Genomic DNA, 72,089 nt, shown 5'->3' on the forward strand with positions numbered 1-72,089 from the left:
GAGGATGGAATGGGAGGGGTGCTTTGTTGTAGAACTTGTGGGTAGAAAGAGGGGGGGGGGGATTGGTGTTATTATAGAGTAAAGATGTGGAGGTTGAGATAGTTAATTTTTCTCAACATCACATAAGTGCATACATTGGTAAGGAGGAGAGGTGGTTACTAAATAGTTTTTATGGCCATCTCGAGGCATGTAAAAGAAGAGAAACTTGGAAGTTGTTGTCATTGTGAAAACCAACAAAGGAAATGCCCTGATGTGTAATAGGTGATTTTAATGAAGTGTTATGTCAAGGGGAAAAGGTTGGTGGCAGACTAAGACCTAAAACTCAAATGAGAGATTTTCGACAGGCCTTGGAAACTAACACTGTCTATGATCTGGGGTGGAAGGGGTGCAAGTTTACTTGGAGTAACAAACATGCAGACCATACTTTAACCAAAGAGAGGCTGGACAGGGTAGTTGCTAATTGCAAATGGTTAGAACTCTTAAAAGATCAAATGGTAGAAGTTTTAACTGCTAGACAATCTGATCATAAGGCACTTTTACTAAGCATGGAGAAGAATAGCTTTGTGAGAATGAAGAGAAGGAGGGTGTTCATGTTTGAAGCAAAATGGGTTATGGATGAGGAAGGTGGATTTGTTATAGAAGATGTGCGGGCTAGAAGTGCAGTAGAACAGAACCTGTTAGGACAGGTACATGAGAAACTGAGAAGCTGCAAAAAAGAATTGCTCAGCTGGAGTTATCAAAAAGGAAAAAATACAAAGCAACAAGTAAAGGAAAAAAATACAAAGTTTAAGAGATGAACAAGAGAATGAAGGCCCTCATAATGATGAGCTAATTAAAACCTTGTAAAGAGAGTTGGGAGTGTTGCTAGAGTAGGAAGATATGAAGTGCAAGCAAAGAGCAAAGAGGAACTGGTACCAGATGGGTGATAAAAACACCAATTTTTTTCACTCGTGTGCTAGTCAGAGAAGAAGGAAGAACAGGGTGAAGGAAATTAAAAATGACCAAGGAAGGGTGGTGACTGACCAAGAAGAGATAGAGAAGGTCTTTCACAGTTATTTTTAGAATCTATTTTGTTCCTCATGTCCTACCATGGAAGTAATAGAAGAGTGTCTGGGAAATATTGAACCGAGAGTTACAAGAGCTATGAATGAAGATCTTCAAAAGGAGCTTACAAAAATGGAAGTGGAGGAAGCATTGAAGCAAATGGCACCCTTGAAGTCCCTATGTCCTTATGGGTATGAAGCTTGTTTCTACCAAGCCTATTGGAATATTGTAGGATAGGAGGTTTGTAAAGCTTTACTAAGTTTCCTAATTGGGCAAGGGGGTTAGAAAATCGCATAAACTATACTTATATTGCCCTTATCCCAAAAGTGAAGAATCCATCTGCAGCTAGTGAGTTTAGACCCATCAGCTTATACAATGTAATGTATAAGCTAGCCTCAAAGGTCCTAGCTAAGAGCACTCTCATTGGATTAGTTAAATTAAAGTACATTTTTTATGAATGCAAGATGAATTTAGCATTTAACTATTACATTCACATAAGTTTCTACATTGGAATAGCCATTTTTTCATTATATGACAATAAAATAATATAAGATGAATTTAACTTTGACTATTCACATCAAATCTTCAAATTGGATTATCTATTTATTCATTATATAGTAATGAGTAATTAATAATTTTGAAAATTTTTTAATTTTTTTAATTATGAATTTATTTTATTTTATCATATTTTACTATTCATAATATTATATATTAATTAGTAATTGTATTCTAATTATATTTTTTCAATTGTCATTTAAAATGGAGAGAGAAATAATTGATATTAAAAGGAGAGAGAAAGAAATAATATAAAAATAATTTGATGAATGAATAGTATGTTCCAAATTTGGAAATTAGTTTAGACTTTACTGTAGCTATATTCCAAATATTTAGAATATAGCTAATTCAATGTGAGGGATTTTATGACCTAATAGTTAAATTCTCATTGGATTTAGCTTTTAGCTAATCCAATGAGAATGCTCTAATAGATTGAAGAGATTGCTCCCAAAAATTATCTCTAGCAATCAAAGTTCCTTCATACATGGAAGGCTAATAACTGACAATGTGATGATAGCTTATGAGACTTTACACATGATGAAGACAAGACAAAGGGGGAGGGTTGGAAGCATGACATTGAAGCTGGATATGGCTAAAGCATATAACATAATTGAGTGGGCTTACTTGGAGAATATGATGAGAAGGTTGGGCTTTGGTGACAGGTGGATAAATTTAATAATGCAGTGTGTCACTTCAGTAACATATTCAGTCATGGCTTAATGAATGGGCAACCAAGAATTGTCATTAAGCCAACCATAGGGATAAGACAAGGGGACCCCATCTCCCTTACCTATTTATCCTGTGTGCAGAAGGACTTAGTTCCTTTGATTAATTATGCTGAGAGAAGGAATGAGATAAGGGGTAGCAATATCAAGGGGTGGAACCAAGGTCAACCATATGTTTTTTGCAGATGACTGTGTAATTTTTGGTAGAGCAAGAATGGACGAGTGGAAGAATATTCATGGGTTGCTTGAGTTATATGGAAAAGCCTAGGGAAAACTGTTGAACCTGTAGAAAACTACTATCTTCTTCAGTTCTAACATTGCAGAATTAGTAAGACAACAGATTCAGAGAGCAGTTGGGGTGCCTATGTGTGGAAACTATGAAAGGTATCTTGGTTTACCAACTATGGTTGGTAGATCAAGATACAACACTTTTAGAATTGTGAAGGAGAGGGTCTGGTCAAAACTGAATAGCTAGAAGAACATGTTTATCACAGGCAAGGAAAGAGGTCTTATTAAAAGATGTGGTGCAGGTTATACCAACATTCTCCATGAGTGTGTTTAAGTTGCCAAGAAGAATCTTCCAAGAGATCTCTTCCTTAATGGCCAACTTTTGGTGGGGGAATAAACATGAGGAGCACAAAATCCAGTGGAAGAGTTGGAAGAAAATGGGTAATTCAAAACGGGATGGTGGGTTGGGATTTAGGGACATTGAAACCTTTAATAAAACAATGTTGGCTAAGCAATACTAGAGAATGTTGAGCACTCCTTCCCTGGTGGTGGCAAAGATCATGAGGGAAAAATACTATAGAGCTGGAAAGCTGACAGAAGCAAAGTTGGGGGGTGGTCCTTCATTCATTTGGAGGAGTTTATGGTCCTCTATAGAACTTGTAAAGGAGGGTTTATTGTGGAGGGTGGGGGATGGGAGTAAAATAAAACTGTGGAAAGACAAATGGTTGCCAATACCTACTTCCTACAAAGTGCAATCCTTTCTAAAGAATCTGCACTGTGAAGCAAACATGAATCAACTTATTGATCCTGATACTGCAAGCTGGAAGAAAAACTTGATTTATGACACTTTTAACGAAATGGAAGCTGAAAAAATATGTTGCTTACGCCTTAGTAGGTGGGGATAAATGGATATAATGGTGTAGGGTTCCTCAACTAATGGAATATTTTTGGTAAAATCTACCTACTACCTGGAGAAAGAGAGAATGAGAAGGGTGAAGAAAGAGTCATCAGGGAAGGAGAATTTAGAATTCTTGTGGAAACAGATATGGGACTTGAATGTGCAAGGTGTTGTGAAGCATTTTATGTGGAAAGCAAGACATAATCTTCTTCCTACCAAGGCCAACCTCTTCAAGCAACAAATTATTGATTCAATGCTCTGTCTAATCTGTGAAAGGGAGGTTGAAACAACTATCCATGTGCTGTGGTACTGCCCAGCAGCTTCAAATGTATAGGCAGCAGAAGATAGCCCTGTGCAGAAATGGTGTAATACAAAAGTACAGTTTGCAGAGCTATGGAGAAGAGTGAACCAGAGTCTGACTATAGAAGAAGTGGAGCTAATGGCCTACACCATGAGGAAAATATGGCTGAGAAGAAACCTGTTGATCTTTGAGAATAAGTTTGATGATCCTAGAAGTGTCTTAAAAGCTACAAGACAGATAATGGATGAATTCAATGAAGTAAAACAACTCTAACAGAGAGGCATGAACAACAGAAGCATGAGCAGAGAAGAAGCTAAGTGGGAAAAGCCAGCTGAGGGGGGGAGTGAACATAAATTGGGATGCTGGGTGGACTCTCAAACAAAGAGAGTGGGTATTGATGTTATTATCAGGGATCCACAGGGTGATGTCCTGGCATGTTTATGTTCAACTGCTGAATTCTAAATGAAGTCGAGCATAGCAGAAGGATTGGTCTTAAGGAGAGCAGCAGTTCTACGTTGAGAGCTAGTACTAGCAAAGGTGGAATTGGAAGGGGTTTCACAGTTTGTAGTGAAGGCTTTGAGTAGTGGTGAAGAAGTGTGGGCAGATTATGGGGTTCTGATAAAGGATACTAGAAGGATTCTTGATGAGAATTTAGATTGGAGTGTTAGGTTTGTATATAGAGAAGCAAACAATGTAGTACATAAACTTGCAAAATTAGCCTTTTCTTTTACAAATGAGAGGGTGTGGGGTGTGGATAGAAGAAGGCCCTCAACAGATTACAAATACTATTCTTAGTGAGCAATATTGTATTGATTGAACACTTACTGATTATACAATAAAGGAAACACATTTGAGTTAAAAAAAAAAAAAAAAACAAGATTCGCATGCAACTATGTACACTGATCAAAACCTCATATATAAGCTGTAGTGCATGTCGACCTCAAGTACTCGCCACTTGGGGTGGCCAGTGGGGCCCCACACCCCACTGCCCCGCCCCGCATCTAGAGCCTCTAGCGGGGGGGCCCAACCCCGCCCCGCCCCCACTTACATTTTTATATGTATATATTATATTTTATAAATTGTGTATATATAAATATATATTACAATATGTTAAACTTGTTTACAAAGTATGAACTAACAAATTTAAAAACTATATAGTTTAAAAACTAATACACTACAACTTACACAAAATATGGACTAGCAAATTCTAAAATTACACAATTTTTAAATTATAGTCATATTTACAAATTTTAAATTTACAGTTTGGATCTAAAAATGTCTTTTTAATCACTTGTGGACTTAGAAATAATTTTTGTACCTAGTGAAGTATAATATATTTTTTAAGTGGCGAAGGCGGGGCAGATTGGGTATCCGCCCCGCACCCTATCCTTGCATCCTAGGGGCGGGGGACGGGGGCGAAAACTCCACCCCCCGCCCTATGTGGGGCAGAGTACGGGGAAGGGGTGGCCCCGCCCCATAGGGACTGGTAGCACCCATACTCACCACTTGCTTTGACAATAAATAAATTAATTAAAATCACTCTGCCACTAGCTACCGAACTATTAACTCTATCTATATATAATTAATTAATGGTAAGCCGGCCATTGCCTAAGGCCCCATTCTATATAAGGTCTCAAAAATAAAAATGAAGTATTTTTTTTTTTTGTAAAAAAAAATAAAAGCCATTTCATTAAATAAGATTTTAAATAATTTTTATAATTTTCAATGTGTGCAAGGTCTCATAATATTAAATTTAATATTTAATACAATTATTTTTTTTATAAGTAATACAATGAATTATTTATATTTTAAATATTTTTTTTAAGATCTTACTAAATTGATGCACAAAATCAACATTGAGACCTCATTTGAAGTTTTTATAAATAAAAGTTCATAAAAACTGTATTTAAAGATTTTAAATAAAATCTCATTTTATCGTAAAGTTTGAAAATATTCCATAAAATAATTTATATTTTATTGTATTATAATTATGAATGACTTATTTAAATTTTATCTTAAACCTCAATTTGTATTAAATTGTCCTGTGGTACGTACTTACGTACTGATCGATCTTGTCCAGGCTTCAAATTAAAATGTACGCGTAAAAAATAAACTTTGGCTATTATAATTAATTGATCAGCACGTTTTAAGAGCCAAGCTGTAAACATATGAGATTTATTGGGTTACGTATTTGATCAGTTGATCTCATTCGTTGATCATTTGCATAATAGGACGTACAGATGTTAGCGGTGTAACTGGTTCAATCGATCTTAGAAAGAAATTTTAGACCGAACTAATTTTTTCAATCCTCCAAAAGTTCAGACCGGACCGATATATAAGGCCTTTGGACCGAACTGGATTGCTTTGGTTAAATTCGGTTGATCTTATTGAGGTATTTTGGTCCGGATCACTATTTTCAGGTTTTTAACAAAAATTCTATATAAAATAAAAAATAATAATTAAGTGAATGATTTAATTAGGTTTCTAAGTAAGTCTTTACTTAACTAATTAAGTGTTTTAATTAATTAAAGCTAATTAATAATGTTAATATATAGTATGTGTATTATCAATAATTAATAATTAATACCCTATCTTAAAATTCTTTACATTTAATATTTATATAATCTAAGTATAAATAATTAGGTTAAAAGAAAATTACATAATTACTTATAATTAGTTAGAAAAAAATCGTATAATTCTTGTTTTCAATTTATATAACTAATTTAAAAACTTTAAAAAATATATGCAAAAAGTCATTTAAAAATTTATAAAGTAAATTCGATCGGTCTGATCCAGTTCGGGGTAAAAAAACTCCACCCCGATACCAAACCGAAGATCAAAATTTTCTACTTTATTGAATTGAGACAGACCGATTTCTTAATTGGTCCGGTCAGTTTTTTTGGTCTGACTGAAATTCTTACGTACAGTATCCTTAATTAAGTACAGTGCCTCTAGTAATTTATCTGATCCCAGTTTAAGCATGAGGCCAAACTCATGATCATCCAACTACGCGTGCGTGCTAGTATTCCAATTAAGCTTTGATCTTTGAGTTGGTGATCATGCAAATTGCAAACTCTTCTTTAGCATGCAGTTGGTAGATGGAAAATATATATCTGATGCTTGAAACTTACAGGCCAGGATGAGCTATACATATATATATATATATATAGATATTTATAAATAATTTCAAGGTTATAATTACCAGATAAACAAAGAAACAAAAAAGACAAAGATGAAAAGCATCATGATTTCGATTATTCGGATTGGTATGAAAAAGTTTGTAGAAAAAAGTTGAAGTTGATTGGATTGTCGTATTATATATATGGAGATCTCGATGGATATGATCATCATGATGTACTCAATCTCTAAAGAAAATTTATGTATATATCTTAATTAAGGGGAATGATTTTGGTCCCCCCCTGATCTGCTAGTTAGAATTGAATCATTGGACCAGGCCGACATGATCATATGTTTCATAATAGGATAAAGAAACATCTTGTGACGTCCCTCATTTAACTATCCCAATTTCAATTGGACTTGGACTACTTAAGCGAAATCCATTCCTACCTAAAAAGGGGGAGTCTTGAATCTTTATATTTTCTTACTCATTTTCTTCATAAATTAATTAAACTAATATTTAATAAACAGAACACTTCCGAAGCTTAAATTAGTAATAATAAATCGTGTTTTCGTATGTCACAATCAAGTGTCCTTGATGCTTACCTTGGTAGGTATTTATATGGGGTTATCTCCATAGGGTAAGACTTGGCTTCCTACCTTCTAATTTATTGGAATGCAAGCCTTCAGGGCTCTAATCTCGTTCGTGTAGGGTGAGTATCTCGCTAGGAGTCATTAATTCCCCATTTCACTACAACATATACTAGTTTTTGTCAAGAGGAACTATGGTCAGAAAAAATATATCCATAGTGACAAAAAGTTTTACCCATGACCATGTTCATGGAAAATGCTTGCATTCCTTTCTTTTCCCAAGAAAAATAGTCATGCAATTACAAATTTTGCATGTCCAGTGTTTATGAGAAATAACCATTTCCAACCAAATACATAGTCAAAACTAATTTGATTACATGATTAGATTTCATGGCAAAAGACCAAGCTTGGAATAAGCACAAAAACATAGTTGTCAAAAAATACTCTTTGTCATGACCAAATCTCGTCAATGAAGCCTAATTTGCACGGACTGATTGGCATGGGAAATAAACATTTTTTTTTGCAACATGGATATTTTCCACCAATTTTTCTTTCCTTAAAAAGACCAATTTTTTGTAGCAACCTGTTTATAGAGAAATCTACATTTACCAAAAAGGTTTACAATCAAAATAGTATACTCATACCATCACTGTATTGAAGCTACAAATTACCAACCATCAGAAGAATATCATAGCTTTTAGACTAACTCAACTATACAATAAATTAATGGCCATTCACTTCATAAAACCAACACTTGAAGAATTTTAACAAAAATATCAGAAATATAAATTATATATATCACAATACTTTTACTTACATATTTTTCAACTGGATTAACTAGTCAATCAAGGCCTGTTGATTTATAGTATATGTTTGCAAATAGGGGAGTATAGGAGGTAAGCCAACTACATCAGTGGTGTTCATAACAAAATCCTTGTACATGTATACATATCTCTTGTTCTAGACACATTACTGCAATAACATGTGTGCTCCAATTCAACTCCATTCATAGTTGGTTGCAAAGCCTCTTAATCCACAAATATGAGAGGCTCATATGATGGGAACCAAAGTGTGCCTAGTCTTAAAGATCTTTTACAAGTTCCAGATGGGTCAACACAAGATCAAGAGCCAAGAAGATCAATGTGGCGATACAATTCATTTGGGACGAGTCTAGCAAGAGCCCAACATTCAAGATGGGCTTGAAGGATGAATATCTAGTTTTGATTCATTTGATATAAGTTATGGAAGAGGGCAACAACATGACTTGAAGGCTTTCAACTTGTTTAATTCATTTAAAAGATTTATTTTATTAGTTTAGAATAATTAGATTTATTATGAGAAAGACTTAAGGGGGACACCTATTCAAAGGCATGTTGGAAAAGTTATTATTTCTTATGAACTAGGGTTTTTGGGAAGGTCTTGTATTTTGACTAAGGGCTTATTTAGAAAGTTACTTTTTAGGAACTAGGGTTTCAAGAGGTTATTGTAGTGTTACTGTAGGCGCGACACTGTAGCCGTGACACTATTCATCTAGGGGCATTTTGGATAAAATGGGCTTTATTTTGGCTAGGGTTTGATTAGGTTTTGCTTTAAATACTCTTTGTAGTCTTATTTTAATAAGTTTATGAAATTTGATGAATTTATTCATTGTGAGTTGAGTTTTACTCATCTTGTTCTTAATTGAACTTTTGAACTTATCAAAGGTAAATCATAACCTTTGTGGCGTTTCTCCTTTGTAATCTGGGTTCTTGAGACAGGTTCTTCAACAGATCTAGATTTTAATATAATCTAGGTTCTTGAAACGAGTTCTCATCGGGTCTACATTCTCCATCCATTGACTTGATTTTGACTTTCTTAGAGAGTTTGTAAATTGATTGTGGGTTCAAGGGATTTCATTCCCACGGGTTCATACCTGAAAATACCATTTACTGATCTGTATTAGCCATTAGAAAACACTTCTTACCTAACTACTAGGACATATGCTTAGCAAATCATATTTAGAAAGATGATATAAACAAGCTGTTTTGTGGTTTACAACCTCTATTTAATAGCTATTGAACAAGATTATACCAGACTTCAAACTATAACTCATTGTAATAATTTTGATCATAAAACATATATACAACACCATATCTTTTCTAGAAATAAATACCCCACCATTTTTCAAATTCATAAACAGCCACCTCTTACTGCTTTTACATTCTTGCTGCTCTATATATTTATTTACTTTATTTCCCCCAAGCCTTATAACTCATGAGTTGTGCCACTTGAAGCAATACATACCTCAAATTTACTCCCAGCCATTTATATTTTGACTGCATCTATCTAAGGTGGCACTATCAATTTTTTATCCAAACATACTCCAACCACTATTTGATATATTTTTATATTTATACATATATAACCAAATTGTAAAGAACATTACCACCTTCCATGTGCAAATAGAGATGTACTAGGATAAGTCATAACTAAGTTAATTGTGAATACTTAGAATCTCAGCAAATAACTAAAGAATACTTACTCTTGTACAAGGAATATAACAAAAAGATGTGCAGGAATATCTGATTTAATCAGGCTGGTGCCCTGGTCTAGAACCTGTATAGAATAAAAAGACTAATGTTATTTTAATGTTAAGTTTGAAATAACCAATACACAAAGTCTACAAACCAAATCATACTATAAGATAATCACCCCTTGATGATAACTAGAAGTCTTCTAAAATAATAAAATTCTTTCCTAAATGTATATATGCAACACACATTAATCTCATATTAACTTCAGCGATGTTTGAATGTCGCACCCATATGTTCGTTACATTTCTTATAACCATGTGGCCAGCCCATGGGCCTTTTGGCTCATGGACCTTGATCACATATGGTTCGATCCACGCTCTTGAGGGGAATAATATTGGAGGTAAGTTACCTCGCAAATTCCTGTTGCACAGGTGCTATGGGAAATGGTTCTCATGGCTCCCATTCTTCGTATTCCCACAAGTCACTTGATAGGCCGAGTGACATTAGTCCCTCTTGACCGGAAAGATTCGAGGGACACTATATGTTTGCCCTTACCACTCAGGGCTCTTGACTCCACTGAGATGGATTTGCCTGGTGCTAGGCGTGACGTTGTTGATTCTTAGGGATTTGCTGAACAAGTGGCCTTGTACATCAGCATGTTCCTAATAGGACTTTGGCTCCCTTTTTGTCGCCCCGTTCGTGATGTTTGGGATTTTTCGGGTTTGACCTCTACTTAGCTCATTCCCAACACTTGGAGGATCTTGTTAAAGTGTTGTGTGGCATGGCGACAGGATTTGGAGCTCGTTGGTGAGGAGTATCCTGACCTTGATTCCAAGTTTAGTGCACCATTCGCGATAATGGTCGGAATCAGAATTTCACCAATTGTCTAAGATTATGATCTGAGGTATACCGAACCAGCACACAATGGCTTTCCAGAGGAATTAGATTGCTATTAATTTTTATAATAGATTATGTATAAGTTAATTATATAATTTTCAAATAATCTATTATTATTGACCATATAAAATATTAAAATAATATATACTATCGATTAACTAATATATCATATGATAACATATGTTATTATATGTACATACATAGTCTATTATTTACACTTAATTAAAGAAATTAGATAACTTTTTGTAAGATACTTAAGTTGCAAGGAATGAATATTAATTTATGGACAATTAAATTATTTAATATTCATTAACCATATATAAAATGTTAGAATTTTAATATAGGTCATTATGAAGACTAAAGTACTAATTTTGTAACGATTAACATCATAAATATAATTATAATTATTTATTTTTTTAATAAATTAATTACATAATTCATATTAAAGAATTCACTTAATTTTAATTTTACTGAAAAAGTTAGAAACGTAACAATTCTCATGAAGCACGCAAGCACTTTGATTTTCAAAAGAAAAGGAGAAACAATTATGAGATCTTTATGCAGTGTGCGTGTTCATGACGTTGCTTGATCTAGATATTCATGATGCATCATCATGAGCTTTGCCAAAATGCACAATATTTTTGCTTTAGCTAACATGCATGATATTATTGGATTATCTTTTGAAAGCGCTATATATATAATTATTTATAAGCTGGATCCTTAATATTATCGCAATCAGAAAAAAAAAAAAAAAATCTCATGTTGTTAATTAATTAAAATAATGAGCTAGCTAGCTAACTGCCACGTTGCTGATCTACTTTGAATTATTCCGCATGCATGCAATGTGGTTTTGTCGGCATAAATAACAAAATATTTCAGTGCAATGACCAAGTTATTAAAAGCTGTAAATACATAAAAATTGGAAAAAAAATATATGATATATATATATATATAAATATATAAAGTATATATAGCATCGCATGCATGCACAGAATCAGAATACAAGAAAAGTGTTTTTTCTAGAAGTGTGTGTAAATATATATATATATATATATATATGTAATATTAATGCATGGATGCACTAGTGATCATGGCCAGCTTGTGTTTTTATATATGCATGAGGAGAATATATTAGTTCCAATAAATAATATCATGTCAATAATGTTCCGAATCAGGGCATGTGAAAAATAGGTAATATAATATCATGTGTGGTGGTTCTAGATGATCTTTAAGGGTATCTTCTACCTAGCTAGCCAGCTTAATCTCTCCTTCTGGTACGGCCAACATATATATATATATATATATATATGGATTTTCATTAATCTCTGATCGATCGGCAGTCAGCATGAGGGGCAGATCGATCCTAGCTACGACTTTATTACGTATTAATTATATAATATATTTCTATTAATTCTATCATGATCCATCTTGTTTTATTCTCTTTGTACAGTTTTTTCTTTTCTTGCCGACTGATCGATCGAACTAGATGCCAATCTTGTTGATTGATCAGTGGAAAAATCCAACATTGGATAAATCCAACTTCATTCATTCTTCAATCCCAGATCATATATATGCTCCAAAACAAAGAAAGATCTTATATATGTGAAAACAGTAGTACTGCTGATCAAAAGGCCGGGATCGAGGCAAAATATATATATACATATTTATATATATAATTGCTAAAATGACCTGCCTTAATTTCAAAAGATAAATGATACTTGTAATCGTGAGTGTGCATGTATCATGCAGTCGTTTTGAAAAAAATGAATAAATATAGAACCCACATGAAAAGAAATTAATTTTTTAACAGTGGATTCTATTTTTTTTCAAAACGACTGCACGGCATTTATACACTCCACAACTATATATAGCATTACTCATTTCAAAAACGTCGATCGTTCTTATATATAATCCATGTCATCATGTCATGACACAGACTGATCACAATTAACATTTTTTCTGCATGAAAAATCATTTCTATGCTCCAGAAAAACCAATAGTACTGTTCCAGTACTATTTTGATCACCTTCTATATATATACATATAATAATATATGTAATTAGTAGATTAATTCTTGCCATTTTAATGTGACAAAGGTAACGGCCTGATCAGGACAAAAATGATGGATGCAGGGTTAGATCAGTACTTAGACACATGATGAGCTAGCATGCATGGCTGGCGCCCGTAGATAGGCAACTTGTAATTTCCACACTTCAATACGGCCAGATCATCAGAGGTACTTAATCAGGAAATCCAAAAGCAGCATAATTTCCAAAGGCTTATCTTCTGGAATATTGTTTTATACGCCCTTTCCGTCCATCGATCGTTGTTATTGATCTATCCGGGAAACAATGAATGATCTTAACCCATGCACTAACTTAATTATAAATAACCCAACGATGGAGCAGGAGTTCCTCAGAGCAAATAATTATCAGCCTTGATCAGTAGTAGTACTTGACTCACTTGATCACAAGTTACCTTCACAAAACTCAAATATATTTCCGACGTACATTTGATCCCTTATCAATTTTCATATCAAATTCATTATTAGCAATGGATGTAGTGACGAGGTTGGTGGCCGAGAAACCTGTTGTCATCTTCAGCAAAAGCTCCTGTTCTTGCATGAGCCACTCGATCAAGTCTCTCATAGGTGGCTTTGGGGCTAATCCTGCAGTTTATGATGTGGGTGGGATCCCAAATGGACGGCAGATTGAAAGGGCACTGTCAGAAATGGGGTGTCAGCTACCGGCAGTGTTCATAGGGCAAACTTTCATTGGTGGTACAAGAGAGGTCATGAGTCTCAACCTCAGGAGCGAGCTTGTCCCCTTGCTTAAAAGGGCTGGAGCTATATTTCTCTAAAGGCCGGCCGCTAGAAAGGAAATGAAGCGTAATTAATATATATATATCTCTCTCTCTCTCTCTCGATCTGAATAAGGGATTTCCACTTTTTGCAAGAGGAAACGTGAGGTACTACTATATACTACTACTCATGATGAGAGGTTACCGATTTTTTTACTTTTGTGTCGGTCTTTTCAAGTGCTAGCTTTTGGTCATATTAATAATTAAGTGTTAAACTCCTTTTTGTTCAAGTGAGTTCTGAGAAATGTTTGACATACAATATATATATATATATATATATATAGTTAGCATAATGCTTGTGAATCTTTAACCAAAACATTTGCAGCTTCTTCTGATAGTCTGGATTAATTAATACTGGTAGTACTACTGCGGGTTCTGTGCAAACTTGCCATTTTGAAGTGCAACTAGAAATGCAAAATGAAAAGAAACAAGCGACCATACACGATTAACACAATATTAATGATTTACCTTTGGAAGATGACCTTAGATCGATGGCCTTAACTGAAAAATGTCGAGCAAGCAGAGATCAAATCAAGCTAGCTAGCTAATTTGGTCTTTTCTTGATTGTATTTCCGCTAGCTGAATCGCCAATAATTCGATTCGTGCATGGAAGTGACACAAATTAGATGCTTGTAACCCAGATCTTCGAGTTTGGTGTTTCCTTGGCTGAGCTGGCCGAGCCTGCAGCTAGTTTACTAAAACCACGTACTGCGAATACATCATGAGCTAGCGCATGCAGTATCTGGCAATTAATACATGCAGCAATATTATAAAATATATGAGCCCAAACCAGCTATGTGTTGCCAGGTTCAATTAAAGTTGTCATGCATGTGATCATTGTCTTTGTCCTAATTATTTGATTGAAGTCGGCCAAATGGGAAACCTTACTCCTTAATCCCACAAGTACCGGTACCGGCCCTACGTTCATTTCATATGGGAAAACCAATAGTACTTTTCATCAACTATATATAATAATATATGTTTCAAAAAATCAAGCCTATTTTGGAACTTAGTACTGATCATATATATAAACCCGCGCCCGCCTAATTGATTCACCGTGTATTATTGAACGAGGGTCATGATATATATAATGTGTCTCCTTTGGGACATTTCATAAGAACCAATACAATGCACCTCAAAAAACTTATTGTTCGGTTTTGTTATGCACTAACAAAAGCAAACCAAAATATAAATATTTAATTTATTGTTTTCTACAAAAAGATAAGAATTCTATTTTTGGGAATAAACATCATGCATAACGAATTAAAAAATTGCTTTGAAAGAGTATGTTTTCCGGAGGAAAAATGAGATTATAAAATACAAACTAGCTATTAATTATAAGAAAGAGTAATGCTAGATACAGTTTTGGAGTGTGCAAACTGCCCCACTCAGTCCTTTTAAAAGAATGTAGGGCTCATCATAAATTAAAAGTAAGTTTTTCATGCAGGTCTCATCTATTGATCAGCTCCACTTTTTTTCAAAAAGGATTACATAAGGCTTGTGTAGTACCCTCAAACTCATGTATAAATCATTTTCTAATTATAAAGAACATTGATGGGGCCTTTTTATTCAAATGAAATTATGGTTATGAATAATATTCTCAGCCAAGGCAAGAATAACTCTATTTTAAAGTCTTTACAATACATATCATTCACATGACATAATTTAATTTAAAAGATAAATTTTAAAATCTTCGCTTCACTCAAAACTAAACTTACTAAAAGAGTGATCAATAGATGAAAATATTCGGCCATGAGTACGTACGTACTTGCAATAAAATATACTTAATAGCTATATACTGTACCCTTCTAGAACGATTATTAATTAATGTCGAGTATATTAAAATAAATTTGTTAAATACTTTCAGAATTTAGTTTAATATATATCTGCCCCACACACACACTAGAACATCCTTTTAATCGATCTAAGTATGATTAATTGAAGATGCGCGCGCACGAAAAAATAAATCACGATGTGTCCAAGTACTGTAGAATATGAGTAGCATATAACATTTATTATTTAGCATCCACATTATCTTTCACTTCCAGAACCCTCTCTCTCACTCTAAGAACACTCTAAAAAAAGGCTTCCAAAACTGAGTTTCGCCGAATAAGGAAGCCGCGGCTTCCTACTCTTTTCCCCTCTCATTTCCTCCTTTCTCTGTTTTCTTTCTCCCTCTCATTTCCTCCTTTCTTAGTTTATGTCTTCCTACAAGGCCAAAAAAGTTAGATCTACAGTTTTTCAGCAACTCTTGAGGCAGCACAAGAAGACTCCCAACTGCAAATCGTTCGGAGGATAGTGGCAGTTTTGCAGAAATTACCGCGTGTGGTCCTCACGCGTCACCCCTTCCGGCCTATCTTCTCACCACACGCACCGGAATTTCCACCACCAAATCTTTCAGATCTGACTCTTGTGGTTAAAAAGAGACAAGCTAGCTTGTTGCCTTCATGCACCGTCAAAGTCTACCAAAGTTAGTCTAAACTGTAATTCATCATTTTTCATTCTTGTTTTTCTTATTGTATAGTAAAAATAAATAAAAAGAGAGTTTGTCTCTTAGATGGTTTGTCCGTAAAGATTGAGTCATCACTTTCTATGAAAAGTGAGGTTGAATCCCTATTTAGGCAGAATCATGTCTTTTGGATGTTTGTATGTAGAGAGTATCATAATTAGTGAAGTCTTGGCAAGTCCAGTAGTGGAGCTCCAAATAGTTGATATGGGAATATTCCCACATATATCCGGTCATAGATGTAAGTTTCTTTTAATGAATGAATCATGAATGATGACATTTCCCTTAAACAAAAGTGTAGAATATGAGTAATTGCATGCATGCCAAGTAATAAAGACGATTCGGGATATTGAACATGATTATCATCGTGGCAATTGATCAAATGAAGAATTCGTATATTATATATATAATTACCACATGCATGAACATATTATTAATTCGATACATGCACGCAATAACCAATTGCATACACCTGCATGCATGGGGAACATTCGAGCTCTTGAAGATTTTGATCAATCTTGGACGTTAGAGATCATGTGGATGCAGGAGAATAATTAATTAGATTTTATGATCAGAAGAAGAATAATATATTTACCAAAGATCATCAGTACACGTCGCCATCGATCTGCTGTATATCTGCAGAGACTTTGCATATATATCATGTTCTATACTTGAAAAAAAAAAGTTAGATCGTTTAGGAGAATTTTAATCGTGTCCTCCACGTAGAAAAAGCATTAAAGTTGAGCCATATTAATTGTCACGTGGTTTGAGTTATTTATTATGTATCACGCTTGAAACGACTATATATATACTATTCTTGGTGGAGTCTTTCCAATTTATTCGCATCTAGAAAAGCATGCATATAAAAAGGCGAAGCATACAAATTAACAGTGGTCAACGTCCGTCCTTGTCGGCAGCTAGCTAGAGAGAGAGAGAGAGAAGAGAGAGAGAGAGGTGAATAATTTGTACAAGCAAAAGCAGTGACTTCAGAACCATGATCTAATAATTCTAATCCATAAGTGATGCTAGGAACCGTCCTTGCATTCTTTATACTGATCTTGTTCTACACATATATGCACATCGATCCACCTACCAAATATCACATTACCCCCTGCCCCCACATTCACTTTATAGCTAGAGACGTACTTTTTTATCCTCTATCTGATCTATTTTTGTCCCCATCTCTTATATGGATTATATATATATATATATGTATGTATATGTGTGTGAGTATGTTTTAATTAGTAAATTATATTATATTTATGGTAAAAAAAAGTCATGCAAAATCTAGCTAAAAATTGATAATAAAATGCACCCAGAAGCATGCCATATAATCCCTCGATCGTCATAATTAAGGCCTATTACCTTAAGTTTCTCAAGGGATCTTGACTAATTATATTATAATGCCTGCAAGTGGCATGCATGCATGATCATGATGTAAGACCTTATATTTACACCCTCCAACGTCTATAAATTATAAACATAGTCAATCAACAAATAATACATTGAAACATCATAGGCCAAAAAAATTGGTGTGGCTTAAAAGAGAAATTCTTATTGCAGTCCCCGAATGGGGACTGTGTTGCAAGCTTAATTAAACACAGTGTTTCATTCATTATTAAATGAAACACTGCGGTTCATTACATGGAATAAATCAGATGAGGATTTCGCCCAAATAAATCGAAAGAGCCCAGATGAGGACCTCGCCCAGTGAAGTTGAAACCACTGAAGTCGAAATCGACCCCCCTGCGCCCAAATGAATTCAAAATAGCATGACACAAATCAAAAATTCTATAGCCTCTATTTCCTCTCTCCGACCAAAAATGTAGACCCATTTTCACCATATCTCCCAAGACCCAACAACAACAACAACAACAACAGTTACTGAAAACCCGTCACCTATTTCAGCTCAATGACAATGACAACAAAAACAGCAGAGCCGCGATGAGAGCACTAATGGGCAATTCTCAATCACCACGACAAAGATTTATCCTTCAGCCACCACGTCCTATGAGGGGGTCGCTCAAAGTTTGGACTTGTTCTGCAAAAAGCTCAAGGCTTTGCACCAATCCTTCGGAACCAAATTTATGTAATTGTGTCAATCAACGCTTCAGTGTTTTTGTCCTTATATGGGTTTTCATTTTCCATAAATTTTTTCCTGGGCCAATAAAAGTGCTGGGTTCTTGTGCTTGGTCATTTTTCATTCCACTTTTATGAGTCTATATATAATGCATTTTTATTTTCAAGGTGTAATTTTATCTTCCTCTTATCACGTTCCCATTATGTATGAGATCTAACTGTTTTACTGTTCACTAGTGCTTTTGTTGACAAAATTATGTAGCCCTCCCTCCTTTGGCTTAATATTCTCAAGATCCGTGCTAGAATAATCACGATTTTTCATTAGGACATGTAGAATTTTCTAGTTATTCAGTGACCAAAATAAGCATTAGGACATACGTCAATGGTGGCCAAAGAGGTCGTCGGCAGTGGAGTATGTGACTCCGTCGATGGTGGAGGTGGTTGTTCTGTCGATGGCGGAGGAGATTGGGTTGTGGTGGTTGACAATGGTGGAGGATATTGGGTTGTGGGGCGTGCGGTAGAGAACAAAAATCTAGAATTTCAAATGAAAAGGTTTTAGGTTGTAGAAAAAAGATGGGTAATGTAGTCAATTCAAGCCTAAAAATGGGGACAATTTGGTCATTTCATACACTGGGTCTACAATATAGCCCTCTTTAGAGGACTGTATATATTACGACTCGGCTTAAAAAGGGCAACGATCGAGGTAAATGTACTTACTACAAGCATCGTCAATTCCAAATAATACAAGCTGCAGAAGGACTCGTTAACTAGTCAATTTATTGTTGGGTTGTATATATTCGATTGTACCTTATATATGCATATATCTAGTTCCACATGATCACTAGCCAATTAATAATGGATGAACCAAAAGATTATTATAAGTACTTGCTTACATCGCCAAGTAGACTAGGCCAGGGCTTTTAGACAAGGGTTATATATATATATATATTTATTTATTTATCAGAGAATCTTGATTGTGCAAGAAATAGAGAAACAAAAACAAAGCTCTTGAGAATGAAGAAGTTCACCCTTGCATGTATCGTATTACTTTGGTAATCAATTACTTGAACTAAGTCTCTATTTATATACATTCAGTGATAACTAACTAATATATAACTGACTTTTGCATATTACACGTGTAACCCATATACCAGCTTGACTTATAACTTAATACTTTCCCTCAAGATGGAGTGTAAATGTTAAGAACATCCATCTTGGAGAGAATATTAGAAAATGAGTTACAACCAAGGGGATTAGTCAAAATGTTAGCTCGTACTTGATGTACTGAGGAAACATGCAATGTCTTCAGAGATCCTGCTAACAGATTTTCCCGAACAATATGACAATCAATGTCAGTATATTTTGTACATTCGTGAAAGACTGGATTTGATGCGATGTGAAGAGCAGCCTGATTATCACAAAAGAGCATTGTTGGTTTGGACTATGGAACTAATAAATCTTGTAACAAGTGTTGCAGCCAAGTAATCTCGCATGTTGTAGTTGCCATGGTACGATATTCAGCCTTTGTTGTAGATCTAAAAATTGTATTTAGTTTATTTGATTTCCATAAAATAAGAGACTTTCCACGGAACACACAAAAGCCAGTAATGGACTTTCTAGTAACTCTGCATGATCAACATCAAAAAATGCTTTCAACTATAGATCATTTGCTGATGGAAAGAATAACCCTTGACCAGGGTTGCTTTTGATATACCTTAAGACACGGTGAGCTGCTACCAAATGAGCGTCATTAGGATTTGTAGCATACTGACTTAACACTTGAACATAAAAGGATAAGTCAGGTCTTGTAAGAATTAAGTACAGAAGTCGACCAAATAATCTTCTATAACAAAGTGGATCTAAGTGAGGTTTGCCTTCTATTTTAGACAATCTTAAGTTTTGATCCATGGGAAATGAAGATAGTTTACAACCAAGATAGCCTGCATCAGATAAGACTTTAAGGGCATACTTCCTTTGTGAAATGGTAATGCCTTTTGTGGAACGAGCAATCTCAAGACCAAGAAAACACTTCAAAGGTCCAAGGTCTTTGAGTCTGAATTAGGAATGAAGATATTGCTTCAAATCAACTACAACAACATCTTCATTAGTGGTGATGATAATATCATCCACATAAACCAGTAATGCAATAAGAGAATCATTTTTCTGTCGGACGAACAAAGTGTAGTTAGCTTAGGACTGCACAAAACCATAAGTTATCAATGCAGAAGAAAATTTGGAAAACCATTGTTTTGAGGCTTGCTTAAGACCATACAATGACTTATTCAGTCGACACACTAGTGGAGGACTTGAAGAATTAGCTTTGACAGAAATAGAAGGTAAAAAATCCCCCTGAGTAGAAGCCCCATTTGTATTGTAGTGAAAATCAGGTGGTAGAGACTTGTACACATCCTCTTCTAAGTCCACATGTAAGAAAGCATTATTGACATCCAGTTGGTGCAAAGACCAATTTTTGGATGCAGCAATGGCTAAAAGAGTTCGCACAGTTACTAACATGGCAATTGGTGAGAAAGTTTCCAAGTAATCCAGTCCTTCCTAATGTTTATAGCCATAGGCAACTAGGCAGGTTTTGTATCTCTCAATAGAACCATTAGTATATTTGATCTTGTAAACACACTTACATCCAACAGCTTGCTTGTTTGGAGGTAAATGAGTTATATATCAGGTTTTGTTATCTTCCAAGGCCTTAATTTCAGCTTCCATGACATCACACCACTGAGTATGCTGTATGGCTTGTCGAAAAGATGTAGGTTATTTTTCAGAAGAAATGGAGAGAGTAAAGGCTTTATGAGAGGAAGAAAGTTTGGATATGAAATAAAGAGGAAAGTGGATATTGACTACCTGAAGTAAGAGCTTTACTCAAGGAATCAGATGAAGTGGCTACTCCAGTATTGGCTAGGTTGCAATGATAATTTGCAAAATATGATGGATTTTTGTAAATTCTAGTGGATTTTTTAATTTTTGGTTGAGGAGTTGGAGGAATAGAATTTGACTGAGAATCAATAGGAAGTGAATTATCTATGAGTTCATTGATAGAGTTTGACTGAGACTCAGTAGGAAGTGAGTTATCTATGAGTTCATTGATAGAGTTTGACTAAGAGTAAGTGGGAAGTCGAGAGTTTGACTGAGATGAGGAGAATCTGAGTGTGGAGCTTTAAATATAGTAATTGATCAACATGAAAAAGAATATGTTGTTCAATTTCTAATGGCGCTAAATGATTCTTTTATGCATATTCGAGGCCAAATGACTAAATCAGTTGCTTTACTCAGCAAGAATGTGGTTGTTCCTGGAACAAACAACAAGAATTATCCAAAGCAGCATTCTAAGCCAGTCTGTACCCATTGTGGTCTTATTGTACACATAGTTGAAATCTGTTATAAGTTGCATGGTTACCCAATTGGATTTTGTTAGAACTCACGAACCAAATCTTATGTAAATCAGGTTTCTTTATCTTCTACTGGCATTGATGAAGCACCCATGAATTCCATTCCCCAATTTCCCTTCTCCAAAGAACAATGTCGTTAGCTTCTTACTCTCATTCAATTCTCTTCACAACCATCTCAACCCACAACAATGAATGCTATGGGTCATTCTGATTCTCTTCCAAATTCTTTGAGTCTATTAGGTATGACTACACCATCTGATTTTGTTTCTAGTAAATCTAATTCTAGGATAATTGATAGTGGTTTTACTGATCATATGGTCAGTTCTATTTCACACCTAACTACAATTACCTCTCTTGTTAATACTTCAGTAAAACTACCAAATGGAACATGTGTTCCTGTTACACATGTTGGCAACTGTAAAAATATCAAATTCTTTGGTCCTTCACAATGTTCTATATGTCCCATCTTTCTCTTTTAATCTCATCTTAGTCAAAAGACTTATGGAGAATTCTCAATGTTTTCTGTTTCTTGCTCAATTTTGCTTTATACAGGACCTACACTATTGGAAGATGATTGGAGTGGCTAAACAAGTGGCTGGTTTATATATGTTGCAAGATGATTCTCAAGTTCCAATTATAAATTCTAGTGTCTTTTTTGCTGTAAATCTTTCTTCATTTGATATTTGGCACTTTAGGCTAGGACATCTCTCTTTCAATAAGATTCAAGCACTGAAAAAATCCATTCCTGATATCAGTACCTCTTCAAATTTTACTTGTAATGTTTGCCCATTGGCAAAGCATAAAAGATTGTCATTCAATACTAGTCATATTATCAGAAATAAAATCTTTGATTTGATACATTGTGACATCTGGGGGCCTTTTTCTGTTGAGTCATTTACTTGTTTCCGCTATTTCCTTTCTTTTGTGGATGATCATTCACGTTGCAGTTGGGTTTATCTTATGAAAAATAAATCTGATACTTGCTCTCTAGTTCAGTCATTTTTCAAACTCATAGAGACACAATTTGATATTCGTATTAAAACAATAAGGACTAACAGAGGAGTTAAGTTTGATATGCTGGATTTTTATTCTTCTAGAGGAATCTGACATCAACAAACATGTGTTTCTACACCTCAGCAAAATTGTGTAGTTGAGCGTAAACACCAACACCTCCTACATGTTGCCAATCCCTTAGATTTCATGCCAACTTACCCCTTGTTTTCTGGAGTGAATGTGTCCTCACAGCAGCATACCTAATCAACTGAATACCTTCTCCATTGTTATCTAACAAAACACCAAATGAAATTCTGTTTTCACCAATACCAAACTATTCTCATCTTAGGGAGTTTGGATGTTTTCGTTTTGGCTCCACATTGTCTCGCAATCATTCCAAATTTGCACTTGGAGCTCGTCCTTGTATTTTTCTTAGATATCCATATCGTACCAAGGGACACAAACTTTATGATTTTGGAAAATAATATAATTTTCTTGTCTAGATTAGAAGTCACCTTTCGTGAATCTATATTTTCTTTTAAAATATCTAATATTCTTCCAAATCAGTCAGTAGTCATACCTATTCCTGAATTAGATGAGTTTCTTCCTGTATTCCCACCAAAAATTGGCTTATTAATAGAGTGGATCATTTCTTGTGTTAAACTAATGTTCTCAAAAATACTCCGGCTTGGGATGAAAGCTCCTTGTTCGGGAGATATCAGTTTGGCTAACAACGGGGCAAGTCGTCTAACCAAAATCTTGGAACACAATTTATAAAACATTGAACATAAACTTATCGGCCTAAGGTTATCAAAGCTTGATGGATTTTACACTTTTGGTATAAGAACAAAAAAAAAAGCCGTATAAAATCTGGGAAATGCCATACCTTGAGAAAACTCAGCTATTGCGTCAACTACATCAGAACCCATAATATGCCAACAAGATAGGTAAAAACCTTAACCAAACCCGTCAGGACCCGGACTACTATCAATCAGGATAGACATCACGGTGTCATAAACTTCCTGCAACGTAGGAATCCGACATAAATCCTCATTATCAACCTGCTGAATTTCCATTTGAACCAGACCCTCCAAGTTCGGTGCTGCATGAGGAACACCTGCTTCCATGAATTTTTGAAAGTGTTGAACTGCCCCCTCATGAATCTGTTCTGAAGAAGTAAGACAAGATCCATCTTCCAGTTGCATTATCTTGACCTGTTGCTGATTACGGCGATTGACAGCATGGAAAAAATTAGTGTTTGCTTCCCCTTTTTGAATCCAAGATTGCTTTGCTTGTTGGGCTAATCTTTGCTCTTCTCTATCAATCCAAACGAAAAGCTCAACCTGAGAAACAACCAGTTTGGTTTCCGCATCCTCAGAATAAGCATTTTGCAAACTCTCCTCTAAACCCCTTATCAGGTCCTCAAGATCCGCAATATGCCTATTTGTTCTTCCAAACACCTGCTTATTCCATATACGCAAAGCAGCCTTCACACGTTTCAGCTTCATCACAAGAGATTCCAGCTTCGAGCCACTTCCTTCTTCACCATGCCAAGCTTGAGAAACACAGCTCAAGAATTAATCATGAGAAACCCACATCTGTTGAAATTTAAAAGGGCGGAACCCATACAACTCCATTTTTGCTTCCAAAAAAACCTGCAATGGTGCATGATCCGAAGAAGACCTGTGAAGATATTTCATATGCGCATTAGGGAAGAGGTCAAAAGCTGTAACATTTAGGAATACACGATCTAAATGGGCCCAGCTCCTAGATAAACATGCATGACCAGTACATGATGAGAGAGATTGTCCAGAAAAAATCATTTCCAACAAACCGCAAGTATCCACCTAGCCATTAAAATCCTCTATGGCCGACGCAAGTCTTGGCCTTCCCCCTCAACTCTCATGATCATTTCTAATAATATTAAAGTCACCCAAGATGATCCAAGGTAGGTTCTGATGATTCAGATCTAACAACTCACTCCATAACCGCCTTCAATCCATATAATAACATTTCGCATAAACAAAGGTCATTAGGATATCGCATGTTATGTCTAAACCGCATTGCTAGGAATTGTTAACCCATACAAACAAATGAAATCTCCATATCTTGAGACTAGAAAATCCACATCTTACCTCCAACACTAGCGTTCGATTCACAATAGTCATAATGCAATCTATCTCGCCATAACCGTAGTTTAGAATGATCCCACATGGGTTCCGCAATTACTAGGACTTTCGTATGTAACTTTGAAACTAACTTTTTCAGATGTCTAGCTGAGGTCCCAATACCTCAGGTATTCCAGAACAAATATGACAACATTATAAATTAAGACGAAAGGGCTTGCTTTTAGCCCTCACTGATTCCCTTAACTTATAGCTTTTAGCCTTCACAACATTCCATGGATAATATCAGAGTCCGAAAGGACAACCTTTCCTTTAGCCAAGTGCTCCACTACCCCCTTTGATTCAATATCTGAGCAGGTATGTACCTCAACGGCATCTTCATTACCAAAATCCATACCAACTTCACTTTGGATCCTCATCTCCCTCGCAATTACCTCATCAATCGTGCCCTGATTTTCCATCTCCTCAACACCCCGTGCTTCATCATTCCCAGGCATCACCATTCCCGTACATTCATCCGAATGGCTAAGTACCTCACCAATAACCCCACCATCCATAAGCGGAATCTCACATCGATCCTCCACCACCTTCATCACCATTGTCTAATCAACTCTAACAGGTTCAAGACCTACCACTACACCATCCTTCAATACTCCCTCCAAGAACGCCCCTGTCTCCCCACCCCGCACATTCTGACCTCGATCCACCACCACCTCCATATCAGTTGGCTCATCTTCCCAAACAGGTTCCGGAACCAAAGAAATATTTTTTCCTAAACTGTCATCATCCCGATTCTTCCTATCATTTTGAGCCTTGTTTCGTTCCTCATCACTCCCATCATTACTGAGAGATTCACCCGAATCTTTCAATTTGCTAGTCTCACCTTCTAGAAACTCCACAACAGGTTGATCACCACCTTGTTCTTTACTCACCCAAACCTGATCCATCTTAGCAATTTCTTTCCTCACTTTTCAATCACTCACCTTAGGTTTACCTACCCATTTGCACGTCCTGGCATTATGCCCTTGCGCTCAAGCAGTACGCTAGCAAGGTCTCAAATTCAATAACCTGATAAGGATTCTGAGGATTTAGAGGAGTACCAATCCAAATGGCACGCAAAGGCTCGATAGACACATCCAATTCAACACAGACTCTTGCACCATCCGTGCATGTCGCACATCGTGTAGGGTTATCTCACTTCAAAAATCTTCCAATCGGGGCCGTGATACTTCTCAAGAAAGATTCATGATAAAAATTTGGGGATAACCCCAGAAGTGAGATCCATACAGGAACATGAACTAGTTCCTTAACCTCTTGTGATTCCATCTATCTCACAAGACTCGCGCGCAAAGGCCTTCACGAAATCTTCTTCCGACATTAACCTAATAAACACGTTTCGTGGCCTTCGCATGGAAAAGACAACCAGCTATTTCAGCAACCCCCATCGTAGTCGAATAAAAGAATGGATAGAATCAAATGATGGTCTTTGACGTAGAAATTTCAAGACCAAGGAGTATTGGAATGGCATAGCAGATCCATCAATCTCCTCCTTGGAAACAACCACACAAGCCTCCCCCTCCACAGTTTTATGAGATCTAAATGGCACAACAACTTCCAAAAGAGGTTGAAGAGAGTATCACCATATCAGCAAAGGATCGAGAACGAAACGACGGCCCCGCAATGGCCAGAAGGCCATCGGCTGCAGTCATGCAAACCCTAAAGCGCCCACAAGCAAATAGTTAGAGAGAAAAAAACCTAGCGCCACGTCACTTTTTTTTCTCTCTAACCTTAGTGCCCTTGTGCATGTTGCTTATTACAACAATATTGATATTTCCAATTGGCAATTAGTGCAATATTATATTGATGTGTTGAAATAAATAGGAAAAACATAAAGTACAAATTCACATTCTCTAATTATCAAGCATCTTTCACTTACATCTCTAAATTGACACATGATTATATATATATATATATATATATATATATATATATATATATCTTTAAGATTATTGTCGCGTACTGATCTCATATATTGTTTTTTTTTTTTCATTTTAACTTTCAAGATTAATTAGATAATAATGTTATTTCTTTTATCTCTAATAGTTACAAGCTGGGTCAACATCATTTATAATTTGTGGATTCTTAAGGAATCATTGTCTCCATCTTGTATGGTTTCTACGTACGTAGATTTTGTGCTATATGGGGGCGAATTACTTTTCTTTTCTAAGCATATTATATTTTCAATTTACTCTTTTTGATCTTGTCTTTCAATTGGCTTTCGGTTTTTCTGCATCACAGTACTGAATGCGAATCTTGCAAGGGGAGAAAAAGTGCTTTCCAAATAGATAAACCCGACTTCCTTTATCACCTCGGCAGATGCTTCAAAAATATAGATAGGTACGTGATCAGTAGTTTCTATATATGAAGCGAAGGAAAACTGATCATGATTGAGAAAATCAAAGGGTAAAGGTGGGGGGGAAACAATCTAACATGCCTGGTACTACTCATGTTGAATCGATGAAATTAACGTCCTCATGATTTTAGGACCTTCAGATTATATCTTGGAGTACAGACCGACGTACCTTGAACATAAATTTAGCCTTTTCTATAATATTGCACTTCTCTAAATGCAATCAGACAATATATACTTGTTATTCGATCTCTGAAAGTAATAAAACGACAATACCATGAGATGCACTTGGCTTATCCGAAAAAGATGGTTGGAGATGTTAACTTGCTGATTTGCAACGCATTAATTATTAGTCCATTTCAATGGAAACAGGGAGGGTCTCTATCATATAATCATGTATGAATATAAAGTTAATTATCTGGGAATCCAATCACATATCTTTACAAAATTTTATTCCTTCTTAGTGCATATATGGTTGTTCTATTCTAGAAAACAATACACCTTTTAGCACTATAAATAGACCTCCATGGTAGTTCAAGCTCTTCACTGCAATTAAACACCATACACAAGTCACTTGCAAGAAGATCTCCCTGCGGCCTGACATTACGTACGTCCAATTTCAGCAGTCTTCTAGCTAATTACTGTTTTAATTTGGCATTAATGGATACTGTGGCAAGCTTGGCGAGTGAAAGACCAGTGGTGATTTTCAGCAAGACCAGTTGCTGCATGAGCTACTCCATCAAGACACTCATAACTGGGTTTGGTGCTAACCCTACGGTGTACGAGCTTGATCAGATGTCGAATGGACATCAAATTGAGAGGGAACTACTGCAACGAGGTTGTCAGCCAAGCGTTCCTGCTGTTTTCATAGGGCAAACTTTCATTGGTGGTACAAGAGAGGTCATGAGTCTCAACCTCAGGAGCGAGCTTGTCCCCTTGCTTAAAAGGGCTGGAGCTATATTTCTCTAAAGGCGGGCAAGGAAATGAAGCGTAATTAATATATATATATATATATATATCGACCTGAATAAGGGATTTCCACTTTTTCCAAGAGGAAACGTGAAGTACTACTTTATACTACTACTCGGGACGAGAGGTTACCGTTTTTTTTTAATTTTTGTGTCGGTCATTTCAAGTGCTAGCTTTTGGTCATATTAATTATTAAGTGTTAAACTCGTTTTTGTTCAAGTGAGTTCTGAGAAATGTTTGACATACAATATATATATATATATATATATATATATATATATATATATATATATAGTTAGCATAATGCTTGTGAATCTTTCACCAAAACATTTGCAGCTTCTTCTGATAATCTGGATTAATTAATACTGGTAGTACTACTGCGTGTTCTGTGCAAACTTACCATTTTGAGGTAGAACTAGAAATGCAAAATGAAAAGAAACAAGCGACCATACACGATTAACACATGAATGATTTACCTTTGGAAGATAACCTTAGATCGATGACCTTAACTGAAAAATGTCGAGCAAGCAGAGGCCAAATCAAGCTAGCTAGCTAATTTGGTCTTTTCCGCTAGCTGAATCGCCAATAATTGGATTCGTGCATGGAAGTGACACAAATTAGATCCTTGTAACCCAGATCATCAGAGTTTGGTGTTTCCTTGGCTGAGCGGGCTGAGCCTGCAGCTAGTTTACTAAAACCACTGCGAATACATCATGAGCTAGTGCATAGTATCTGGCAATTAATACATGCAGCAATATTAAAAAATGGAAAATTCTATACACCATACTACTATCCTACTTTCATCCCACTAAGTATGATGTGACACATTTATCACCATTAAATAATCATTTATTACATGCTTCTTTATCATCTAATGGTGATTAATGTGCCACATACTACTCAATATGATCAAAATAGGATGAGAGTGTAACGCCCCGATCCCGAAGGTTCGGAGAGTTAGCTCTTAATACCTAAAATCAACTTAAATAAAACAACTATAAAATCCAAAAAAATTCATAAAATATTAATCCATTTAATCAATTCAAAAATCTAAGTTCCTCCATGGGGACAATAAAGAAATTCTCAACAACATATATTAGAAATCCTCCAAAAACTCGAAATTATCCTTAACTCATCAAATCAAAATACCCGAAAAATAAAATCAGCTTACTAACTGCGACTCTCAAATAAGCACATGTACTCTCAGGCACTTATTCCACTTCGAACATCACACCTTCCTGAAACTTCATACTCTTGTTCAGCAGCTGAACCATCAAAATTATCTGAAAAATATTTAGAGATAAGGGGTGAGTTATCAACAACTCAGTAAGCAGAGGACATATACTAGTGTGTAAACATAAGCATTTACAGAGTTCAAAATGCAGAACAAAATATTTTCGTTCAGAATGCAGAATCAGAATATTTAATTTCAAAATGCAGCGTCAGAAAATGTTGTCAAAAATATCAGAACGAAAGTTCAAAAATATTCATAATCAAAATCCATTTGGCATAGCATAACCTGAAACATCACATCTTATCTTATCATATCAGAACAAATGCCATGTTTAACACCCGTGGTAGAGTTGTGCAAACCCCGGTAACCAGCAGAAACAGAATGTGAATCTACCCCTTATTCATTCTCGGAGCCCCGAGTGTGCACATAAGAAAGACCACGCAGAAAACCACTTTGTTTCCAAAGTGGGTGCAGCAGAAATAGAAAAGTTGATACCAACCCGAACAAAGGCCACAGTTTTACACCCGTGGTAAGGTTAGAACTTAACAGAAACATAAACAGAATGTTAAGCCAGAGGTTTTCAGAAAACACATCAGATCATATCAGAGTACATAAAGTTTTCATAACTGAACAAAATCATATCACCAAAACATAATTTATGCACAAAATTTCATATTCGCTCTCTTTTTCAAAGTTCACAAATAGAATGTCAAAAATAAGCTCATGTATACACCAGTCATGACAGAAAACACTTTCTTCTTAAACAGAATATCATGAGTAAGGCAGAATAAATAACTGAGTAGTTCAAATTTATTTTCATAACCAATTATGTATATTTTCCAAAAATCAACATCAGCTCATTTTATTTTAATGCAAAGTCTAGCATAGGAACCCTGCTTACCTGGACTTCTTAGCTTTTCAGAAATTTCCTCAAAATGCCGAACAATTATAAATTGTCACCTATAACATAATCACATAATTTTCATAAATTTTCAATCGAACGCGTATTTCAATATTTAAGCCTAAGACGCTAAAATGACTTATTTTATTATTCCTCAAAACCTAAAATTCTCATAATTCTCAAAATCCCATCATTTCCCAAAACCATCAATATCCTCTTAATCGAATTCGTACTTAATAAGAATTTAATCGAGCAAGTATTAGGATAATTATAGAACTCAATAAAAATTAATATTCAAAATATCTAAAATACCAACAACATTTTATAAATAAATAGAATACATTGGCTACTAAAATTTCCATAAAATAAGTCATGAAAACTCATCTCTTAAGAAAAATAGGATTACTTTCTTTAATTAACAATATAATCAAAATACAATATCGTAATTAATGAGACTTAAAGCAAAACCCATTCAAATATAAACCCAAAAATAAAAAATAAAAACTTCTCACGCGAAAAACATTAGGTTAAAACTGAGAACCTTCCATATAAATATATATATATATATATATTAGGTTAAAACTTTACATATATATATATATATATATACGTACACACATATATATATGTATGTATATAAAAATACACCTTATGAAGAAAAACTAGCGATGAACATACACATATGAATAATAGAAAAGCAACGGCGGTAGGGACTCACCGAGAAGGTAATGTGCGATGGCGCAGTATGCGATGGGAGGTGGTGAAGTCGGCGGAGCACTGAGAGAGAAAGAGAGCAATACAGTGAGAGAAATGAAGAGAGAGGTTACGGGATGAGCAAGCTGAGCGTCAGAGAGAAAATATAGAGGGAGATTACCATGCAACGAAGGTGGAGTGAGGCGGACCTGGGGTGACGGAAAATCTCACCGGCAATTTCTGGGGCCACAACATGAAGGAGCTCTCGGTGGGCTGTTGTCGCAGTGGCTCAAGGTAGGAGGAACACATCCTCTGTTTCGGGAGTGAGGAACAGAGGTTTTTGCGGGATGGCTAATGGTGGATTTTGAAGTGCGTGGGTGAGTCTCTCATCGTGCGAACCTTGGGCGCGGCGTCTCACGTGGCTGAACCCGTGCTGATGATCTTCCTCTGCTTGCCGTGGGTGGTGCACTCTATAAGCGCACGGTGGGGCGGCTGAGTATGCTGTCGGTAGAAGAAACCCGGTGGTAGAAGCTGTGGGGGCTACACGATGGTGGTTTCCGTGATTGTTGCTGCATGAGGAGTGGCCGAACAGCAGTGCATGGTGGCAGACGGGGAAGACGGCAACAACGAGGTGGCTGAAGCAATGTTTTTAATTTCGTACCGTACCGGCCGGTACGGCCGAAATTTTTCGTTTCGGCCGTCCGGCCGGTACCAGCCGTTTCGGCCTAAATTTCGACCTGTACCGGCCTATATTTTGGCCGGTACCGGCCGATATTTCGGCCTGTGTTTTTTTTTTTTTTTTTTTCATTTTTTCAAACTAAGTTCATTTTTTGACCTCCAATTTAGACTAGACTATTTATAATTTATATGTATGTATGTATTTATATATAATTTATTCATATATAAACTATTATTTTAGAATATAATTGTTATATATATTTATATATATAATTTATTCATATATCGACTATCCCGAAACGGTACACAAAACGGTACCGGTACCGAAATATTTCGTTCCAGTGTCTTGACCAGTACGCCATCCGGTACGGTATTCAAAACATTGGGCTGAAGAGGGCAGCTACGTGGAGGTGCAGGACTGGGTAGGTGGTACTGCACGGTTGGAGCGGTTTGGGAGGAACTACGTGAAGCTGGGTAGCGGCTACTCTTGAGATCGAAAAGAGACGGTTGTGCATTCTAATGTGTGGTATAAATTGGCGATTGAAAGGCCAAATTAAAACCCTAGATATGGGAGAAAGCGGCATGCATGCATAGGGATAAAACCGACATAAAATTGTGTAGAACGTGGAGTCTAAAAAAAAAATAAGGTAACACAGGCTTGGGCTTTAAGGTCCATAAAAAAATGCAGTGAATAAAAAAAATAAATAGACTCTTCCTTAAATTTTCTTGGCCCATAAAATAGTATTTGAAAAATTTTAACCAGATTTTTCACATACTTAATCCAAAATAGGTAAAAAAAAAAAAGACTTGGCGCTAGGCCTGGGTGTTACATTCTTCCCCCCTTAAAAAAAAATTCGTTCTCGAAATTTGCTAGTACCACAAGCAAAGCCTAAATATTTATCCACTACAACAATTCCATGCATGCCCCATTCGTTAATCATAATGTCAAACGTAATTAATATTCCAAACTTGTCGAACCCAATATTCCAACTTCTAACCCACCCAATATTGTCCATCATATTCTCCTATATTTTTCCTAGCCATTCACGATCTCGCACACTACCATTTTAAGTCTAAAATATAAACCTCAATAATGCAATTAATGAGCAAAATAAATTTCAAATTCTCCACCTAATATAAAAACCTCAATAATATAATTAAAAACCTAAAATAATCTCGAGCTCTCCACATAACCCTTGAACCTTATATAAATAATGAAATAAACTCTCAAACTATAATATCACCAACACCACGCTTCCGCTGTGCACTCTAACAACTTGTAGTCATAAACACATTGTAACTCACTCACGAAGCTCTAAAATTAACTAAACCCCACATTTACCCAATCCATACATTTTTAAGTCACCAGAGTCAAATTAAAAAATTATACCAATATAATTGTAGCCTCTAAAACATCAATATCACAAATCTAAGCCTTAAGTTCCTAACCAAAACTATTTCCAAGAAGTTAACCTGAAGTCTAAATCTTAAATCTTGTCAGAATCATTTCCTACAGTCCATAGAATTACGCCTACCGAAATTAAAATCTCGAATGTCTTAAAAAAAATCATTTTCCTAAAATATGCAGAAATCTAAAACCTCAGATGTCGCGGAACTCATTCCATAGGTCTGCAAGTTCTTAAACCTTAGATATCATCAAAAATCATATCTTGGAACTCGTAGAAATCAACGAGCTTAAATCTCATCAAAATCCCTTTCAAAGTATGTACAATCTGTAAATCTCCAAAGTTTCGAACTCGACGACGAGCAGCCATCCTGAGATCTAAAACTCTGTTAAACATTCTAGGGAAAGAAAACAAAATATGTATAAACAAAATATAAATACCAGCTAAAATATTTAAAAACAAGTAAAAAATAAATAAATGAATCAATGAAATTTTGACCTTGTTTTAACCATTCTTAGCTATTTCTTTAACCAACTCATATAGTCTTCCCTACCCTTTATAATTGTAAACCCGTCTTTGCTCTAAACTGCCTTAAGTCTTAGAATCTAAACCTGAAATTAATCTTTATAAATATTATCTCCTATATTCCACAAATTAAGCTTGTCGGATCTGAAATCCCTAAACCTCAAAATCTCAAAACTCAATCATAAAGTCTTGCAAAATCTAAAACATTAACTATCGACATAATCATCTCTTATTCTTTAAAATTCTACACCTCAAATCTGAAATTTCTTCCTCAACCCACAGATATCTAAACCTTCAAGGTTTATAGTATGCAGAATTCAAACCTGTATTTGATACCAATTGTAATGCCACGATCCCGAAAGTCAAAAGTGTTAGCTCTTAATACCTAAAATCAACTTAAATAACACAACTATAAAATCCAGAAAATTTCATAAAATATTAATCCATTTAATCAATTCAAAAATCTAAGTTCCTCCAAGAGGACAATAAATAAATTCTCAACAACATATATTAGAAATCCTCCAAAAACTTGAAATTACCCTTAACTCATTAAATCAAAATACCCGAAAAATAAAATCAGCTTACTAACTGCGACTCTCAAATAAGCACATGTACTCTCAGGCACTTATTCCACATCGAACATCACACCTTACTAAAACTTCATACTCATGTTCAGCAGTTGAACCATCAAAATTATCTGAAAAATATTTGGAGATAAGGGGTGAGTTATCAACAACTCAATAAGCAGAGGACATATACTAGTGTGTAAACATAAACATTTACAGAGTTCAAAATGCAGAACAAAATATTTTCTTTCAGAATGTAGAATCATATTATTTGTTTTCAAAATGCAGCGTTAGAAAATGTTTTCAAAAATATCAGAGCGAAAGTTCAAAAATATTCATAATCAAAATCCCTTTGGCATAACATAAACTAAAACATCACATCTTATCTTATCATATCAGAACATATACCATGTTTAACCCCCGTGGTAGGATTGTGCAAACCCCGATAGCTAACCGAGCAGAAACAGAATGTGAATCTTCCCATTATTCATTATCAGATCCCCGAGTGTGCACATAGGAAAGATCACGCAGAAAACTACTTTGTTTCCAAAGTGGGTGCACCAGAAACAGAAAAGTTTGTACCAACCCTAACAGAGGCCACAGTTTTAAACCTGTGGTAAGGTCAGAACTTAACAGAAACACAAACAGAATGTTATGCTAGAGGTTTTCAGAAAACACATCAGATCATATCAGAGTACAGAAAGTTTTCATAACAGAACAAAATCATATCACCAAAACATAATTTATGCACAAAATTTCATATTCGCTCTCTTTTTCAAAGTTCACAAACAGAATGTCAAAAATAAACTCATGTCTACACCAGTCATGACAGAAAACACTTTCTTCTTAAACAGAATCTCATGAGTAATGCAGAACAAATAACTGAGTAGTTCAAATTTATTTTCATAACCAATTATGTAAATTTTTCAAAAATCAACCTCAACTCATTTTATTTTTATGCAAAGTCTAGCATAGGAACCCCGCTTACTTGGACTTCTTAGCTTTTCAGAAATTTTCTCAAAATGCCGAACAATTATAAATTGTCACCTATAACATAATCACATAATTTTCATAAATTTCCAATCGAACACGTATTTCAAGATTTAAGCCTAAGACGCTAAAATGACCTATTTTATTATTCCTCAAAACCTAAAATTCTCATAATTCCCAAAATCTCATCATTTTCCAAAACCATCAATATCCACTTAATTGAATTCGTACTTAATAAGAATTTAATCAAGCAAGTATTAGGATAATTATAGAACTCAATAAAAATTAATATTCAAAATATCTAAAATACCAACAACATTTTATAAATAAATAGAATACATTGGCTACTAAAATTTCCATAAAATAAGTCATGAAAACTCATCTCTTAAGAAAAATAGGTTTACTTCCTTTAATTAACAATATTATCAAAATACAATATAATAATTAATGAGACTTAAAGCAAAACCCATTCAAATATAAACCCAAAAATAAAAAATAAAAACTTCTCACTCGAAAAACATTAGGTTAAAACTGAGAACCTTCCATATAAATATATATATATATATATATTTTAGGTTAAAACTAGTAAGTACCCAACCTAGGTTAAAACTTTACATATATATATATATATAAATATATATATATATATACGTACATATATATATACGTACATATATATATGTATGTATATAAAAATACACCTTTTGAAGAAAAACTAGCGATGAACATACACTTATGAATAATAGAAAAGCAACGGCAGCAGGGACTCATCAAGAAGGTAACGTGCGACGGCACAGTGTGCGATGGGAGGTGGTGAAGTCGATGGAGCACTGAGAGAGAAAGAGAGCAATACGATGAGAGAAACGGAGAGAGAGAGGTTACAGAATGAGCAAGCCAAGCGTGAGAGAGAAAATAGAGAGGGAGATTACCTTGCGGCGAAGGTGGAGTTAGGCGGACCTGGGATGACGGAAAATCTCGCGGGCAGTTTCTTAGGCCACAACATGAAGGAGCTCTCGGTGGGCCGTTGTTGCAGTGGCTCAAGGTAGGAGGAACACATCCTCTGTTTCGGGAGTGAGGAACAGAGGTTTTTGCAGGATGGCTAATGGTGGATTTTGAAGTGCGTGGGTGAGTCTCTCGTCGTGCGTACCTTCGGCTCGGCGTCTCATGTGGCTGAACCCGTGCTAATGATCTTCCTCTGCTGGCCGTGGGTGGTGCACTGTATAAGCGCACGGTGGGGTGGCTGAGTATGTTGTCTGCAGAAGAAACCCGGTGGCAGAAGCTGTGGGGGCTGCGCGATGGTGGTTTCCGTGATCGTTGCTACATGAGGAGTGGCCGAACAGCAGTGCATGGCGGCCGATGGGGAAACCGGCAACAACGGGGTGGCTGAAGAGGGCAGCTACGTGGAGGTGCAGGACTGGGTTGGTGGTACTGCACGGTTGGAGCGTTTTGGGAGGAACTGCGCTAAGCTGGGCAGCGGCTACTCTTGGGATCGAGAAGAGACGGTTGTGCATTCTAACGAGTGGTATAATTAGGCGATTGAAAGGCCAAATTAAAACCCTAGATATGGGAGAAAGCGGCGTGCATGCATAGGGATAAAACGGACGTAAAATTGTGTAGAACGTGGAGTCTAAAAAAAAATAAGGTAACACGAGCTTGGGCTTTAAGGTCCAAAAAAAAAATGCAGTGAATAAAAAAAATAAATGGACTCTTCCTTAAATTTTCTCGGCCCATAAAATAGTACTTGAAATATTTTAACCTGATTTTTCACATACTTATCCCAAAATAAGTAAAAAAGACATGGCGCTAGGCCCAGGTGTTACAGAGAGTGTGGTGTACATCATTATATGAGCCCAAACCAGCTATGTGTTGCCAGGTTCAGTTAAAGTTGTCGTGTGATCATTGCCTTTGTCCTAATTTATTTGATTGTAGTCGGCCAAATGGGAAACCTTACTTCTTAATCCCACACATACCGATACTGGCCCAACGTTCACTTCATATTGGAAAACCCGAACTTTTCATTAGCTATATATAAAAAATCAAGCCTATTTTGGAACTTACTGATCATATAAACCTGCGCCCGCCTAATTGATTCACCGTGTCACTTCAACGTAATTACTTTTTAGTGATGGTTGGGAAATTGTGATAGTCTTCAAACCATCACTAAAATGAATTTTTCGTAACCGTCACTAAAGACAGATGAAATTCTTTTGACGTTCGAACAGATGAGAGATTTACGTTCAAACGTCACATATACGTTGATGCTACTTATGCGCAAACATGAAATGTTTTGGCACCAACGTTCGAACGTTAATAATTAACATTCAAACGTTCAAACGTTAATTGTAAATTTAAATTAAATATGACTCTAATTTAAAAATTTTGTGATTTTTATAGTACATGAACAAGTCTAAAAAATTGTAATATATTTATATATACACAATTTGTAAAATCTAATTATATATTTATATATATAAATATGTATTTATGTTTATATATATTTGAAGTACAATGATTTAGTATTAAAGTTGGAAAATCTAACATTAAAGAAGATTGAGAATTGAAATTAAAAAACAATATATATATTAAATAATATTGTTCCTTACATATATTAAAAGCAAAATACAGAATTTTGTAAACAATGCTCAGACGAACGCGTTGTTCACAAAATTCGTACTCCGTATCTCCTCAATCAAGGTATCAACCTTCTCGTTGAGGATATCTACACGATGGGCTATTTCAGTGACAGACTCCTCTACAGCCACGATCTGTCGATCGATATGTGCAGTCAACTGTGAGATCACCGCATCAACCCAAGCAGGTCGTGCATCTCCTGCAAATGTACTCATTGGCTACTGACTACTACTCCCCACACCGGGCCCGGGCCCGGCTACGTCAAAAGAACTAGATCCGCTACAGGGCCTGTCCAATTCTACGTCGATGCGTGTTCATGTCAAGAGGGCTCATCTGATCTATGACCCGCTCCTCCGGCTGGAGTGGCACTCTCCAAGCAAGTAATATCAAGCTAATGATGACACCGTATGGGAGGTTGTCCGTGGAGATGATGTTCGCCTCATAACGGATCCTCTCAAAGATGCGCAGTGGCAAATCGATGAGATCTCCCTGTGCCACTCGTATCAAAAACTGTACTCGAATCATACTAAATGTGGTCTTATGTGCCACAAGATCTAGGTTTGTTACAACAATAAGCTGCAACATGCGGAAGAAAGATAGCAGATGTATTTGGTTGAAGGTGTTCTTCCTCTCGATCTGTGTGCGGTCTCTCTCGATGAGAATGTAGAAATCCTCGTCTCGGCCATCATTCCGAGCCTCACGGTCAGTACTCTCGGCCTCTAATCGATTTGCATCGAGTGTGTCATGTGTAGATGTAGATGTACAAACCACGACTGTGTCACCAGTTTGAGAGTCAATTGTAGTCGATGTCTCAACTACTCGAAGAATCCCGGGAGCTTGGCGATGACATCCGGTGAAATCTCAAATGAAACACCGCGTATAGTCTCGGTGTGAGAGGGTGCATTCTGAGACATGGAGCACATCCTCATATAGAACGCTCGAACCATTGAGGGGCATACCTTCCCCCTCAATGTGCAGATATTTCCCTAACCTCTACTGATGAAGACATCTCTGAGGTTAGTCTACTCCATCTGAGCTCATCGAATTCATTGATCAAGACTTCTCGCTCCATCATAACAGTACGAGCCCTGATTCGAGCAGTGTCCTGAGTGGCTCCTTCCCTCCCCTGTTTCCTAGTATGCAAAGGAAAGTCATATCCTAAAAATAGAAAATTAAAAAAAATTATTAGTACTATTGATGCATCTTTCGTATTAATTTTAAAATGTTTTGCATTAACGTTCGAATATAATATAACATATGTTCGAACGTTTAGATAAAACGTTCGCACGTATGTGTTTAACGTTCAAACATAACAATTAACGTTCGAACGTATAATATTGGTCTAGGGGAGTCATGGAACATATGATATTGACTATTATGGTGTCATACGTGATATTATCGATTGAAATATCTGAGTGGGTTTGTAACATATGTCTTTAAATGTGATTGGTGGGATTTAGGCAGTGGTCAGGTTTCTATACATAGGGATAATTACTTTACGAGTGTCAATACTGCATCTAAATGGTATGAAGATGATCCATTCATATTGGCTTTTCAAGCTACCCAAGTCTGTTGCTTGATTGATCCAATGAAAAGCGTTGATGAAGATAGTGGAGAGATAAGTTGGCAAGTCGTACAAAAATTTGTCACTCGAAATATATATGAAGCTGGAAAGAGTGCAGATTACGAGAATAATGGAAATGAAGATGACACTCCGATTGTAGAGGCCTACCAAGAAGAAATGAAGTTAGACGATTGGAGAAAGTGTTGTGATTTTTTCCAACTCCAGATTATCAGGTATTCTAGATTTATATCCTTTAATCATTTACATTTATATTTGTTTTAGAATTAACATTTTTAATTAATTTTGTAGCACTTAAATTCTACTAATGCAGAGAATAGATCCACTCTAATTGTCCACCATCGTGCCTGTTCAAGGTCATTTCACCGTCTTGCTGATAAAATGGTAATTAATAAATTATAGAATTCATTTATTTTTCTGATATTCTTTTATTTAAATACTAACATTATCTTTTTAAAATTGTTAATGTCGCTTTGTTAGAAACATGATGATCCTGAAAATTTTTTCCACATTCATGTCTATATTGCTGCTCACACTAATGAGTGTAGTGAGTACATGGATCTTACCGCTGCAGATAATTATGTAAGCAGTGTTAAATAAATTATGCAACATGTGAATAATTTATTTTTTATTTGTATTTCTTTTAATACGTTACTTATTGTGTGTTTTCTTTTAAATTATAGGAAAAATGATGGAGATGCAATCAGCTTCTGGGGACTCCTCTCCGAGTGACATAAACATATTCACGCAAATGCTCGGGTCCAAGTCTAGTATGGCAATAGGTTTCTGACGATCTTTCAAGCATTCCGGCTCATCCTCCTCAACCTCATTGACTTCACAAATTAATAATCTTATCACACACTTAGAAGTTGCATGGTGCGAGAATGAGTATATGAGATCAAGACAGCAAGAGTTGCAATCCCTTTAAGAGCGACAATCTCATTTAGAGACGCGTTTACAGGACCAACAGAGAGACCAAAAGGAAAGAATACGCAGTGAAGTCCAAGAGCAAGTGCAACGGGGGATGATGGTGCAAATAGAGCGTGTTATGTCATTGCAACAGAATTGCAGTGGGGGAGGAAAGAAGAATAAATGAATTTTATCAATTTTTTCAGTGTATATAACTTTGAATATCTAATTTTGAAACTTTATATGATATTGTTAGTTGTTAAATGATGGTGTGTAATATGATACAATTTGCATATTTTTTAATTTTATGAAATTAGTATTTCTGATCTGTACGTTCGAATGTAAATAAAAAATGTTCGAACATTGGTTCACATTCGAACCAATGTTTGAACGTAATTACACAAATTTATAACATAACGTTCAAACGTACAACTCAACGTTAAAACATACTCACCCTCGAACGAACAAAACGTCCAAATGTTTAAATGATTAACGTTCAAACAAACTTCTGAATGTACCACTTGCATTCGAACGCTTCTTCGTTTACATTCGAACTAACGTTCGAACGTTATACCCGTTATGTTCAACCATTGGTCCGTTCACATTCGAACGAAAAAATTTGAACGTTTTAAACATTCGAACGTAAATTTGATACATTCGAACTATAATCAACGAACTTCAACTTCTGTCATTCGAATGCCAATTGGTCGGGTTGACGTTCGAACTTTCGATTGGACGTCTGACTGTTATTTCTATGACAGTTCTCAACCGTTAAAAAAAAAAAGGGAACATTCGAACGTTACACCAAATGAAACATCTCCAACCGTTACTAAAAATATTTTCAGTGACGATTCAATAGTAAACTATCACCAATTGTTTTCTGTCATGCACAATAGATGACGGTTTCAAACCGTCACCAAATGTCTTTAGTGACATTTTGGTGAATTTTTGTGACAATTTTTTCTGTCACAAAAGACAAATTGTGTCGTAGTGTGTATCATTGAACGAGTGTCATGATATATATCATGTGTCTCCTTTGGGACATTTCATAAGAAATTCAAGGATCTCAAAAATCATACAATGCAACTCAAACAACTTATTGTTCTGTTGTGTTATGCACTAACAAAAGCAAGCCAACCAAAATATAAATATTTAATTTATTATTTTGTCAAAAAGATAATTAGAATTCTATTTTTGGGAATAAACATCATGTAGAACTTAGAACTAAAAAAATTACTTTGAAAGATTATATATGTTTTCGAGAGGAAAATGAGATTATAAAATACAGACAAGTTATTTATAAAAAATAGTAATACTAGATACAGTTTTGGAGTGTGCAAATTGTTCCTCTCAATCCTTTTAAAAGAATGTAGTGCTCATCATAAATTAAAAGTAAGTTTTTCATGTAGGTCTCATTAGTTGAACTCCACTTTTTTACAAAAAGGATTACGTAAAGCTTGTGTACCTCAAACTGTATTAATCATTTTCTAATTATAAAGAACATTGATGGGGCCTTAATTTTATTCAAATAAAATGATGGTCATAAATAATATTCTCAATCAAGGCAAGAATTTGATTTGGAAGATAAATTTTCAAATCATCACTTCACTCAAAACTTACTAAAAGAGTGATCAATAAATGAAAATATTCCTCTAGAAAAAAACCCTCTGCCTTCTCTCTAAACTCTCCCAAACTCTAGACCTAAAGAAACGGGGTGGGAGCTTCAGATCCTCCCCCCTCTCTTTTTCCTTCCTCCTCCCTTCTCTTTTGTCCATTTTAGTTTCTATGTAGTGTTTTTTGGTTTTATTTTTGTGTTTTTCAAGCCAAATAAGGGAGGATTGTCGTTCAGGTCTTTCTAGCCATCGCCCTTCTACACGCACTCCACTGGGATGACGTCCTGCCGCCGATCTTCAAGACTACCAAATCTGGCTTCCATTAGAGTGGAGTGTAGCCTGCACGCACAGGACGAAGGTCCGAATCTCATCGGCACATGACCATCACGCACCACCAAGAAGCCCTCTACCGACGCCATGCTCAGCTTCTCTAGCACCCCTAACTCCAATACTTCCAAGATTGACCATCAGCTTTCCTCTCAGAGTGACCAGTGTTCTGCACGTGCCACTGTCGACGCATTGTGCACTATTCATCCATTTTTGTTTTTCTATTTCTGTGTTGTTCCGTTTCAATGTTTTTGTTGTTGTTTGTTTTTCTATTCTTTTGTTTTTTATTTTTTGTTGACCTGAGTGAGGTGTTGAGCCTTTGGATCAGACGCAATCTGGGGCAAGAGTTGTTCGAGAGTGGTGGGCGATGCTACGACCGGTGATCGTACGGCCAATGCTCGTGCGTAAGTACTGCCTGCGCAATGGAGGCTGTTTTTCTCCATGCGTGGTCAGGGCTCAAGAGGCCGATACTTGAGATGGGCCTGACATCCGGGGTCACACTGATGCTTGTGGTTCTGTAGTTGTTAATGTGTTTATTTGTAATTTATTTGTTATTTTATTTATTAATAATAGAGAAATAGGCCACTGGATTTGGTGTCCATAGTAGTGTCCCGTACTCTTCCTCCCTACGAGGACAGAGGGGGTCATTAAGTTCTGTTTTACAGAGTGTTTTCTCTATTAGTAGAGAGTTTGTTGAAAAGTTAAGACAATATCTGCCACAAAGGAATTTGTGTATGGGGAAGCCCCAATGCGGATGCTTAGTTTGGCTTATAGTCTGGATTCTTTATGTATTAATAAGTCACAGTTGTAACTTTAGTTCATTAATGAAAAGAATCTGTTTTCATCAAAAAATAAAAATAAATAAAAATATTCGGCCATGAGTACGTACTTGCAATAAAATATACTTACTAGCCATCACTACAACACAATTTGTCTTTTATGACAGAGGAAACCGTCATAAAAAATTATCAAAACGTTATTAAAGATATTTGGGGACGGTTTGAAACCGTTACCACGACCGTCACCTAATGTGAGTCACAAAAAACAATTGGTGACAGTTTACTATTGAACTGTCACTAAAAATATTTTTAATAATGGTTGGAGATGTTCCCTTTTTTGTGACGGTTGAGATCTGTCACAGAAAGTAACGTTTGGATGTCCAATTGAACGTTCAAACGGCAATACGACCAATTGGCATTCGAATGACAGAAGTTGACATTCGTTGATTATAGTTCGGATGTATCATATGTACGTTCGAATGTTTATGCGTCCGAACTTTAATTCCAATAAATGTTAGAATTTTCGTTCAAACGTTAACGGATCAATGCTCAGATGTAACTGGTTTTACGTCCGAACGTTATTTCGAATGTAAATGAAGGAGCGTTCGAATGCAAGTGGTACATTCGGAGGTTTATTCGAACATTAATCATTTAATCATTCGAAAGTTTTGTTCGTTTGAGGGTGAGTACATTCGAACGTTGAGGCCTACATTCAAATGTTACTATATAATTGTGTTTTCACATTCAAACATTGGTTCGAATGTGAACCAATGTTCGAATGTTTTTAAATTTTATAAAATTTAAAAACATAACAATTGTATTATATTACATATCATCAATTAACAACTAATAATGTCTTATAAAATTTCAAAATTAGGTATACCCTGATAAAATTTATTTCTTCTTTTTCTCTCGCCCACCCCGATTCTGTTGCAATGACATAACACGCTCCATTTGCACCATCATCTCCCGTTACAATTGCTCTTGGACTTCACTGTGTATTCTTTCCTCTAGGTCTCTCTGTTGGTCCCACAAATGTGTCTCTAACTGAGACTGTCGTTCTAAGAGAGACTCTAACTCTTGTTGTCTCGACCTCATATACTCATTCTCACGCTATGCAGCTTCTAAATTTTTGATAAGATTATTAATTTGTGAAGTCGATGAGGTTGAGGAGGATGAATATCTATACTTGAAAGATCGTTCTAAACCTCTTGCCATACTAGACTGCGGCCCGAGTACTTGCGTAAATATGTCTATGTCACTAGGAGATGATTCCCTAGAAGCTGACTGCATCTCCATCATTTTTTCTGCAATTTGAAAGATAATGATCGTTAATAAGTAACGTATTAAAAGAAATAGAAATAAAAAATAAATTATTCACATGTTGCATAATTTATTTAACAAAATTAACATTGCTTACATAATTATCTGCAGCGACAGGATCCATCCACTCACTACGCTCATTAGTGTGAGCAGCAACATAAACATGAATGAGGGAAAAGTTTTCAAGATCATCATGTTTCTAACAGTGACATTAATAATTTTAAAAAGATAATGCTAGTACTTAAATAAAAAGAATATCAGAAAAAATAAATGAATTCTATAATTTTTTAATTATTATTTTTTCAGCAAGACGGTGGAATGACCTTGAACCTGTATAATGGTGGACAGTCAAAGAGGATCTATTATATGCATTTATAGAACTCAAGTGCTACAAAATTGATTAAGAATGCCAATTGTAATATATATACATATAATATATAGAACGAAAATAAATGTAAATAATTAAAAGATATAAATGTAAAATACCTGATAATCTAGAGATGTAAAAAGATCACAACAATTTCTCCAATCATCTAACTTCATCTGCTGGAAAGGGGACTGCGCAACCTCTTCCAATGTCTCAAACTTCTTGAAGTGGTCATGACATCGTCTCTTGTGACGTCGAAATAGTGTAGTCATCAACTCATTTGCGATTCTCAAATCCTTGCTACGGCCAAAGTCGAGATCGAATTCAGCCTAATAAGTGAATCAGGGAAAAAATATGATATACTAATGTAGGTGAAAAGAATGTACTCTCAAAGTAAACTCACCAGCACACGACTTCGAATGTGATCCTTAATCTCATTCGGAACATCTCGCCATGAGCACACATAAAATGGAGGATGAGCGGCCACCCCCTCTAGAGGATCTAGTTCCTCCAACGCAGCCTGAGCCAGGTGTGGGGAGTAGTAGTCAGCAGCCGACGAGTGCATTTGTTGGAGATGCGTGGCCTACTTGGGTTGATACGGTGATCTCACAGTTGACTGCGCATATCGATCGTAAGATCGATCGAGCGCTCGGGGTTGTAGAGGCGTCTGTCGCTTAGATAGCCCATCGTGTAGGTATCATCAACGACAAGGTTAATACCTTGACTGAGGAGATACGGAGTACGAGTTTCGCAAACAACGACTATCATCTGAGTGTTGTTTACAAAATTCTATCATATTTTATATTTTGCTTTTAATATATGTAAGGAAAAATATTATTTAATATTTCTATGGTTTCTTAATTTCAATTCTCAATCTTCTTTAATTTTATATTTTTCAACTTTAATACTAAATCACTGCACTTCAAATATATAAATATATAATTATATTTTACAAATTGTGTATATATAAATATATACAAGTCAATTCTTTAGACATGTTCACAAATTATGCACTATAAAAACTACATAATTTTTAAATTAGAGTCATATTTAATTTAAATTTACAATGAACGTTCGAACGTTTATTACTAACGTTCGAATGTAAATTTCTCATACTTGGGAATGTAAAAAAAAAATCTCATTTGTCTTTAGTGACAGTTTCTAGAAACCGTCACAGAAAAGGCTTTTTAGTGAGGGTTTGGGGACTGTCACAATTTTATAACTGTCACTAAAAAGCAATTGTATTGTAGTGTATATACATGTAGTACCCTTCTGGAACGATTAATTAATGTCGGGTATATTAAAATAAATTTGTTAAATACTTTTAGAATTTAGTATAATATATATCTGCCCACACACATACATTATATATAAAAATCGATCTACGTATGTATGATTAATTGAAGATGCACGCGCACAAGCAATTAAATCACGATCGATGCCAAGTCATGTAGAATATGAGTAGCATATAACACTTATTACTTTCATCCACATTATCTTTCCCTTCAAGAACCCTCTCCCTCACTCTAAATAAAAAATCTTCCAGATCTGAGTTTCGTCGGAGAAGGAAGTCGTAGCTTCCTCCTCTTTCCCCTCTCATTCCCTCCTTTCTCCTTTGATCTCATCCTCCTTCTCCATCTTCTTCCCTCCTTTCTTAGTTTATTTTTTTTCCTTCAAGGTCGAAAAAGTCAGATCTAAAGTTTTTCGACAACTCTCGAGAGACACACAGTACAAGAAGACTCTCAGGCTGCAAATCGTTCGGAGGATAGTGGCGGTTTTGTAGAAATCACTGCGTGTGGTCCTCACGCGCCACCCCTTCTGGCCGCTCTTCTCCCCACATGCACCAGATCACCAATATTGTCACCACCAGAATATCTTTCGAATCTGACTTTTGTGGCTGAAAAGAGACAAGCTAGCTTGTTACCTTCATGTGCCGTCAAAGTGTACTGGAGTTGGTCTAAACTATAATCCATCTTTTTTCATTCTTATTTTTCTTATTGTATAGTAAAAATGAAAAAAGGAGTTCATCTCTTCGACGGTTTGTCTGTAGAGATTGATTCCTCCCTTTTTATGAAGGGTGAGGTTGAGTCTCTGTTTAGGCAGAGTATTGTCTTTTGGACGTTTGTCTGTAGAGAGTATCAGAAGCAGTGAAGTCCAGACCAGTCCAATAGTGTATTGGTGGAGTTCCAAATGGTTGATATGGGATATTCCCACATGTATCCGGTCATGGATGTAAGTTTCTCTTGATGAATGAATGAATGATGACATTTCCCTTAAAACAAAGTGTGGAATATGAGTAATTGCATGCATGCCAATTAATAAAGGCTCGCATCTTCCACAAAAACTAGACGATTCGGTTCGGTATTGAACATGATGATCATCGTGGCAATTGATCAAATGAAAAATTCGTATATTATATATATAATTACCAAATGCATGAACATATTATTAATTCGATACATGCACGCAATAACCAATTGCATACACCTGCATGCATGGGGAACTTTCGAGCTCTTGAAGATTTTGATCAATCTTGGACGTTAGAGATCATGTGGATGCAGGAGAATAATTAATTAGATTTTATGATGAGAAGAATAATATTTTTACCAAAGATCATCAGTACACATCGCCATCGATCTGCTATATATCTGCAGAGACTTTGCATATATATCAGGTTCTATACTTGAAAAAAAATGTTGCATCGTTTAGGAGAATTTTGTTCCTGTCCTCCACGTAGAAAATGTAAGATAAAACAAATATTATGATGGAGTAGGTTTGAATACCTTACTCACTTGAAGACATGTATATTTATAAAGTACTCGTGCTGCAGTTACAGATGGAATTCAAAATATACAAGGATAAGCAAATAAACTTATCCTAACAAACTAGTTCAAAATTCAAAACTCTGTTATTTACAAATCTGTTTTCTCAGTGCTGTAGACTCGGGATCTTGTGATTCCTTTGTATACTCAGTCAAGCTAACACCCCCTGCAAACTGATGGGCAGCAAGCAGATCATAAGTTTGGACCGAAGAAACTTAAACCTTAGAGCAGTGTGTCCCTTAGTAAATATATCTGCTATTTGATCTTCTGTTGAAACGTGACAGACTTGAATATCCTTATTTACCACTTTTTCCCTTACAAAGTGATAGTCCACTTCAATATGTTTTGTTCTAGCATGGAAGACTGGATTGGAAGCTAGTGCAATTGCTCCTATATTATCACATCGAATCAGTGGACATTTGGCTAGAACAATGTTTAGCTCTTTGAATAACATTCTCATCCAATATAGTTCAGCAGTAACTAGTGCAAGAGACCTGTATTCCGCTTCTATGCTGGAACGGGAGACTACACTTTGCTTCTTAGCACTCCAAGAAACTAAGTTGTTGCCCAGAAAAATTCCATAGCCACTGCTGCTCCGTCTATCATCTGGATTGCCTGCCCAATCCGAATCACAATAAGCATTTAATTCAATGCTTGATGGTGAGTAGTAAAGGCCATAATCAACTGTCCCCTTGAGGTATCTTAGAACACGTTTGAGTGCTGTCCAGTGGCCTTCTCGTGGGCAATGCATGAACTGACATAATTGATTAACAATATAAGAAATATCAGGTCTGGAAATAGTGCAATACTGAAGTGCTCCAACTGCCATTCTGTATTGACTTGGATCCTTGAGTAGTAATCCATCGTGAGCTATTAATTTCTTTCCAGAAACTGTAGGAGAGGACAATGGTTTTGCTCCAGCCATGTTTGTCTTATGCAAGAGATCAGTGATATATTTACTTTGTCTTAAGTGAAGACCATTAGAATCACGACATGCTTGCACACCTAAGAAGTAATTCAAATTACCAAGATCTTTGAGTTGAAAGCAGGTGCCAAGCTGAGCAATGAAGTGATGAATGGCCTGTTGATCTGATCCTGTGACAATAATGTCATCTACGTAGACAAGAATAAATATTTGTAATCCATGCTTGGTATAAATAAAAAGAGATGTATCAACTGATGATTCTAGAAAACCATAGTCAGTCAGTTGTTGAGAGAGTCTTCGAAACCAAGCTAGTGGAGCTTGTTTTAACCCATATAAAGATTTATGTAACCTGCAAACAAAATCAGGTTGAGTTTGATCAATAAATCCCTTTGGTTGCTCCATGAATACCTCCTCTTCCAATATGCCATGTAAGAAAGCATTAGATACATCAAGCTGATGGATGGGCCAGTGAAAATTAGCAGCAATTGCCAAAATTAAACGAATTGTAGAGGGTTTAATTACTGGCGAAAAAGTCTCATGATAATCTACTCCATCACGTTGATCAAACCCTTTGGCCACCAAACGTGCCTTGTACCTCTCTATGCTGCCATCTTGTTTTCTTTTAATCTTGTATACCCATTTATTTCGAACCACAGGCTGATGAGCTGGTCGTGGACATAGGGACCAAGTACCATTGGCCATTAAGGCATCAAACTCACGATCCATAGCATCCCTCCATGCAGAAACAGACACAGCTTGCGTGTAGCAGCTTGGTTCATTTTCATGATAAAAGGTGGACAATACACGAAGGGGATGTCTAGTGGAGTAAAAAGTTTGAAATCCTGGAAACTGTTTGGGCTTAAGATTTCCAGTTTTCGAACGGGTAATAATTTGTGGAATTGTTGGAGGTGGAGGCAAGTTGAGAGGTGGTTCAGTTGGTTGAGATGGAGAGAAATTTGGTGGAGTGGATTCTGGTTGAATACTTGGAGGAGGAGCAGGAGCAGGAGCAGGAGGCAAATTTGAAGATGAGGAAGCGGGATTGATTGTGAGATGAGTAGTGGGTTTTGTGTTTGGAAAAGGCAAGGGGCTACCATGACATGAAGAAAATGATTCAGATTGTTGTGGAATATCTGGAAGAATTGATAATGGAATAGAAGTTGGGAAGGTGAGTACCTTACCAGCATTATCAAATTCACGGGTGGTTGAGTCTGGCACCATATCAGCTGCTGGAAAAGAGGCCTCATCAAAGATGACATTGCGAGAGATGTAAACTCTACCACTAGATAAGTCTAAACATCTATACCCTTTTTGTTGACCCGAATACCCGAGAAAAACACATCTTTTACTTTTGAAACAAAGCTTGTGTTTTTCATATGGTGTAAGTAATGGGTAACAACTGCATCCAAAGACACGCATGTCACTGTATCTTGAAACAGATTTATGAAGTATGTAAAAGGGAGATAGATTGTTGAGAACTTTTGTTGGTAGTTTGTTAATCAAATAAACTGCTGCTAGGAAAGAATCAGGCCAATATGTGTTGGGTAAACATGATTGGGCAAGAAGAGTTAATCCCATTTCTCTGATGTGGCGATGTTTTCTTTCGGCTATACCATTTTGGGGAGAAGAATATGGGCAAGTGAGACGGTGTAAAATACCATTTGTGCTTAAGAAGAGTTTAAATTCATTGGAGAGATATTCCCCACCATTATCTGTTTGAAACTGTTTGATCTTGCAAGAAAAGTAATTTTCAACAAGAGCTTTATATTGTTTGAAAAAATGAAGTACATCAGATTTATTAGCCATGGGATATAACCATGTGAAACGGGAAAAATCATCAATAAACAGGACATAATAACGACTACCACCTGCTGAGGTTATGGGAGAAACCCAAACATCAGAGTGTACAAGAATTAAGGGACCATTTGTTTGTCGTGTAGACTTGTCATAAGGAACTTGTTTTGCTTTTCCAAGAGGACACGATTTACAAAAGGTAGACTTGTTAAAGGAGTCATCATGACTAGGTAGATGTCCAGATTTAAATAAATTATTTAAGACAAGATCAGAGGGGTGGCCTAGTCGACTATGCCAACCATCTTTATTTGTTTTTGTGCCTAGCTTAGTTGCAAAGCAATGCATCTTATTGGAGAAACTCTTGTTGCCAGTTAGAGGATATAGACCATTCTCAGCTTGACCGTGAAATAGGATCTTGTTGGTTTGGTTCTGTTTGACAAAGAAATGACAACCAGTAAGAACAAAATAACAATCATTGTCCACACAAAATTTGTTGATTGATAAGAGATTAACAGATGCATCTGGACAATGCAAAATGTTATTTAATTGAAAGGAATGTTTGTCAAGCAGAAGAGAAGTTTGTCCAGTATTTTGAATAGATAAACCTGTGCCATTGCCAACTGTGATCATGTCTGTGCCTTCGAAGGGATGCTGAGTTGTAAGATTTGCTGCATTACTGGTTATGTGTGCATTAGCCCCACTGTCAGCATACCATATTTGATTGTCAAGTGTGGTGTTGGTTTCATTGGCCATGGCAGCAAGTTCAACAGGAGGTATTCGACCTTGAAATGCATAATTGAACCTTTCATAGCAATCAAGTGCTATATGATTTATTTTACCACAAATTTGGCAAGTAGGCCTTTGGAATGAAGTATTCTGTGATCGAGAGTATTGCTGAGGAACAGAACTGGAACCACGACTGTTGGATGTAGCTGGAGGTCGAGGCTGTCTTGAATTATTGGACAGACTTGGCTTTTGAAACTTTTTATGAAAGGTTGGTACTTTTGACTTGTTTGCAGCAAAGGCATAGTGAGTATCTTGAGAAGTTTGCTGTTGACTGTCTAAGAGAGCCTCAAAGCTGAGTAGTTCAGCTTGAAAGTCTTCCAAGGTAAGATCATTATCTCGAGTAGCAAGAGTGTATGAGGTAATGAATGGAGTGTAACTTACCTTGAGTCCTCCCAGTAAGTGAGCAATAAGGTCGTGATCATCCATGGGTTTGCCAGCTGCTGCCAATTGATCAGCTAGAGCTTTAGCTTCATCAATATAGGTAGTGCAGGTTTTATTACCTTGAGAGAGTGTTTGAAGCTGTCGCTTGAGTAAAGCAATCCGTGACCTGGAAGCTGAAGCAAAGCGGGTTTGGAGAGAATCCCAAGCTTGCTTAGCAATCTTAGTTCCATACAGAGAAGCAACTAATTTCTTTGAAATAGAAGCAAGAATCCAGCTTTTGACACAATTGTCCTTCCGGAACCATATTGTATAAGCTGGATTGGGGGCATCCTGTATGATTTCTGCAGGAGCCGTGATGGTGCCATCAACATGGCCAATAAGATCATGGCTATTGAGGAAAGCCATGAACTGCATACTCCATGCCATAAAATTGGTACCAGTTAACTTTTCAATAACAGGTTGAGAAGTGGCATGAATGTTTACATTGGAGTGAGGCATATTTGAAGTATTGCTTGAACTGGAAGACATTATGAGGAAAGAAAAAAAAAATAAGGTTGCGGAAGTGTTGAGAAAAGAAAGGATCAGGCGTGAGCCGTGCTACTGGCTGATACCATGTAAGATAAAACAAATATTATGATGGAGTAGGTTTGAATACCTTACTCACTTGAAGACATGTATATTTATAAAGTACTCGTGCTGCAGTTACAGATGGAATTCAAAATATACAAGGATAAGCAAATAAACTTATCCTAACAAACTAGTTCAAAATTCAAAACTCTGTTATTTACAAATCTGTTTTCTCAGTGCTGTAGACTCGGGATCTTGTGATTCCTTTGTATACTCAGTCAAGCTAACAGAAAAAGCATTAAAGTTGAGCCATATTAATTGTCACGTGGTTTGAGTTATTTATTATGTTTCACGCTTGAAACGACTATATATATATACTATACTTGGTGGAGTCTTTCCAATTTATTCGCGTCTAGAAAAGCATGCAGATAAAAAGGCGAAGCATACAAATTAACAGTAGCCAAAGTCCGTCCTTGTCGGCAGCCAGCTAGAGAGAGAGAGAGAGAGAGAGAGAGAGAGAGAGAGGTGAATATATAATTTGTACAAGCAAAAGCAGTGACTTCAGAACCATGATCTAATGATTCTAATCCATAAGTGATGCTAGGAACCGTCCTTGCATTCTTTATACTGATCTTGTTCTACACATATATGCACATCGATCCACCTACCAAATTTCACATTACCCCCTGCCCCCACATTCACTTTATAGCTAGAGACGTACTTTTTTATCCTCTATCTGATCTATTTTTGTTCCCATCTCTTATATGGATTATATATATATATATATGTATATGTGTGTGTTTTAATTAGTAAATTATAATATATTTATGGTAAAAAAAAGTCATGCAAAATCTAGCTAAAAATTGATAATAAAATGCACCCAAAAGCATGCCATATAATCTCTCGATTAAGACTGTTCAACTGGGCTGGGTTTTTTTCGGCCCGATTCGGAACCCGAAAAATCGGGATCCGGTTCCGGATACAAGTTACAAACCCGAGTACCGAGTTTTAAACCCGGTACCCGGGTCTTTACGCCTCCTAAGGAAAATCCCCCCCCCCCAATCCGTCTCTCTCTCTCTCTCGTTACACTTGCAAGAAAGTAGAAACCCAAAGTCCGTGCCTCTTCGTCGCGGCCACCCCATTGTCGCCGCCGCATCTTCGTCGCCACATCTCCATCGCCGTCGGCCTTTCCCTAAGTCCCTGCCTCCATCGTGACCCTGTGAGTCTGCTCTCTCTCTCTTTCTCTCTCTATCTCCCTCTCTCTCTCTCCATTGGATTTCTGGGTTTGGCTTTTCAAGAGAGAAAAGTATCGAACAGATCTAGGTTTGGGTTTGGATTTCTGGGTTTCTCCGTGAGTCTGATCTGGGTTTGGGTTGAAAATTATTTGAGTATCTTTTGTTGTCTAATGGATAATACTTCCTCTTCTGCTCAAGTAGTGCTGAGTGATTTCTATATTATTGAGTTCATTGAACAGAATCATGTATAAGGTGGGTTTATATGGCAGTGATCGTGTAATAATTTTTTAGCCAATGTAGAACTTAGCTGCCATGACATATTTGTGGGACTGGGGTATTACATATTTGTTGATCTTTTGAAGTTGGGGATTGTACCTTTTAGTTTCTGTTCTTGAATACATGTATACTTCATAGGTGTCCACTTAATAGAATGACTCCCTACTTATAAAATAATTTATGTCTAAGTGTCATTGTGTAAATATGTACATATATATATAATTTATTTTCTCCTTTGGCAGAGGTGAAGATTGAAAAGTAGGAAAAATAATTTTGGTGCATGATAATTACTTATCATCATGTAGTTCTTAAAGAAATTGGTTATTTATTCATTAGGAGGATGGATCAGGCAAGTTCTCAAAAAATATAACTCCTTTCCCCAAACAAACATGAAATTTGACTATCATCAATGATATTTACAGCATAGACATAATAGTATGAATATCGCTAATCCTCTGAATTAATTTGACTTTCCCCTTGTTTGTCAATACAACATTGTCGCAAGAAGCATTGACAGTACTCGCATCTCCTTCACGTACTAGATTAATATTCTACAACGATGAGGATTTCTATTACTGTAGTCAGATTTTACAGCATCCTCCGATGGCACTAGTTGGTAGTGGCTTTGCTGTTTTTGTAAACCAAAATGCTTAGTTGCATGGCCGAGGCCTACAGCCATTAGAATAAGATGGTTTGCATCATCATGATTGCTAGGATTGTGAGTGAAATTAAGGTTTTTAGGAGTTTTACGTGTTCTTGTTTGTTTCATGGCCGAGGCCTGGATCAATATTTTTGTAGAATTCTTGTTTGTTGATAAGGTCTTAGATATTTTTTTTTTTACCTCTAGTAATTTCAGAATTACCTTCTGGTTGAGTTTTCTACAGCCAATTATTGAACTGCAAGATGTAAAACGGCATTCATTTGTAAATTTCTGTTTTGAGACTTCTCTTATACTTATAACTATTATTAGATTATTACATCACATAGGGGGAAAAAAATGAAAAACAAAGCAAACTTGATGAAACAGGTCGGCATCCCTATCTCAGAGCCTCAAAACCTTTCCCCCTCCTCACATGATTCTCCAAACAACCTGCATAACCATATATATAGTCAGCCTTAAAAAATATATAAAAAATAAGTTTGTATTGTAGTAAGTTTCTTCCAAAAAAAAGTTTCTATTGTAGTATATGTGGTGGTTGTATCTGCTTGTAAATTTGTTTTGGTATCTAGGTAGTTTGTGCAATCTCTGACCACAAGACTAAAGAATGAAAAACACAGGGTATAGATTGAAGGTGTATGTTGTTTGTTGAGTGTTATTTAAGTAAAGAGAACCAAAAATCTAAATCTATTGAGACTAGAGTTCATTATGTTGAGTGTTAATCGTTAGAATAATCCAGATTATATTAGTGTTTGATTATTTATTATATTGTGTTTTGTGTTTTTTATTACTCAATAACAGATGGAACAAGATTCTGCGAGTTGTAATATCGGTACGACCCAAGGGGTTGGTGGTGACTCCTCGTCTATTCCAGTGGATGTGGAGGAGCATAGGAGTCTTCCAACTCATTCATCCAAATATACACAACAGACTACCCATTGCATCCCACCTTTACCCAAGAAATCAAAAAAAATACCTAGTAACCAATCGATGGTTTGGGAACACTTTACTAAAGTGCAACATATTGACCACGATAACCCAAAAGCTCAGTACAATTATTGCGCTAAGCTATACAGTTGCCACTACAAGAATGGCACTTCATCTATGCTACATCACATCCATAATGCATGTGAAACTTCCCCTCTTAGACTTAAAGGAGTTGGAAAAAGTCAATCTAGTGTTAAGAGGGATGCGGAGGGAAGAGTGTGTAACCCACAAGGTATAGTGAAGTATGATGCAGAAAAACTTAGGGTGTCAACCGCTAAATTTTTTATTAGGTGTGAATTGCCTTTTAGGCTAGTGGAGCATAAACGGTTTGTTGAGTTCGTGACTGATTTAGAGTCTCGATTTGCTTTGCCATCTCGAATCACTTTAAAAAGGGATTGTATTAAATTGTATACCGAAGAGAATATACAATTAAAGAAATTGTTGGATGATCAAAAAATCTGTCTTACCACCGATACCTGGACGTCGGTGCAAAATATGAACTACAAGTGCATTACCGCACATTTTATTGATTGCAATTGGAGATTGCATAAAAAAATACTTAAGTTTTGCCAAATTTCTGACCATAGGGGCGAAACTATTGGGAGAATATTAGACTTGGGATTGCATGAATGGGGTGTTGATAAAATATTGACCATCACAGTTGACAATACCACCTTAAATGATGTTGTTGTTGATTACACGAGGAGGAGAATAAAAGACAATAATTGTACTATATTGGGTGGTGAATTTCTTCACATGCGGTGTGTTGCTCATATATTGAATCTGATTGTTATGGACGGTTTGAAGGATGTTTATGAATTTGTAACAAAGATTAGGGATGCCGTCAGGTATGTGAAATCTTCGCTGTCAAGATTTGCAAAGTTCAAGGTTTGTGCGACAAAGGAAAAGATAATTGGGAGAAAGATTTGCTTGGATGTTCCAACTAGATGGAACTCCACATATAGTTGCTGAAAATTTTTTATGATGTTACATTGAACATTTCTGGTTCTTTGTATGTGACTGCTAATGTATATTTTGAGCAACTTTGCACAATTGAAAATGTATTAAATGATATGTGCTTGAGTAGTGATATTATCACTTGTACTATGGGCATAAATATGAAAAGTAAGTATGACAAGTATTAGGGTAGCACAAATAGGTACAACTTAATGATATATGTCGCTTTTGTGCTTGATCCACGATACAAAATGATGGCAATGAAGTTTTGGTTGCAAAAGTGCAAAGGGTATGAGTTGGCGGATAAGATAGAGGACAAGGTTAAACTCCTTTTAGGCCGCTTGATCGAGCAGTATAACACATTTTGTGTGGCTAGTGGAGGGAGTTTTAATATGGCTCAAGGGAGGCCAAACACTACTAGTGGGGGGAGTTCTAATGAGCCAACACCGCCTCTAACTAAATTTCAGATCATGTTCACCAAATTCCTTGAGGAGCAGGGTGTTATGGCGTTTAGATCGGAGCTAGAGAGGTATTTGTCTGAGGTGTGTGTAAATGACTCGTTCGGTTTTGTTATCTTAGATTGGTGGAGAGTTAATGCCGCCAATTATCCTGTCCTTGCTGAGGTAGCACGTGATGTGTTAGCCACCCCCATTTCCACTGTTGTCTCGGAGTCTGCATTCAGTACTAGAGGATGAATATTGGATCCTTTTAGGAGTTCATTGTCTCCGAAAACTGTCGAAGCCCTCATTTGCACCCAAAATTGGTTAAGGACCAAACATGTCAACATCCGGGAGTTGGAAGAATACGTACAGTCGATGGACTTGAAGGTAAGTTTGAAACTTGAAATATTTTTTTAATATCTATCTATCTCGGTTTATTATCTATCTAACTCATTTTTTAATATTTTTTTAGATGATCATCTAGCTTCATTTTCAATAGAGGATGCTGTGAGTCTCTCTACCCATTGATGCTAAAAAAAATTTAGAGTAAGTACTTTCTTCTTGCATAATCAGCCAACTCTTTTATTTGTATGATCAACATATATGTGTGTGCATTAAAAGATATATGTGGGCTGGTGTCTATTTTAAAGTTTGTTTCTTTGTTCAGGTCATACAAATCTTGTATATACCTCGCTCATCCTTGTTTAAGAAGCCTTGAACAATATGAAATATGGAATTGAGTATGTTTATTTTAGGTAAGTGGTCCATTATTTTGGGTATGACACATTCCCAATGTTTTTCAACTTATATATATAAATCTAGATAGTCACATAATCAAGTTTAGACGTGTAACTTGTGGGCATGTGGCAAACAGGATAGTACTATGTTCATGAATGTGCATTTTTGCCTTCATTTGAAAGAAAATTGATGCCAATATGTAAGCAATTTATGTTCATAGCAATTTATATTTTGTAATTAGTAAATTTTTTTTTTTTTTCAGGTTCCCTAGTTTCTCATGACATGCTGATGCAATTAGTAAACACTTGAAGAACACAAAAGCAGCTGAATAGATGGCAGTTTCAAACTTTCAATTGAAGCATTTTGTAATTTTCATATATTATAATTTTGTATTTTGTAATGTAATGTAATGTAATTTAATTTAATATGTAGTGAATTACATTATTGCATGCATTTTACATGATAATGCATGGCTATTGAAGGTTAGAAGTAGTAGAGGTTAGAAGTACTACTACTTGATCGATCACTTTTAATAGTAGTATTATCATACTGGAATATGGAATATATTACATGTACATGATCATCTAATTTCAAATTAAATATATATATTACCAACTTTTCTATAACATAAGCTTTTAGATTAAAAAAAAAAAAAACCATTTTGAGCTTTATTTTTTTTTTCTGAAAAAAATAGATATGTAGGCTTTTATTTAAAAAAAACCCGGATTGAAGCTGGAACCCAAATTTCCAGCCCGGGTCATAACCCGGGTGTACCCTGGCAGAAACCTAGCCCAGGTTTGAAGCCCAGGTTCCGGGCTAGGTATACCCGAAAATCCAGTCCGGAATCCGGATGAACAATCTTACTCTCGATGGTCATAATTAAGGCCTACTACCTTAAGTTTCTCAAGGGATCTTGACTAATTAAATTATAATGCTTGCAAGTGGCATGCACGCATGATCATGATGTAAGACCTTACATTTACAACCTCCAACGTCTATTAATTATAAACATAGTCGATGGACAAATAATACATTGCAACATCATAGGCCCAAAAAAATGGTGTGGCTTAAAAGAGAAATTCTTATTTGGGGACTGTGTTGCAAGCTCAATTAAACACAGTGTTTCATTCATTAATAAATGAAACACTATGTTTCATTACAAGGAATAAACCAGATGAGGACCTCGCCCAAATGAAATCGAAAGAGCCTAGATAAGGACCTCGCCCAGTGAAGTTGAAACCAGTTAAGTCGAAATTGCCTCCCCCCCCGCCCCGGCCCCCAAAAAATGAAGTCAAAATAGCACAACTCAAATCTAAAATTCTATAGCCTATTTTTCCTCTCTCCATCCAAAAATGTCAACCCATTTTCAACATATCTCCCAAGACCCAACAACAACAACAGTTACTGAAAACCCTTCACCTATTTCAGCTAAGTGACAACGACAACAAAAATAGTAGAGCCATGATGAGAGCACTAATGGGAGATTCTCAATCACCACGAAAAAGATTTATCCTTCAGCCACCACGTCCGATCCTATGAGGGGATCGCTCAAAGTTCGGACCTGTTCTGCGAAAAGCTCAAGGCTTTTCACCAATGCTTCGGAACCAAGTTTATGTAATTGTGTCAATCAACGCTTCATTTTTTTTCTCTTTATATGAGCTTTCATTTTCCAGAAAATTTTTCTGGGCTAGTAAGTGTGTCGGGTTCTTGTGTTTTTTCATTTTTCGTTCCACTTTTATAAGTCTATATATGACGCATTTTTATTTTCAAGGTGTAATTTTATCTTCCTCTTATCACGTTCCCATTATGTATAAGATTTAACTATTTTATTGTTCTCTGGTGATTTTGTTGACAAAATTATGTAGCCCTCCCTCCTCTGGCTTAATATTCTCAAGATCCGTGCTAGAATAAGCACCATTTTTCATTAGGACATGTAGAATTTTCCAGTTATTCAGTAACCAAAATAAGCATTTGGACATGCGTCAATGGTGGCCAAAGAGGTCGTCGATAGTGGAGTATGTGACTCCGACGATGGTGGAGGAGATTGGGTTGTGGGGCACGCGGCAGAGAACAAAAATCTGGAATTTCAAATGAAAAGGCTTTAGGTTGTAGAAGCAAGATGGGTAATGTAGTCAATTCAAGCCTAAAAATGGGGACAATTTGGTCATTTCATACACTGGGTCTACAATACAGTCTTCTTTAGAGGATTGTATATAACACGACTCGGCTTAAAAAGGGCAACGATCGAGGTAAATGTACTTATTACAAGCATTGCTAATTCCAAATGATACAAGCTGCAGAAGGACTCATTAACTAGTCAATTTATTGTTGGGTTCTATATATTCGATTGTACCACATATATGCATATATCCAGTTCCACATGATCACTAGCTAATTAATAATGGATGAACCAAAAGATTATTATAAGTACTTACTTACATCGCCATGTAGACTAGGCCAGGGCTTTTTGACAAGGGTTATATATATATATATATATATATATATATCAGAGAATCTTGATTGTGCAAGAAATAGAGAAATGAAAACAAAGTTCTTGACAATGAAGAACTTCACCCTTGCTTGTATCGTATTACTTCGGTAATCAATTATATGAACTAAGTCTCTATTTATAAACATTCAGTGATAACTAACTAATATATAATTGACTTTTACATATTACACGTGTAACCCATATACCAACTTAACTTATAACTTAATACTCCCCCTCAAGATGGAGTGTAAATGTTAAGAACACCCATCTTGGAGAGAATATTAGAAAATGAGTTACAACCAATGGGCTTAGTCAAAATGTCTGCCAGTATTTGATGTACTGAGGAAACATGCAATGTCTTTAGAGATCCTGCTAACAATTTTTCCCAAAAAATATGACAATCAATGTCAATATGATTTATACATTCGTGAAAGACTGGATTTGCTGCGATGTGAAGAGCAGAGCAGCCTGATTATCACAAAAGAGCACTATTGGTTTGGACTGTGGAACTAATAAATCTTGTAACAAGTGTTGCAGCCAAGTAATCTTGCATGTTGTAGTTGCCATGGTGCGATATTCAGCCTTTGTTGTAGATCTAAAAACTGTATTTTGCTTATTTGATTTCCATGAAATAAGAGACTGTTCAAGGAACACACAAAAGATAGTAATGAACTTTCTAGTATATCTGCATGTGACCCAATCAGCATCACAAAATGCTTTCAATTGTAGATCATTTGCTGATGGAAAGAATAACTCTTGACCAGGGTTGCTTTCGACATACCTTAAGACACGGTGAGCAGTTGCCAGATCGGTGTCATTAGGATTTGTAGCATACTGACTTAACACTTGAATAGAAAAGGATAGGTAAAAAATCCCCCTGAGTAGAAGCCCCATTTGTATTGCAGTGAAAATCAAGTGGTAGAGACATGTACACATCCTCTTCTAAGTCACCATGTAAGAAAACATTATTGACATCCAGTTGGTGCAAAGACCAATTTTTGGATGCAGCAATGGCTAAAAGAGTTCGCATAATTACTAACTTGGCAATTGGTGAGAAAGTTTCCAAGTAATCCAAACCTTCCTGATGTTTATAGCCCTTAGCAACTAGACGAGTTTTGTATCTCTCAACAGAATCATTAGAGTTATATTTGATCTTGTAAACCCACTTACATCCAACAACTTGTTTGTTTAGAGGTAAATGAGTTATATACCAGGTTTTGTTATCCTCCAAGGCCTTAATTTCAGCTTCCATGGCATCACACCACTGAGTATGTTGTATGGCTTGTCGAAAAGATTTAGGTTCCTTTTCAGAAGAAATGGAGAGAGTAAAGGCTTTATGAGAGGAAGAAAGTTTGGAATATGAAACAAAGAGGAAATTGGATATTGAGTACTTGAAGTAGGAGCTTTACTCAAGGAATCAGATGAAGTGGATGCTCCAGTATTGGCTAGGTTGCAATGATAATCTGCAAAATATGATGGATTTTTGTGAATTCTGGTGGATTTTCGAATTTTTGGTTGAGGAGTTGAAGGAATAGAATTTGACTGAGAATCAGTAGGAAATGAATTATGTAACGCCCCGGTCCCGCAGAGATCGAAGAGTTACTCCCTGTAACTTAAAACTCAGAATTCATCAATATATTTACAGACTCCAAAATATAAAGTCATCAGAATACTACAAAATCTCTTAATAAAATCCACCAATTCTCAGAAATCTTCTATGAGTAATCCACTATGCTTAAATAATCATATCACCAATGTTACATAATCCTGATCCTTAGCTGAACTATTCAAAACCATCTAAAAAAATATTTGGAGATAAGGGGTGAGTTATCAACAACTCAGTAAGTAGAGAACATATGCTAGTATGTAAACATGAGTATTTTCACAGAGTTCAGAATGCAGAAACAAAACATTTCAATTTCAATATGCAAATTTCAAAAATACATATTATCATAAATTCAGAGTGACTTTTCAAACGTTTCATATTCAGAAGCCAACTTTTCATATTCAAAAACTCATTTGGCACAACATGACTGAACATACTCCTTTGGCACAACATGACTGAACATTTTCATCTTATCATATCATATTAGAGCATCATATCATAACAGAGGCCATATTTAACCCCCGTGGTTGGGTCGTGCATTCTGCGGAAAGTCAAGCAGAACATAAATCACCATGTTATCAAAGCGATTGCACTCAGAGCAGAGAATCACTATTATATCCAGTGGCGGGCCAGAGGTCACAATTATCTCCCGTGACAGAGTTAGAGGTCACTATTATATCCCGTGACAAGGCCAGAGGTCACTATTGTATCCCATGACAGGGCCAGAGGTCACTATTGTATCTCGTGATAGGGCCAGAGGCAACTATTGTATCTCGTGACAGGGCCAGAGGTCACTATTATATCCCGTGACAGAGCAACATATCAAAGCAAAATAGAATCAAAATCACCATATCATAATCAAAATCAGAATCAGAAAGTCTTGCCAAAAGTTTTTCAGATGCCACATCATATCAAAATAGAGTACTGACATTCAGATCATTTCACATTTTCCAAAGCAGATTCAAAACATCTTAACGTCACATGCAAATTTATCAAATTTTCATATTCGCTCATTTTTCACATAGATCAGAAATAGAATGTCAAAAATAAGCTCATGTCTACACCAGTCATGACAAAAATGCTTTCTTTTTCATCAGAGTTCAATGAGTAATGATGAACAAATAACTGAGGTTATTTTCACATTTCTTTTCAAAACACATAATGCACATTTTCATAAATCAACCTCAGTTCATTTTTATTTTATGCAAAGTTTAGCATATGAACCTCGCTTACCTGGACTTTTTAACTTAACGGAATTTATCCACAGCAATACTGAACAAAAATCAATCGTCACCTATAAGATAGTCACGTATTCCCATAAATTTCCAATCAAATAGGTATATCAATACTTAAACCTGAAATACTACAAAACCTAATTTTCCTTAAAAGAAACAAATAATAAAAACTCTTACAACCCTAAAATATAATCACTTCCAAAATTACCTCGATATCAATTAATTAACCCTTCCCACCTATACATTAATTCTAAAATATTTCTATAAAAAAATACACCTTTTGTACTAATATAAAGCAAAACTAGACCTAGTATAAAAGAATATAATAGCAAATCTTTTGAAAAACGTTGAGCCTCGTGGTACAATTCGAGTTCAGAAAAAAATAAAATTATGCTTTGGCTTATAACTCAATGGTAAAAAGGTAATATCATAAAATAAAAAAAGTCTCCTCCCATAGATCAAGCTTTACATAAAATGCCAGAGAGACTTTTGTTTGTGATTGTTCACTAGCGAAAGAGAGACCCGCGACGGAGACTCACCGAGGGGAGTTGCGACAGAGTTGGGTGGATGCAGTGGATGATGGCTGTCCTGACAGAGGTGCACTGAGAGAGAGAGAGAGAGAAAGAGAGAGTACGAGATGCGGAAGGGAGAGATAGCTCACCGTGGGACAGCGAAGAGGCATGTGACTGGTCGGGAGCTACGTTCGGTGGCTTCCGTCGTGTAACGTGGCTGGAAACTGAGGGGCACGGGGAGAGTGAGAGGCCGGCGGAGGGGAGCTCAGTGGATGGCTTGAGGAATGACTTGCTCTGTTTCTAGAGTGGGAAAACAGAGGACAACGGGCTGACTTCGAGAAGAGGGTGGTGGCGCACAATGGGGAGAAGGGCTACAGAGTAGTACACTAGGCCTTAGGTAGGCGGTTTTCGTGAGGTGGAGGTGGTGGTGCAAAGGAGCTTGATGTGAACGTACGAGGATGGAGGCTACGGTTGTTCTTGGTGCAGGGGTTTACGTTCTCGTGGCCTGGGCAGTGGCTACCCATCGGTGGAGCATGGGGTGGTGGACGGTCATGCGAGGGTGCAGAGATGACTCCGTGAAATCATCGTGTGTGGCTGAGCTAGCAGGTGTTGGGAGGCAGGGACAAGGAGAAGGCTGAAGAGAGTAGCAACTATGTTTCGGCAATTTCTCTATGCATGAGATGATAGATGTGTATATATATATATATATATATATACATGGGTGGTATGAAAACCCTAGAAAAGGGAAGGGGAAAACGTGCAGGCTCATGACAAATGGGAAGACACGTGTAAAGGTGGGGAGTTTTCTTTTTTTTAAAAAAAAAAAGAAAACAAACTTATGTTGGGTCTCTCAGTTTAATAAAAAGGGGCATGGCCATGCGGTGATCGGGTAGAGTCCATTTAAAAAAAAATTAACTATAATGGTATGTCCATTAGAAAAAATTTGATAATCATTAAAAACCAATTTGGGCCCATAAAATAGTACTCAAAAAATTTCAGCTGACGTTTTCATATACTTAACCCAAAAATATATAAAATAAAAAAAATGTTTGGCGCTAGGTCCAGGTGTTACAAATTATCTATGAGTTCATTGATAGAGTTTGACTGAGAATCAGTAGGAAGTGAGTTATCTATGAGTTCATTGATAGACTTTGACTAAGAGTCAGTAGGAAGTGGAGAGTTTGACTGAGATGTGGAGAATCTAAGTGTATGAGGATCAATAGGAAGAAACACATATGATTGAGGAATAGGTATGACTACTGACTGATTTGGAAGAATATTAGATGTTTTAAAAGAAAATATAGATTCACAGAAGGTGACTTCTGATCTAGACAAGAAAATTATATTATTTTCCAAATCATGAAGTTTGTATCCCTTGGTACGATATGGATATCCAAGAAAAATACAAGGACGAGCTCTCAGTGCAAATTTGGAACGATTGTGAGACAATGTGGAGGCAAAACAGAAACATCCAAACACCGTATGATGAGAATAGTTTGGTGTTGGTGAAAGCAGAATTTCATATGGTGTTTTGTTTGATAACAATAGAGAAGGTATTCGATTGATCAGGTATGCTATTGTGAGGACACACTCACTCCAGAAAACAAGGGGTAAGTTGGCATAAAATCTAAGGGATTGGCAACATGTAGGAGGTGTTCGTGTTTACGCTCTACTACACCATTTTGCTAAGGTGTAGCAACACATGTTTGTTGATGTAAGACTCCTCTAGAAGAATAAAAATCCGACATATCAAACTTAGCTCCTCTATCAGTCCTTATTGTTTTAATACGAAAATCAAATTGTGTCTCTATGAGTTTGAAAAATGACTGAACTAGAGAGCAAGTATGAGATTTATTTTTCATAAGATATACCCAAGTGCAACGTGAATGATCATCCACAATAGAAAGGAAATAGCGGAAACTAGTAAATGATTCAACTAAAAAGGCCCACAGATGTCACAATGTATCAAATCAAAGTTTTTATTTCTGATAATATGACTAGTATTGAATGGCAATCTTTTACGCTTTGCCAATGGGCAAACATTACAAGTAAAATTTGAAGAGCTACTGATATCAGGAATGGATTTTTGCAGTATTTGAATCTTATTGAAAGAGGGATGTCTTAGCCTAAAGTGTCAAAGATCAAATGAAGAAAGATTTATAGCAAACAAGACACTAGAATTTATAATTGGAACTTGAGAATCATCTTGCTATAGATATAAACCAGCCACTTGTTTAGCCACTCCAATCATCTTCCAAGAGTGTAGGTCCTGTATAAAACAAAATTGAGCAAGAAACAGAAAACAACGAGAATTTTCTGTAAGTCTTTTGACTGAGATGAGATTAAAAGAGAAAGATGGGACATATAGAACATTGTGAAGAACCAAAGAATTTGATATTTTTACAGTGCCAACATGTGTAACAGGAACACATGTTCCATTTGGTAATTTTACTGAAGTATTAACAAGAGAGGTAATTGTAGTTAGGTGTGAAACAGAACTGACCATATGATCAATAGCCCCACTATCAATTATCCAGGAATTAGATTTACTAGAAACAAAATCAGATGGTGTAGTCATACCTGATAGACTCAAAGAATTTGGAAGAGAATCGGAATGATCCATAGCATTCAATGTTATGGGTTGAGATAGTTGTGAAGAGAATTGAATGAGAGCAAGAAGCTAATGAAATTGTTCTTTGGAGAAGGGAAATTGGGGAGTGGAATTCATCGGTTCTTCATCAAGGCCAGTAGAAGATAAAGAAACCTGATTTACAGAAGATTTGCTTCTTGAATTCTGACGAAATCCAATTGGGTAACCATGCAACTTTTAACACATTTCAACTGTGTCCAATAAGACCACAATGAGTACAAACTGGCTTAGAACGCTGCTTTGGATAATTCTTGTTGTTTGTTCTAGGAACAACCATATTCTTACTAAGTAAAGCAGCTGATTCAGTCATCAAAGATGATCCCACAACCTTTCTTTGTTTCTCTTCTTGCAAAGTAAGAGACAAAACCCTATCAATGGATGTCATTGGGTCCATTAATTGAATCTGGCCTCGAATATGCGTAAAAGAATCATTCAGCCCCATCAGAAATTGAACAACATATTCTTTTTCATGTTGATCAATTACTATCTTTAAACATTCACAAGAACAGCCTGGATTGTAAGAACAATTGGGAATTGGTTTCACAGTAGAAAACTCATCTAATACAACTTTCAGTCTCGTGTAATAAGTACTTACAGAAGATTGATCTTAGATCAATGAAGCAAGATCTTTCTTGAGTTGAAACAAGCTAGGACCATTACCTTGAGTGAATCTAGTTTTCAAATTCCTCCAAACTTCTTCAACAACTGAAGTGCTAATAACACTGGCAGCAATCACTCTTGTAATAGAATTAAGGATCTATGAAAGAACCATATTGTTACAACAAAACCACAAAATGTACAATGGATCATATTGATTTGCAGGTCGAGAGAAATTTCCATCCATGAAATCTGTTTTGTTCTTGGCATTAAGAGTTGTCAACATTGATCTGCTTCGCGTATAATAGTTCTCACCATTTAATGGGTAAGAAACCAAAAAGGAACCAGGGCTTTCTCATGATGAAGAAAATAAGGGTTGGAAAAATTCTCAATCAAAAAAGCAGGATTTTATGCAGAAGCCATATCAGAGTTTGCGGAAGTCATCAGAGTTTATTGCTCATATACCATATCAGAGAATCTTGATTGTGCAAGAAATAGAGAAATGAAAAAAGAGTTCTTGACAATGAAGAACTTCACCCTTGCTTGTATTGTATTACTTCAGTAATCAATTACATGATGAACAAAGTCTATTTATATACATTCAGTGATAACTAACTAATATAACTGACTCTTGCATATTACACATGTAACCGATATACCAGCTTGACTACTTATAACTTAATAATATTCAAGGCAACCTCAGCGCCCTTGTGCATGTTGCTTATTACAGCAATATTGATCTTTCCAATTGGCAATTGGTGTAATATTAATATTGATGTGTTCAAATAAATAGGAAAAACATAAAGTACAAATTCACATTCTCTAATTATCAAGCATCTTTCACTTACATCTCTAAATTGATACATGATTATATATATATATATATATATCTTCCTATATCTTAAAAGAATGTATAACGTGAACAGTAATGAACAGTAATTATTGTTCACATTAAAGTGTAATGAACAATGATTACTGTTCACGTTAAAAGCCAACAGAAATGAACAGTTATTACTGTTTACGTTAAAAGCCAACAGTAATGAATAGTGATCACTGTTCACGAATCACTATTCACATTAAAAGCCAACAATAATGAACAGTGATTAGAAAAATTAAGATTTGAGACTTTAAATCTCAACCCTTCATCTTGAATCTCCAGAATTGATCCAACAGTAGAGATTAAAACATTAAAAATAAACAAACTTAAAATAGATAATTAAAATATAAATTCAACTTTAATTTATAAAATACTAATATTTTATCATTAAATAAAAAATAGAGTTTGTTAAATATTTTTAAGAGAATAAAATCATATAAATAATTAGAATTTTTAATATAATTTAAATCTCATAATATTATTAATTAACTAAAATCATTTAGATAAAATGATTTTTTTAGTAGTGCTCCCTGAGTTATTGAGTAGTGTGGTTAAATTCTACAATTCATATATTTTGTTAAGAAAACTATTGCTAGAATATCCAAAATCTTTTAATTTTCAAATTACTCATATTACTGTAACATTTTGTTATCATTATGATGTTTGTTAAAATTTATTTTTCTCCTCCTGTATATTAAATTATTGACTAATTAATTTTATTTAAAAAAAACATATTATTTTTACATTTTGTGAATATTAATCATTAGGAAAACGTGCATTGCACGTCACTCACTGCTAATGTGTGTGTGTGTATATATATATATCTCATTAAGATTGTCGCGTACTGATCTCATATGTTTTTTTTTTCATTTTAACTTTCAAGATTAATTAGATAATAATGTTATTTCTTTGATTTTTAATAGTTAGAAGCTGGGTCAACATCATTTATAATTTGTGGATTCTTAAGGAATCATTGTCTCCATCTTGTACGGTTTCTACGTACGTAGATTTTGTGCTATATGGGGGCGAATTACTTTTCTTTTCTAAGCATATTATATTTTCAATTTACTCTTTTTGATCTTGCTTTCAATTGGCTTTCGGTTTTTCTGCATCACAGTACTGAATGCGAATCTTGCAAGGGGAGAAAAAGAGCTTCCCAAATAGATAAACCCGACTTCCTTTATCACCTCGGCAGATGCTTCAAAAATATAGATAGGTACGTGAGTTTCTATGAAGCGAAGGAAAACTCATGATCATGATTGAGAAAATCATAGGGTAAAGGGTAAAGGTGGGGGGGGGGGAAACAATCTAACATGGCTGGTACTACTCATGTTGAATCGATGAAATTAACGTCCTCATGATTTTAGGACCTTCAGATTATATCTTGGAGTACAGATCACCGACGTACCATGAACATAAATTTAGCCTTTAATTTCTATAATATTGCACTTCTCTAAATTAATCAGACAATATATACGTACCCATGTAAATGCAATCATGTGTTTGCAACTTGTTATTCGATCTCTGAAAGTATTAAAACGACAATACCATGACATGCACTTGGCTTATCCGAAAAAGATGGTTGGAGATGTTAACTTGCTGATTTGCAACGCATTAATTATTAGTCCATTTCCATGGAAACAAGGAGGGTCTCTATCATATAATCATGTATGAATATAAAGTTGATTATCTGGGAATCCAATCACATATCTTTTGCAAAATTTTATTCCTTCTTAGTGCATGTATGGTTGTTCTATTCTAGAAAACAATACACCTTTTAGCACTATAAATAGACCTCCGTGGTAGTTCAAGCTCTTCACTGCAATTAAACACCATACACAACTCACTTGCAAGAAGATCTCCCCGCGGCCTGATATTACGTACGTCCAATTTCAGCAATCTTCTAATTACTGTTTTAATTTGGCATTAATGGATACTGTGGCAAGCTTGGTAAGTGAAAGACCATTGGTGATTTTCAGCAAGAGCACTTGCTGCATGAGCCACTCCATCAAGACACTCATAACTGGGTTTGGTGCTAACCCTACGGTGTACGAGCTTGATCAGATGTCGAATGGACATCAAATTGAGAGGGAACTACTGCAACGAGGTTGTCAGCCAAGTGTTCCTGCTGTTTTCATAGGGCAGCAGTTCATTGGTGGGGCCAATGAGACCATGAGTCTCCACCTCCGGAATGAGTTAGTCCCATTGCTGATGAGTGTTAAAGCTATATGGCTGTGGAAAAAGAAGTAATTTGATGTTTACAGCCTTTATAACAGGCGTCTGAAAAATCTGAGCTAGCAGGCTCCACTACTCAAAGGTTTTTGTTTTCCCTTTTATGATATAAATAAAATGTGAACGGGTATGGATTCCATATATATAGACTATATATAGAGTTACTTTAAGTACTCAACTTGTAGTAGTACTACTACTCTCTATATTATATACAATGACTAATTAGTATATCTTCCTCTCTCCTATATATTTTTACATACTTGGCAACATTATATATATAAGTTGCATGCATGCATGTCATGTGATGTGTCTAATGACAAAGCTCCAAACTTGCATCTTGGAGATCGATAACCCCCTTCTTTAATTTTTAACTTACCCGGCCCTTCCATCATTTTGGGTCTATAATTCATTAAAGACATCTTTATAGTACCTAGTACGTACCTACGTACTAGATAATCAATAAATCTAAGAAAGGATAAATATGGACATCATGGTTCATCATGGGGCTGCCAAACACAATTGTTGTGTTGAGTTCGATCGTTAATTTATGAGTCAAACTCGAGCTCGTTACGCGATTAACAAAATGAGGTCAGCTATATATTATGATCAAAATACAAAATGATTATTTTACAGGATAACCAAACACGATTTGTTTGACCTAAAAAAATCATTCAAAAATAAAGACGGTATATATGCATATATATATATATATATAAAGATATTTGCAATTGTGAATTGCGCAACCGTCGCGTAATCGTTTTGAAAAAAGTAAATAAAAAATAGGATCCACATGAAAAAAAATTAATTTTTTAATAGAGGATCCCACTCTTTTTCAAAGCGATTATGCGATGTTTACGCATTTCACGGTTGTATGTAGAATTACTCATATATCATGTGTAAATTTTCAAGTTATCAACCTTTTTACTATCATTTTAAATTTGACATGCAATTAGATCATGCCGGCCGATCGATCAAACCACTAGATCAATCAGATACTAAAGATGCTTGACCATGAATTGCATCTTTTTTTAATGGTCTAATTGGGACGCGCAGGTCCAGCAACTAATCCGCAAAATGACTCGACTATAATTGTTTCAAATTAGGGATGAATTAACCCCAATCCAATTATATTCGACTCTAATCTTATTACTCATGATCTAGACTAAGTTCGTGCTGAGTTTGTAGAACCCTACTAGATAATCGATCATGAGTAGCATGCCCGAGAGCACTTCATAAACAGCTAGCTTTACGAGAGACCAAGTAATAATAAAGTTGTGTAATGGAAAATAAAATTGTTCAAGTATATAATTCTTCTGGTGAATTCAATCAATTCTAAGACAATGACACATTGTTGCTCTCAAACTATCAAACTAACTCCTATTTTTCAACGTGAAACTTGGTTGCAAAAAGTTATGATGCCAATCTCAAATTATTAAAAAGCTATATGAATGCACATAATCCATTAATAATTTGACGTATTTTACATATATAGTCATGAATTGTGTAAGCGACACGCATTCATTTTGAAAAAGAGTGTGGTCTATCATTAAAATATTAATTTTTTCATATGGATCCCATAATATTTACTCATTTTTTTTAAAACGAGTGTGCGGTGCTTGCACAACCTATAACTATAAATATCATTTCTCATTTTACATATCTCAATAGTCAAATTTTAATCGGAGGTGTGCATTATAACATTTTTTATATAGTTTAGAGCGTATATGATAATGATTTGTAGTCTTATAAGCACATTGTAAAAATTAGGGTAGTTTAGAATACAAAACGTAATATATTGTTAAGTATATAATACAAATAATAAAATATATCTCTTCCCATCACCTTAACATTTTGGGACAAGTGGTGATTTCACATGGTATCAGAAAATAGTTCCTGAGTTCAAACCTCGACTCTAAACTCTACCCATTTAATTAAATATTCTACGTGTTGGGCTTTTTCATTGAGTGAGAGACTTGCTCACACGTGAGGAAGAGTGTTAAGAATGTAATACAAATAATAAAATTATCTTTTTCCATTATCTAAGTTTTTTAGACTAGTGGTGATTTCACATATATATATATATATATATATATTATGTGAATTTTCTTTTTAAAAAATAATTGAAGAAGTAAACTTCAAAACAATAGGGTGACCCAAATCAATCATCTCAGATTTTATATTAGCATGAATTTATATATATTGTTGGGTTATTTCAAATTCCCTCCAATTTGACTCTGACTTCTTTTGAAGTTTCCTAGCAATGAGATTTTTTGTTAGCCCCACATTGGAAAGACAAGTAAGCTTTTAGTGGTTTATAAGTGAATATGTTTCACAATACATAAATTAGAATATACGGGTAGACACACGATAGTAGTGTCACCCAGTGCACTTGTGCGACGCATAGACGTATAGACGCATCGACGCACTTAGCACATACACATCATCTCAAGTAACTTTTATAATATTTTTAATTCAAGCAAAATAATATGTTTTTTTATTTCCTGACAGTTAATAATAACTGTCAATGACAATTATTTTCACACCTTTCTGATAGAAATCGTTTTATTTGAAATTCAAATGAAACAAT

The 72,089-nt window shown here is 35.8% G+C and overlaps 3 protein-coding genes across 3 annotated transcripts; all 3 read left to right on the forward strand.

Annotated features, from left to right (window-relative positions):
• The first annotated feature begins 13,329 nt into the window (after positions 1-13,329).
• LOC109008241 (monothiol glutaredoxin-S2-like) lies at positions 13,330-28,456 on the forward strand. The gene is made up of 2 exons (XM_018988258.2): positions 13,330-13,730; positions 28,218-28,456. The coding sequence occupies exon 1, from the start codon at positions 13,423-13,425 to the stop codon at positions 13,726-13,728; it is 306 nt and encodes a 101-aa protein (XP_018843803.1). The 5' UTR covers positions 13,330-13,422; the 3' UTR covers positions 13,729-13,730; positions 28,218-28,456.
• Positions 27,798-28,434, forward strand: LOC109008240 (monothiol glutaredoxin-S6-like). The gene has a single exon (XM_018988257.2). The coding sequence runs from the start codon at positions 27,907-27,909 to the stop codon at positions 28,213-28,215; it is 309 nt and encodes a 102-aa protein (XP_018843802.1). The 5' UTR covers positions 27,798-27,906; the 3' UTR covers positions 28,216-28,434.
• A 40,646-nt stretch (positions 28,457-69,102) lies between the features above and the next one.
• Positions 69,103-69,645, forward strand: LOC109008213 (monothiol glutaredoxin-S6-like). The gene has a single exon (XM_018988224.2). The coding sequence runs from the start codon at positions 69,200-69,202 to the stop codon at positions 69,518-69,520; it is 321 nt and encodes a 106-aa protein (XP_018843769.1). The 5' UTR covers positions 69,103-69,199; the 3' UTR covers positions 69,521-69,645.
• Positions 69,646-72,089: the final 2,444 nt, after the last annotated feature.

Source organism: Juglans regia, chromosome 11 (assembly GCF_001411555.2).
Source record: "Juglans regia cultivar Chandler chromosome 11, Walnut 2.0, whole genome shotgun sequence".
Taxonomy (NCBI): domain Eukaryota; kingdom Viridiplantae; phylum Streptophyta; class Magnoliopsida; order Fagales; family Juglandaceae; genus Juglans; species Juglans regia.

Excerpts from the sequence above, each read along its gene's own strand:
- LOC109008241 (XM_018988258.2), top strand. The coding sequence starts at position 13,423 with ATGGATGTAGTGACGAGGTTGGTGGCCGAGAAACCTGTTGTCATCTTC.
- LOC109008240 (XM_018988257.2), top strand. The coding sequence starts at position 27,907 with ATGGATACTGTGGCAAGCTTGGCGAGTGAAAGACCAGTGGTGATTTTC.
- LOC109008213 (XM_018988224.2), top strand. The coding sequence starts at position 69,200 with ATGGATACTGTGGCAAGCTTGGTAAGTGAAAGACCATTGGTGATTTTC.